Raw genomic sequence first — 72,089 nt, forward strand, 5'->3', positions numbered from 1 at the left:
CCCTCCCTCAGTGTAGTCTGTGTAGCCTGGTGTTTCCAAGAGTAGAACTACTGAATCCACAAATAGTGGACCCTCTAATTCAGGGTCTGTAAACCACAAAGCCAGTAAATCCAAGCCCGGGGACACCAATAAAGAGGTGGTATCAGTGCAAGGCCTGGTGATTGCCCACTTCCTGGGGCACCACAGGAAGAGCTTTTATGTTCCTGCATCCCCTCACCCTTTGCATAGCAACAGCTTAGGGCATTATCAGAGCCTAGAGCTGACAGCTGGCTTTGCCAATCACGCCATGATTGGAACAGTTCCCAGCTATGCACAGAGGCCTGGAGCCCCTCTTGAGACCCACTACTACCTCTCTCTACTTTGTGAATCTGCTCCTCACAGCACAGCTAAGAAACAGTGAGCAGTGATTGCCTCGTCTATTTACAAGCTGTAGGGCCTGCACCATTTACATGAGCTCAAAGTATTTCTGAGTTATACAAATTAAATAAATGCACTTTAGAAAGTGTCATTTCATAAAAATAGATGTGCTATTTTCCATGTGAGATTGCTCACCTTTGTGATATGTCCCCTGAGGTTCATGAGTGATACCATTTGTGCTCATTTAAGTTTAGAGGTTAACATGGTAGCTATCTATACATTTTATGAAATAGGAGCTTATAAATCACAGTTGTCACCATAGAAGGGGACATCATAGCGCCTGTTTATCACATCAGTGAAGCAGTAAATATAACTCACAGCATGCAAATACAAGTGTGAAGACCACCAGCTACAGACTGGTGAGAATTCCTATCAGCGATGTGGAAATATCTCTGCACACTCTGCAGAATGTTTGACTCAAAGATGCAAAAAGCAAGAACTTTTTCTAATTTTGAACACAAAGCACCTAGGCCCATATTAGCAGTGTGTCGGTGTTATACCTGTCATCCTTAGTGTGATCTTTATCCCAGCTTTTTGCCTCTGATTTTTGCTAATTATTTTTGTTGGCCGTAGCACTCTGAGCACTTTATCACTGCTAAGTAGTGCTAAAGTCCATGTGCTTCTCCCCTAAACATGATGCAATTGGTGAATACTTGATTGGCATATCTGTTGTACTGATAAGTCCCTTGTAAAGTGGTATATCATATATCTAGGTCTTTTATTTCAAGTGCTACTAGAGGGCTGCAGCACTGATTGTGCCACCCACAAAGCAGTCTTTCAAAATTGTATGATATGATATTCCTGTCACTGTATCTTAAAGTGTTTTTATTGTGTTTCTATGGTGTATTTCATTTTCGGATTGTGTACGGTTATGGGAGTTTTCACACCAGAAAAAATGTATTGTAACTTAAAATGCTACTAGTGGGCCTGCAGCACTGATTACGCCACCCGCACAAGTAGCCTTTCAAACTGCCTGAGGCCTGTCACTGCAGGCACTGTGTGCAATTTACTGCCACTTCCACTTGGCATTTAAAACAACATGCCAGGCATTAAACACCCCTTTTTATTACATTTAAGTTACCCCTAAGCTGGGCTTTAAGTGACCCTAAGGGCAGGGTGCTATGTAGGTAAAAGGTAGGACATGTACTTGTATGTTTTGCATGCCCTGGTAGAGGCAAACAGCCTGCCTATTTTGTTTTTCAGTATTGTGAGGCTTACCCTTCTCACAGGCCAGCTTTGGGAATTCAATTCATTAATACACTGTTATGCAGTATTTCCTGATCAGAGAGGAGTACGTTTTTCTGTTTCATATGTTTGGAATGGAAATGATAAACTTCCTTACTGGTGAAGTTGAATTTAATGTTACTGTTTTAGAAATGCTACTTTTAGAAAGTGGACATTTCTCTGTACTTACTGCTCTTTGTGACTGATAGTCTGTCTCTAATACACATCTTGGTTTGGTGACAGCTACACTTTGTGCACTCCCTCTAGACATCCACAAATACAGAAAGGTGAGGCTCATCTGAATTTCGAGCGCTCATCGGCATCCATCTGATAGGTCTTCCAGGGCAGGTAGGAATGGGACGGGCATACACTTACACTACCATTGATAGTGTCTGGTCCAAACACAAAGCTCTGATTTCTCCCCCAGGGTTAGCCTGGCAGACAGGACTGGGTTGAAAGGAATCCTTGTGCACTTTAGAGAGTTTCTTTGAAGTCACCCCCATATCAAACATACTTTTGGGTATAAGTTGTCAACAAAAGCTCTATCCAAGGTATTTCTTCAGTGGGATCTGTCTAGGTCCTGTAGCCAGCCTGCCATCAGTTGTGGTCGGCCTAAACGTTTGATCTTCACACGTCCCTCATGACCCTAAGAAACCTTTTGACTGCTAGTGACTTCTAAGTACTGTTTTTTTCATATCTCCACTTCTACTGATTGGATGTTTGTCATTTTTGTCTTTTTGTGCCCCCATAATTATTCTCTATTTTTTCAAACCTGTGTGGAGTCTTTTTGTGGTGTTTTCATTGTGTTATGGTGTGTGTGTGTTAAACAAATACTTTACACATTACCTCTTTAAATAAGCCTGGCTGTTATGTGCCATGCTACCAATGGTGTGCACAAGTTATTTTTTAGTGTGTATCTAGCTTATCCTGACTAGAGTGGTGGTTCCTGCCTGACCTGAGTGCATACCTCAGCCAACCAGGAATCCCATTTCTGACATCTGGTTATTGGTGTGGGGATGCAGTGGGGCTGGAATCTACAACCCTGGGCAGTAACCCCACAGGTACTTTAGTGTGCATATTTCCCCATCTATGAGTGAAAACCTCTGGCATTTTCTGCCTGTCCTTAACATGCAGAAATTGTCAGCCTGGTGATCTGAAGGAGTTGGGGGTGTGATGGAGGGAAGGAGTGTAGAGAGGACTTATGTACCATGGGAGCATTATCAGCCCTCATGCACTGCTTCAAAGTTTACACAGGGACCATGCTGTGATGCTGCGCAAATCCCTTACCCCGGCAGCACTTGAGACAGACTCAGTGTCTCCATGCCTGGAATTATCAGATCTGAAGTTTGCCAACCCAATAGTTATGGATCCAGAGAATCTTGTAGTTCAGAGTTGAGGTAATTTACCCGAGGTTAACGCTCTGGGTCAAACCCTCATCTAGTAACCAGTGCCAAATTTAGTAAATAATAACAACACATTTGAAAATTCCTCTACAGTTTTAATTTTCTGATTTACAAAAAAATCAAGAAACGTGTATCTTTAGATTTCTGCTTCTATTTCACTTTTAAAACTGGAGAAGTTAACTTTTTTTTGGTCATTAGCTAACCTCTTTATCAGCAATGGCTAGGGTTTTAAATTAAGCTCATATCATCAAAAATGCTGAGAGGAATTAGTTTTTTAGGTGATACAAAACACAATATGAACTTTTAGTGAAGGGTACTGCCTTTTAGTTACCTTTCCTCCAGATGGTAATGGCCGCTTTAGCTTCTCATATAAATGATTTCTTCACATCCTGGCACCTTAAATATATTCCACTTAAGAACACATGATGTGATCAAATATAAACTATGAGGAAAATTGGCTTGCTGCAGTTGTTATTCACTGCACTAGCGATCTCATAATGCTACCTTTCAAAACACACAGCATGGTTACATGGAACAGAGGTGAGTGTGTGCTGTCTAGAATAGGATTTGTCTGGAAGTATTTCTTTCCAGTACAAATATAAATGACTAGGCACATTTTAAAAGGATCTTGCTCATTGGATATATGCTGTGCACTTCAGCTCACATGCAATTACTGCATTTTCTGGAGAAATGAGAATATTCCCCTTGTCAGACCCTGTTCGAGGAGGTTTTTGACACAAAGTCCAGTCTTGATATTTTATTAGATTGTGCTTTGCATCAAAACATATAGGTGTTTGTGTTCATTCCGCTCAACTGATTCCCTGTAATACCGACTTGACCTCAAGTGACAAAAAGCAGAGCAAAGTGCTTTCTGCATGTGAAAATGGCAGCTTTCGAAGTCAAATTATTATTTCCACTGGGAAGTAAATACCAATGCATTGCTTGGTATAATTTTGCATCACTTTACAATGACGCAAAAACTTAGGACCTGAGTCAGAGTTTGGCATACAGGGTACTCCTTCACAAACATGGCAGAATACCCTGTGTACCAAATGTCTGGTTCATCCACCTCATTTAGAGAGGGTCAGACCATAAGCCTTTTGTCAACGTATTCCCTCTTGTCTCTTTTAACAGAAAGTTTGGTTTGAAACCCCAATGGAGCAGAGGCCATCAGAGCAAGGATGTTACACCGCCTATTTGGGGTGGATGCAGCCGCGGTCCATGCCGGTAACAGCGGTGGGGAAGTGGGGCCTGATAAGGGGGGATTTTGAGGGATGATGTAGAGGAAACATTAAATAATAAATTAATTTTCCCGTGACATCGTCCCTTGAAATCCCCTTTTGCTGGGCCCCAACGCTGTTGCCTGCATGGACCGCGGCTGGATGGATGATGTGATGTCCTTTTTTCTATTTTTCAAGAAAAAAATATTAAAAAAATAAAAAAATAATGAACCCCACACCATGGGGTTATATTTCCAGGGTGTGTGGTTCATTCGTTTTTTTAACTGTTCACTCCACTTTAGAATTTTGTTTTTGAAAAACAAAAAATGTTAAAAGTTTGGTGGACAAGCACCAAAACAGATTAAAGCCATTTACTAAACTTTTTTGTGCCTTGAAGCAACCACAGTAATGGTTGACCGCTGCTAATCTCTAAAGTTGGCATACAGTAGCACATCAAGGAGTTGGAGGTAATGTCTTTCTCCCCCCCCCCCCCCTGATGGATGGAGTACTGTCTGCCAGAGTTTATTATGTCTCTGCTCCCAAACCTGTGAAAAGCCAAGGGTCCTCCTCCTGAACAGAAGGGAGGCCAGTTGGTTGACTGATCCAGTGGAAGTCATCTTTGCTTGGTGTTTCTTCACTGCTACTTAAGGCAGCAAATAAGCAGCCATAAATGATTGGAATATTAATTTTTGATCAGATGCAAGGGTCACGTAACTAATTTCAGGAGATTTCCATCACAGTGTGGGCAGATACTTGACTTCTAACATTATTTAAATGTGATTTAAATGAACTGGTTGAAACACATCTACTATAGTGCCCCTAGAGGACATATGCAGCATAAACAGTATACAAACCACCCCTGTGAACTGTTTAAATGGCTCATTACATGTAGTTTGGGAATTATGTCTTAGTGAGATGCCTCTTTGCTTTAAATGCGAGTTCAGTAAACATGTGTCAGTTTTCCAGCACTGACAGAGCAAGTACCTAAAAAAACGAAACCGATTGAAATTGATATCCTATAATGCTTTAGGAGGATACATACAACATGTTCAGTGAGCAAACCACACCAGTGGAAAGCAAAAACTCTGGGGCAGATTTATGAGGCCCTTGCGCCACGTTTACGCCGCTGTTGCGTCACGCAAGGCAGCGTAAACGTGGCGCATCCCTACAAACGATTTACAACGTGACGCATCTAGGCAGATGCGTCACGTTGTAAAGCCCTGAGCCGGTTGTGGGCGTTCCGGCGCAGGGTGGGCGTTCCGGGGCAGGTGCGCCTCACAAAAGTGGCTGAGTGAAATCGATAAGATTTCACTCAGTCACTTTCAGGCCAATGCTGCGTCAAAAGCCTGCGCCTGCTTGAAGCAGGCGTAGGTCTTGATGCAGCATTGGTCAGATAGGGCACCCCCCGAGCCTTGCTGGAGCTGCGTCGCGCTTGCGACGCAACTCCAGCAATGCGCCGCCTTTTCGCGTCACGCATCTGTGCCGTTTTTGCCCCATGGTGCGCCGCATTGTAAATGCGGCGCACCATGGGTGGCGGAGCTGTGGCGCACTGTAGCGCACATTAACTGGCGCATCCCTGGGGATGCGCCAGTTAACATAAATCTGCCCCCCTGTGTTTTGTTTCCAGCATCACTCTTGGATGGCTCAGTGTCAGTGAGCTACACCACTATTTTGTCAACCTCACATTAATTATCAACCATCTTGTATCTTTTAGTAACCCAAGTCTGACATCCTGCCAATTTATTCACACCAATAATGCATCTTCGAGGAGGGCATGTGGTGATGTTTTAGGTGCTCGGACTTAGATTCCTGTGGCGTATCACGGAAGCGTCCTTGGGGCACAACGGATGTTTGCGCCAGCTTAATGCGCCCCCGGGGCACTTTGTTATTACAGAAGGGATTGCAGTTGTTTGTGCGGCCCCTTTTGTAATACAGATAGAGATAGTGCACATACACTGGCAGCATTATCATTAGCGGGTGCTCCCTCATTTGCGTGGGGGTGTGTCCCAAATTTGGGAATAACTTTGCCTCTGTGCCTGAGCAGTATTATCGACGTGGGAGCAGAGGCGAATATGCCTTTAGAAGGCGCACTTTCAGTGCGCCACAAAAAGCTAATGCACTTTCAATGCGCCTTCTAAATGCAGCTCTCTAAAGGGAAGAAAGGGAGTCCCTCGCACCCTGCAGACATCCTCTTGCAGATGGGTGCAGTGACTCACTGCACCTGCCTGCAAGGGGATTTGTAATACCTATTTAAAGAGAAACATGTGGCAGTTTTTATACAGCTGCTTCGTATTTGCACAGAGAAACATGATGCAGCTTTTAAACAGCTGCTCTGTACTTCTCTTGAATGCACCGAGGGCAGCACAAGTTCACAGGTGTTCCAAGGGCAGCGCATTCTTCCTTACAGGTCGCACTTTCCATGTTTGCATCGAGAGAACCTGCTTTGAGGTGCGCCATGGCGCAAACATGGAAAGTGCGCCCTATCTTTAATAGGGGCCGGTTGTCCAAAAGTGTGTCATTCACTGCAAGTACATATCTTTTCATTATCACAAAATAAAGGAGAAATGTGAGCCGGACTTTGACATTCAGAACAATGAATGGAAAATGGAGTAAGCACTGACCCTCCACTTTCTAGATATTTCACAAATATGCCTGTACTAACGTTATGTTGTGACAGTTCATTTTTTTGTGTAAGTTACCTGAATTTAAGTGCTTCCTAGGTTTGTTCATAATACGTATTTCCTTACAATCGGAAATTCAAGTCATCCAAACCGGTTTAATTGCCAATATTACAGCCCTGAGTCTCGAGTCATAATTAACCGTGGACAAGTTTGTGGAACAACATTGATGCTCAGGTTAAATCCATTGTAAATCCTTTTGGAATATCCTTCTCAGGGTAGCACACATAATCAGGTTTTACAAGTCATAAGGTCTGCTCATTTTACATTCAAGGTACAAAGTAGTCTGAGAAAGGTAAACATCACACAATACAAAGGAAGGTCTTTGATTCTCCGTAAAATGCAATTTCACATTTTTTCCTACCAGAAATGCATACTACTGCAGCAGCAGGAGGCTTACGAAAAATCACACAAAATGCTGGTTTCTTAACGTGTTGCTTTCAAACCATTCACAGTGTTATCTTCTGTTTAATAGTGAGATAGAGACTATGATACACACTTTTTTTTTAATACAAACACTTTCTTTCTTATTGGTGTGACTTGTGGTTTACTCATGTTGAATTAGATATGCTTGTGAGTTTGGGGCGGCTCCTCCGCTATGGTGGAGCGTTGCCCCACTGTCCGCTGACGCAAACGAAAAATAAAATGATCTTAATGCAGATCATGTTATTTTTCATCCTGTGGCTGAGTCTTAGGGGGCGAGGCCACACCACTGCAGCAGGGGGGGGATGAGTGGCGAGCCCTGCTGCAGTGTACTTGAACACTGCGCACTGACACATCTCCAACCCAGCTGTATTGCTGGGTGGAGAGATCAGCAGGCACAGTCCCCAAGTTCCCAATGGAGTACAATACCAGTGCATTTTGCCGAATCCCTATGCTGCTCTCAGGGTGAGAGCAGCGCTGGCATTGGTTGCAGGGGCAGCTGGGAGCTTCAGCCTGTGTGAAGCGGAGAAGCCTGGGCTGCAGTCTGGCAAGTGGAAGACTGGCAGGTAGCTTTCTTTTTTTATTATTATTTTAGCCCCCTGCCCCATTTATTTTACATCAGCTGATACTGTTGTGAGTAGAAGGAGGAATTCTTTATTTTGAGGAGTGTGCCTCTCAGTTTTTTCAACTCAGCTTTCTGAGTTGTCAGTGCTACCCCCTGGAGGATGGCTGAAGGTGAGGGCTGTCGCAGGTTGGGTGTTGGAATTTCTGTGGTCAGTACAACGCAGAATGAGTGCTGCAAGTCAATTGTCTTTTGTTTTATGCTCCAAACATGTTTACCCACCACATACATTGTTTTAATGCATGCACTTTGACATGGAAGGGAGAAATTCCAATAGCCACTGTCTTGGTAGCAAAAATATGTTTATGTCTTGTCATTTATAGCAGAAAGCGTCAGAGAAGATGGAAACGACCACTGTCAGAACTGGAGCTCATTGTCGTTTGTCATGTGTAAGGCTCACACCATTATGATACTTTTAACTTTTGTACAATTTGGCACTATAAAGGACACAAATACATTATTTTCTAAAAATGTTTTCGAGTGAAAGAGTTAGTGTGGAAAAGGAAAAGGGAATAGATTGGCCCGATCCACAGTAAAGTCTGGAATCATGTTGTTGTATGTAAATCAACTTATTCACATTGAATATTGGCATACTCAAAGAAACTGCTAGGGATAGGTCAGAATCAACCTTTTCTTGAAGATGTATACATTTGGACAAGGGGGCGGAGCGGGCAACACCCAATGGACAACTGGCATGATATTTAAATGCGGGTGTTTGTATGTTCCCTGACTACTATGGCATCTGAAGAAGGCCGGTCAGGGCGAAATGCATTATGCCGTTAAAACATTAAAAGGTATCTCCAAAGCTTCCCCTGTGTGGCCTCTGCTCCTTCGATGTGGGGGAGTCTGCTTGGATGATTTATATAATGTATGCAAAGCTCATAATTCTCAGGCTCAGCACATCTGGCTCTGACCAAGCTTTACAAGCTGGCATAAAATTCTAGAGCAGGTAATTTGAGACCAGTTTTGTATACTATGGGGCATATTTACAAGGGGATACCCTCACCAGAAAGTGGCGATATCTCCAGTTCCTTATTTACAAGGCGTAATGTGGCTTAATGCTGTTGTGTAAAGAAAGCCCCTTTTTACGCTTCACTTAGCATGGAATGGGTGTTACAGTGGGCAGTCCGCCAAAACACCTATTGCTTTTTGATGCTGCCCCTTATTTACAAGGATGGGGCAGCGCCAAAAAATAAGACCCTTACCTGTCTTGCACGCTTTCTTGCCGCCCTGCCGCTTTGTTCAGCCGCCTCTTCACAGTCCCGGAGGACTGCAACGTTCACCGCGCGCCAGGGACTCCAGTTCCCAGAGTCCCTAGAGGCGCCAGCAGCCACCAGCAAGCGTCATTGTTTCGCGCCAGGAGGTGCTTAAATCAGGGCCAGGGCTCCCTTCAGCGCGTGCCCCTTACCTGTCCTGCACGCTTCCTTGCCACCCTCCCGCTTTGTTCAGCCACCTCTTCACAGTCCCGGAGGACTGCAACGTTCACTGCGCGCCAGGGACTCCAGTTCCCAGAGTCCCTAGAGGCGCCAGCAGCCACCAGCAAGCATCATTGTTTCGCACCAGGAGGCGCTTAAATCAGGGCCAGGGCTACTGCAGTGCGGGACACGTACCTACATAAAAGAAGAAAGTACGATCTGGGTAACTGTTCCCTGCATGCTGATACCTTAATTGTATCCCTATCCATATCCCCATCTTATTCAAATAGCTGAGTCAGCTCTCCTTTCCATATTAGAGAGAGTGAAAATGGGGAAAAGGAAGGCAGCTGAATTGATTACAGGGAGGAAAAAGATCGCAAAAACACTAAAGCCATCAAAATCAGCAGCTGAGAACTGCACCCTTGATGCCATTGATGAATTAATTGAGGAGGTAGAAAGCATGTTAACATGAGGGAAAGCAAATAATGACAAGGAAAAGGGTAAAATCTCCTCTTATTATAATATGAAAGAAATGGCTGGTAGGTTAAAGCCAACTACTCCTCCAGTCATTGTGCATCAATCTCAGAGGGAAGAGCTAAGTCAGACTCCAAATGCGTCCCCAATAAAGAATGACCAGGGTACAGGTACAACTCCCTCGCCAGCTATAAGTAATTGTGGAAGTTTGGAAAGGGATCGGAATAGCTTATCTGGCAATGAGGTAATAACTATAGAGTGTTCTAACAGATACCTTCCACTAGAGGTCGATTAGGGGGAAACCCATGTTGATTGCCCAGTAACTAAAGTTGCGAATGGCCCCACATGTCTATTTCTTTCAAAGGAAGACTGGCAGAGTGCTATAAATCACTGCAATCAAAAGAATGATTGAGGCACTTACGAGCCGGTTACTACCAGACCAAGTAATATCTCCTGTTGATTGTGGGGCGAAAACTCTTATTGGGAAAAAAAACAGATCCCCCTAACATAGGGAAGTGGGTAGCTAACCCTCCTGCTAGTATTATTAAACATCATCACACAAGCAAGATTGCTAATGGAAGCTCTCATTTTATGCAAAGATCGCATATGAGACCTTTGCAAAATGGGGTGCTTCTTGAAAGATCGAAATTCCCTGAATCCCTTCATTCCTCATGTGGATCGACCCTAATGAGACCAGTAGCTACTGGGGACCAAAATAGACGTGTAAATAGATACCTGGACACCCAATACACATTGCAACCAGGATTGGGGGCACCTAATGCGGGAAGACAGCCTGGTGTTAATGAGGGAAATCAAAGTGTAAATCATACCTGCCAAACTTCAGAAAATGATGAGCAGAAACTGAACTGTGTTTTTTTAACTAACGTACCAAGGCTGGCCCCTACTCATAGAGAAGATAGGGAGTCCCTTGTGAATAAAGTTATACACTGGCTTAGGAAGGAAAGGCAATGTTGGTCAGTCATTAGATCGGACATAAAAAAGTGACAAGGATCCCTCAGGAATCAGGCAACCTAGATGACATAATGGTATCTTTTGGGTCCAAAGATATTCCTGAGAACCTAATTATTATGAATCTAAGATCCCATTTTCTCTTTAATTCAAAAACGAGTATTAGACAGTGTAGAACAGGGGGGAACATTGATTCTAATCGACTTATTAACAGACAATGCTATAGTGATCTAGAAGCATTAGATTGACTAGTTAAAACCCCAAGTAGTCGACTTGAAGAGAATGAAACAGTCAAGCCCTCCCTAAAAGCACCACCTATTGTTTGTCCAAAAGTGCCTCTACCCTGTGAAGATAATTGGACAACTAGCAATCCAATGGCTGGTGGCGAGTCTTTGGATGGGCTAATAATCCCCATTAGTAATTGTTTCCAAACTGAACAATATAGGGATCCCCCAACTAACTATATCAGTTCTGATCTCCCAGCATATGGCTCATCCCAATGTAGTCTTAAGATGATGTCCCGGAATATAGCCGGCCTTGCAAGGAAAATGTATGAACCAGATTGGCAGACATATATTGATCTTTTTGACATTTGTCTCTTCCAAGAATCATGGGACAGGGAATCTCTTTTTAAAATTGTCTACAGGACTTTTAGCCTAGATGCGCGTCAATCCGTTAGGGGGAGACCGTCTGGAGGCTTATTAGTCTGGATAAAAAGTTAATTCAATGCAATTGTGGACATAGTTCACACTGATTCAGGTGATATCTTGGGCCTTAGTCTTAATTTCCCAAACAAGTACCGGATGTATTTGTTTAATATTTATATAAGACCAATAGAATCTTCCCAGGAGTCATTAATTGTCACCTTGCTAGAGGATGTTCTTGACACTCTTCATCCTAAAGATCTTGTGATACTTGGAGGTGACTTCAATTGTTGCTATGAGCCATTGCAAGGAGTAAGAATGATTATTGAAGAGCAGGACTTGGCAATGGGTATTCCCTTACTGGAGACAGACGAAATGCTGAGGCCGTCTGTTTCTGCACTTCAATTGTTCAACTTTACTATTGAGAGGGGATTAAGATCATGCAATGGCAGAAGCCAGCTAGACCCCAATTGTTCACATACTTTTTTTAGAGGGTCATCCTCTTCACGAATCGATTATATCATGTTATGTATTGGCCATTGGGACCTTATCCAGGGATTAAAGGTAGATTGTAGCAGAAGGGATAGTGATCATTTCCCTTTGTGTCTGGATCTCATGGGAAACCCATTCATGCTACACTCTCCCCTTCGACTGGCTAAGGTTCCAGAAGTGATCCAACCACACGCTTCCAATAACAGGAGGGCATTAAAGTGGCCATCTATTTTGGGTAATATTGAGCTCCTAACACAAGTGTATAACATCTTTGCCGTCCTAGTAACACACTTTATAGAAAGGCTCTCATGTGGCCAAACGATAACTCAAACTCTCAAACGTTGATGGAGGGTATAAAGCCCCATTTAACTAAACCTCTTGGTAAAAACAATAAAATTAAAACCAAACTGGGGCGTCCCAACTCTTGGTTTGATTCTGACTGTGCCCTTGCAAAACAAAATGTATCAAAAGCACTGGACACAAAAAAAATTGTCTTGATTAGGGAAGAGAGGTGTGCATACCATAAGGCTCAGAAAGTTGCACGCAGGAGATGGGATGATGATAACTGGGAGGAATTGCTATTAGCTTCCAAAAGAAACAATCAATTCCTGTTTTGGAAAATCATAGTGAATGGTACTAAGGCATACAACCCGGCCCAAGATTATAACCGGATGTATGCCGTTACAACACATGCTTTTACCACGCATGCTGTTACAACGCAAGTATTCCAACGCAAAACTTTACAACGCATAGCGCTTTTGGGTGCTGGATAGTGAATAGTTTAATTTACTATTCCAACTCCAGTCCCCGTGGACACTAGGGAAGGTGTTGGATAGTAAATTAAATCTATTCCCTATCCTAGAGCGCCCCCCAGCACAATGCGTTGTAATGGTTTTCGTTGTAAAACCTGCGTTGAAAAAGCACTGCATTGTAAAAGTTTTGTTGTAAAGGATGTTTCCCTTATAACCTGGACTCTAAGTCCTGGTACAATCACTTCGCCCGTCTTTATGCTGTTCCAGTCCATTCAAATGAAGCCCCTTAGCCATTGTTGATACATCTATGTTATTCATTAAGGCTCCCCCCTTCAATTTAGCATGGCAGACACATTGAGGGCAATTGCTGCTATAAAACTTTCAAAAGCACCTAGTCCTCATAAGATCCCGGGGGATCTTTTTAAGCATGAGGTAGATGTCTGGGCCCCCTACATAAATCTCCTCTGTAATGGTATTGACAATGGTCAGCCTATTCTTGACTCATGGAAAGGAGCGGAGATTGTCCCAATCCACAAGAAAGCTTCTAGGGACGATCCCGCTAATTATAGACCCATCAGCCTTTTAGATATACTACAAAAGGTATATGCAAAACATATTCTTGATAGGCTAAATGATTGGATTATGGATACTAATGTACTCTCTCCCTGCCAAGCTGGCTTTAGAAAAAAATAAACACAATAGATCAAGTGCTGAGGCTAATAATTATCTCATGGAAGTATACAAAGTTGCGTGATGGTCATTTGTGTGTAGCCTTCATAGATTTGAAGGCAGCATTCGACTCTATTCCTAGAGATCGTCTTTGGGCCAGCCTTTTACATCAAGGGGTTCCGAGTAACATTGTATTTCAGTTAGTCAGGTTACATGAGAATACTTATGCAAAGGTGCGATGGGGGAAGCGTGAGAACTGACAGAAGATATCCCTATAAAAAGGGGTGTGCACCAGGCTGTGTCCTGGCGCCAACCCTGTTTCTCCTGTTCGTCAATGACATGGTTACGGTCCTTAAAAAATGTAACCATGATTCCCCGAAATTGGGTGGCTAACACATCTGTGCGCTAACCTTTGCGGACGATACCATCTTACTTTCTCAAACTCCCAGGGGCCTCCAAAACCTCCTAAATGCGCTAGATGTGTATTGTAAACAAACGGGGCTCAAAATAAACCCAATAAAAATAAAGTATATGACCATCAGACCCCATAAATGTTTTAAAAATAAGATGCAATCAAACGGAGTTAGTCTGGAGCGTGTTTCAAATTTCGTAACTTTGGGGGTGACTCCTCAGATTGCGAAATCAAAATCTATTCTTAGTCGAAAAACAGCTTCAATTGTAAAAAACTTTTTTCGACATCATTGAAGGCAATTTCTCCTGCATTATTAGTTTACAAATCTGGGGTCCAACCAGCTGCATTATATGGTTCTGAGCTATGGGGAGGGGGGGCACTCTCGCCACTAACATCAAGGGAGAATAAAACCATGAGGAGATTTACCGCCCTTCCACAAAATACTCTGGTGATTCCTCTGATGCTGGACTTAGGCATTAAGCGGATCGAGCATAGGGCTATATGGATGTCGCTCTCATTTTGGATCAGAATATGGACAACGGAAGAGCTACATATATACAAGCAGGCACTAAGTGAATTGATTGCCCTTGACACTTTTATTACTTTTCCATCGTTGGCCCATATCCGTAGGTGGTTCCTCAATCTGGGCTTGACTGGGTATTGGGAACACCCGGACCAGCTTACCCCCGATTCAATATAGGAATGTAAGGCCATCTTTTGGAATTTTATTGACCAGAGTGTTATTGTAAGCCTTTGACATGGTTCATTGATTAACCAGTTCTTAAGTTTTAAAATAAGCCCCTCCTTTGAGCCATTTCTGCATGAGATCGAGCCTCTACTAGCCAAAATATTCTACCTAAAATTCAGATATGGTACGTTGGTAATCAAGAAACTTACATCTAGGTGGGGTAAAAAGGCCACTGATTGTATTTGTACCGAGTGTTCCCTTGGGAGAGAAGAAGATATTGCCCATGTCTTATTCTTCTGTACCCTTTACGAAACTCCAAGGAAAAGGTGGATACGACCCGTAGGCAGGAATCTCGGTATTAGAAAGTATATCGAAATGTTGCTCATCTTGAAAACGGATACCTCTAGATTGGTTGTATTTGGAGTAAGCAGATTTTTATTGAAAGTTAATTTTATTAGATTAAAGCGAGGCTTAACATTTTAATAGGAGAACGAATAAGTCAAAACATGCTGTTAATGTCTTGGTTGAGAACTGTTACCTTACTGAGAAACCTTGCACTGAGAAACCATCTATCAGGGCCTCCAGGCAACTGGGAAGGAACTATAGGGTGTATCATCAGGTATCTCCCGATATGCTATCTCAGGCCCTGGTGAACCATCCTCTCTCCATCACGGGGGATCTGGAGTTTGATCTAGAGACCCTACAGTCCTGGCTCTTAGCTAGATTGAACGAGCTAGCCCCTCTACAGCCTCCTAGATCCGACACCAAACGGTCCTCGGCCCCCTGGTTCACGGCAGATGTCGCCCAACTCCGCAGACAATGCAAAGTCGCTGAACGTGCATGGAGGGCCCAATATGACGGTGAGGCAAAACAGATCTACAAATCCATGATGAAAGCTTATCATGCTTTAATTGTACAGGCAAAGAAGTGCTATTTTGCAAAAAAAATTGAGGAAGCAGCTAACTCCTGTAAGGAAATCTTTTTGATCGTACGAGAATTTACTACCTCACGTTCGATCTCAGATCAGGAGGCTTCTTATGAGAACTGGGTGGACACTATTGCCAATTTTTTTACGTCCAAAATTAGACAGATTCAGGAGTCCTTCTCTCCGAGATCGACAGCTGACCATCCGATCCTGTCTAATGAGATAGCTCACCAACCTACCTCTGGTCCGGCTCTTTTGGACTTCCCGCCTCTTTCAATTGCTTCATCTTTAGCTTTGATGAGGAACCTGAAATCTGGCTCACCATGTGATCCCTGCCCGGCAAAGTTTTTAGCCAGAATGGCAGATGTTGTCAACCCATTAGCTAATCCTATTCTTAACCTCTCATTGAGTCAGGGAGTTCTGCCACCTTCCTGGAAACAGGCTATGGTGATTCCTCTCCTCAAAAAGCCCAATCTTGCCCCAGAAGTCACGTCCAACTATCGGCCAATTTCGCTCCTTCCAGCACTGACTAAAATCCTGGAGAAGCACGTTCATAGCGTGCTTTCCAACTTCCTGGAGTCTAATGAGCTTCTCCACGCGTCTCAATCGGGCTTTCGATCCAACTTAAGTACCGAGACGGCGCTGTTGGAAGTCTCAGAGATCGTAAAGGAGGTGCTGGATGACGGAGGTAGGGTGATGTTAGTCATGTTAGATCTGTCGGCGGCTTTTGACACCGTCCTCCATGAGGATCTCCTCATAAGACTTCATGACATCGGTCTTGGGGGGACGGTGCTCAACTGGTTTTGTTCCTTCTTAGTCAATCGCCGTCAAACGGTCTGGGCCCCTTCTGGATCTGCCGAAATGCCGCCATTGGGAGTCGGAGTTCCTCAGGGCTCAGTATTGAGCCCGACTTTATTCAACATCCTCATGACCCCTCTGGCGACTTTGGTGGAGTCCTACAGGGCCCAGATCGTTTCATACGCTGACGACACCCAGCTTCTCTTCACCTGCCGTAAGAGCGAAGAATTCGATGGGGAAAGTATCCGTGAGTGCCTTGGGGCTGTTTTTAATTGGTTCCAAGTGCAACTCGGATAAATCAGAGATACTTTTCTTTGGATGTCCCCTGGAACCGGACTGGCATGATTGGTGGCCTGTCGGCCTGTTCCCACCGGCTCAGGCCTCCATTTGGGCTAAGAACCTGGGAATCAAAATCGACAACGGGCTTACGCTCAATTCCCAGGTGGCCACCCTTACAGGAACCTGCTTCGGCATTCTCCGGATGCTTCGAAAGTTTTTCCCTCTCTTGTCCCAGGAACACCGGAGAATAATTGTGCAGGCCCTCATTGGATCCAGATTGGATTATGCTAATGTTCTGTATCTGGGTCTCCCAGAATACCTTCTACAGCGTTTGCAGGTGACCCAGAACGCGGCAGCACGAGCTATTTTCGGCTTGCATCGTCGAGCCAGTGCCTCAAATCTGCTGCAATCCCTACATTGGCTTCCCATTCGGAAGAGGATAATGCTCAAGGCTTTGACATTAGCCCACAAGGCATTGCACGCCACGGGTGCAAAATACCTACAGAAAAGGATGGCCTTTTACCGGCCGACGCGATCCTTAAGATCGGAGTCCTTAGCACTGGCTGCAGTTCCACGCATAAAGAGGACACGCCTGGGAGGGCGGTCTTTTAGATTCTTGGCCCCTCAGCTGTGGAATTCCCTGCCCTTGTCTCTACGGTCCACATCCAATCTGTTGGCCTTTAGGAAGGGTATCAAGACTTGGTTATTCTCTGATTAGAGCTCTACTGTCTTTCATCCTTTGTTTTAACTCGTCTGTTGTTATGTTTCTTAGTCTCTTTTCTGGGTCTGGAGCACAAAAGCGCCGGGACACTCCTTTGGAGTAGCCGTTGCGCTATATAAGACCCATATATAACATAACATATATAACATAACATATATAACATTTATTCACTTGTATTTGTACATTTTGGCACTAAACAGCCTATAGCTTCAGGTTAGAACTATAGTCGATGAAACGCTGTAAGGCTTATGTATTTTATACATTTATAGCTCTGTTATTTATATTTATCATTGATGATGAAGAATATTATTTCCTGATGAAATGAGGACTTAAAGTGTTATAATCATCAAGAGTTTGAATGACCACATGCATTTTTATTCATATATTCTGCTAGAATTAATGAAGTTGCACTTTAGTTTGTATGGGAATGTTACAGAATTGCACTTTACCAACCAATGTGTACATTGCTAAATATTGCACTTTATATACATTGTATTTTATCCTATTTATGTACTTTTTTTAATGGAAATGATGTGTTTGTTTACTGCTTCGATGATTCTGTGAATCGCATAAAGATGCTACAAAAAAAAAACTTAAGACCAGATAACTCCTGGATTTAGGTTGGGGAAACAAGGACAAATTAATTATATCTCCTTGTATTTTGTTCTTTTCATGTGTGCCACATTATGCAGCACAGATAAAAACAGCAAGATTGTTTATGTGCATCAAGGTGTCCCTTCCTGCACATAAACAATCGCCCCTGCAGTGCAGGCACCCTTGCAACAGATCAGTTGACAGGGGGTCAGTGTTTGATTTGCTCAAACGCTCCGTCCATCATCCCCTTTTGTATCGCTTTGTTCGCCCTAAGTTGGCAGGGTATGCTCAGACGTGAGTCCCTTGCTCACTTTGCCACTGGATTCAAGCTAGCCTGGCTGATGATGGCTGAAATGCCAGAAAGCGGTCCCAGGATGCTTGTTTCCGGTCCAGGGAAGACATGGCTTTGGCAGTTCGAGCTGGACTGTTCCCATGAGGAACAGGGTCAGACTGATTTGCATATGGCCATGTCTGAACTGGGGTGGTGGAGTGAGCTAAAGAATGGTGATGGATTAAACTCAGATCAGTTGACTGGGGGTGAGTGTTTGATTTGCTCAAACGCTCTGTCCATCATCCCCTTTTGTATCCCCTTGCAACAGGGCGCATGGGTGCCTGCCAGGGCCTAGGCCATTTTTTTACCGCCACCACTAGGGGAAATGCAGTGGTGAGCCATATTTTTGTAACTGCAGGGCATCCCTGTGTTTAAAAAATGTCGAAGAGCGGCGGTACCAATTTTGGAGTAACATCGCACTCTGACATTTTATTGTAAATATCCACCTATTTCTCTAGCGTTTTGTGGCTGCATTCTTATGTTGTCAAACCTGAACATAGAAAAAGGGACTACTTCCTTCAAAGATTCTGTTGTGTTAGACCTGGCATCTTTTGGTGTGGTTTCCCCACTCTTTTTTCCTCTGACCTCCTGTTTTTGACTGTGTGCTGGATTTCGTTTTTGCTGGTTTTAGGACTCTGGGCGCTTTACCACTGCTGACCAGTCCAAATGCTCCCTGCCTAAACTGTAAGGGTGTTTAGTTTCCTTATGAATGGTCTATTTGATTTACTTGTAAGTCCCTAGTACAGTGAGCCAGGTGTGTCCAGGGCCTGTAAGTCAATTGTGGGCCTGCAGCACTGATTTTGTCACCCACCTGTGTAGGTGACCCTTCTTAGACCTGCCATTGCGGAGAATGTGTGTACAGTTTAAACTGCCATTTCGACACGTCAAGTGCAGCCAATTGCCAGGCCTAAACATTTCCTTTTAACCGCATCGCTGCGGCGGCTTTTCCCGCTGTACGCGGCAATTTTAAAATTACCGCGTTACATGACGAGCTCAGCTCGTCATGAGCGCACGGCAGGTTACGCTCATGACGGGCTGAGCTCGTCATCAGCCTGTAAGGGGTTAAAACATAAAAGACACCTGAAAGGAAGTCCACTGGTCAGGGTGTAGTTTATTTAAAATGTAGGTCATGTACTGTTGTGTTTTACATGTCCTGGTAGTGAGATACTGCTCATTTCATTTTTCACTAAAGCAGGGCCTATCTCTCCCACAGGTTAGTATTAGAATTGCGTTGTACCATCTTACAAGTCTATCTTCCACTTGGGAACTGATATAAAATTGTGATTTGGTGTCTCCAGACTCATAAGTTAAAAATACATCTTTTACTGAATTTGTTTTTTAAATTGCAGGTCTCAAAGTGTCACTTTTAGAAAATGTGAAAGGGAACAATTGATTGACGGAATGCTAAGCAAGGCAAACATTCATCCCAGTCGCAAGGATCTGGGCTTAATCCATTGTTCTTTTCCTCACCACGTCACCCCACTTTGGACCCCGCCATATTCAAATTAGTCTTGACGCTGCTCCTCATTGGAACAGTCCAGTCTGAACTGCCAAGCCAGGTCCTCCCTGTACTGCTGGAAATGGAAATAGCATCCTGAAACCGGTTTCGGGGCAAAACCCTTCATCAGCCAGGCTGGCTTGATGGTGCAGTGAGCCCAGGACCCACTTCTGGGCATACCCTTCTCACTTAGGGTGATAAAAGCAAAAGGAACAATTGATGGATGGAATGCTGAACAATGCAAACATTCACCCCGAGGCACAAGGATCTGGGTTTAATCCATCATTCTTTTGCTCTCCAAGCAGCCCCAGTATGGACCAAGCCATATGTAAATCATTATTGACTGTGCTCGTCATTGGAACAGTCCAGTCTGAACTGCTAAAGCCAGGTCCTCCCTGTACTGGAAACAACATCCTTGTTTCAGGGAATCACCCATCATCAGCCAGACTACTTTGAATCCAGAGGCGCTGTCAGCAGTGGAGCGAAGAGTTTCATACGTCAGGCGCCACATTGCTGCCATATCATTATTTGCAACATGGGGGCACACATGGGAAAAAAGCTTTCCTGCTTCAGAAGATGTTGAAGGGTTACAGCACACATGTAATTTTAGCAAAAGAGAAGAACTCTGGGAAAAGCTTAGCTCCATTGTTCTGAAAAGATGATTAGTGAATTCACATACAATAGGTCAGAAGGTATATGGAGAGGGTGAATGTACTGGCAAACTACCAGCTTGGCACACTAAAGTTCAATCGGTTGCTAATACAATATCTCGAATCATAATAGACAGTAATAATTGTTCAACTTCGTATCATCGAGAAGGCATTTGGGAATTTCTTTCAGTATCAGGTAAACCCGTCAGACACAGATAGAGTGGACTAATTAAGTTAGTAAAAATCCCTTGACTGAAGGCATCGCAGGCCTCGGCACTACATCCATTCACTGAAGAGGAAATAGACCTGACTTTAGAAAATCTCTCGAAAGGGAATGATTACGGCGAAGGTAAATTTCCATCTGAATAGCACCAAATGTTAAAAAAAATATTTAAAAGGACTCTTAACACATCTGTTTAATGGCATATTAACTAGCGGCCAGGTTCCATTATCCTTTCTCAAAGTTTTAACACATTTTCCGAAGACCGGAAAAAATGTACAGCAGGTCAGTTCATAATCCAATTCCGCTGCTATACATTAATGATAAAATATTCTCTAAAGCAATTGCTTCGCATACAGCTTCATTGAACCCCTAATTGAATCATGAGGGTTAAAACAGCTTTATTCTGGGTTTCAAAATGTGTGCCAACACTTACGTTTTAGTTGAATCCCTTGAGTTATTTACTTTTCTAAAACTGAAGCTGCTATTATTTTTTGTTTTTGAAACATGAATAGCTTTCGATTATGCGACTGGAAATGTTTGTTTGAATTACTGCATGGGATGGGATCTCCAGACCAATTGATTAGGATTTTAGCAGCCTTACATACAGGGATACCAGCCTCATTATTAGTGGACACCACAAGAGCAACTGAGGAAATCAATACTTCATGGGGTACCCGCCAGGGCTGTACTCTTAGCCATTGGTCTTCTCAATATATAATGAAACTGTAGCAAACGCGATAAGATCACACCAAGCGATTGAACTAACAGTCCAGGGTGCTTCAAAATTGAAACTTATATGCAGATGATATGGTTCTTTACAGAGGGACCGATTCACAGAACCAACTTAAGACAAAATCCTAAACTTACTACCATTTTGGTGTTCAGAGAAGGCACATACTCATTTCTGTATTCACAGAAGTTAGCAGTCCTAACTTTAGGACTCCTAAATGCCTTCTGTGAATACTGAAAGTCTTAAAGTTAGGATTTTTCTCAGTTTAGGAGTAGTAGTGTCCATCAACTATGCGAAATTGCCTACAAAGTATTAGGGCATCCGGGTCTCAGAAAATTAGGAGAATTACATGATTTACATTTCAAACCTCTAATATTGGAAATCATAGATTTGTTAGAGTGATGATAGAAACTACCTCCTTCAATTATAGTAAGAGTTATGCTCATTAAAATTAGCAATATTCCTCTTCTGGTGTTTTTTTCTACGTTACCTTGCATACTTTATGCGAAAACCCGTTTTTATAAAAAATGAAGGTATGGTTAGCAGTTTCCTTGGGCAAAAGCAAACCCAAGATTCAGCCCAAAACATACAACTTCCTAGGTAAGAAAGGACATTAGCGTCACATGTTTTTATGAACTATTATCATGTCATCCATATATTAATGCTAACTTGCTTACATGACTAGTTGCATAATCAGACATTTGATCATTTCTATCTGCATTTAATAGGAGGGGAGTTCAGGCCACATCCAACAACCAAAATATATCACACATGGAATCCTAAACTGGTACGCTTTCAACTATATCTATTTAAATGAAAAGGCAGAGACACTTTCTTTCACAACCTAATATCTATGCAGAAGAATCCACCTTAGTAAGCATTTTGATGGAAATTACCCCAAGTGAGCTTAAGCGCTGGAAAGAAATAGAATTAGGAAAGTGGAGGACAGGGTTATTAACTGATAACTTGTTATGTGGGAGGATAAAATAGGGGATGGTATCAGTTTTCCTCTACATTTATGCATTTGTAGTTTGCAGAATATCCCTTTAGTTGATATTGTGAGCACAAGAGAGTTAACTAAACATCTGTATAAAGAGCGGTCAATACAGTTAGGTATTGGTTACTGGGCTTCTTACATTCACCCACTGAAAAATAATCCCTCAGTGATTCAAGATTGTCTTTTTAACAAATGAGAGCAAAAAACAGCAATTAGTATTACACTTGCATCATGAAGATAGGCTTTGCAGCTTAATGATACTGCCCAAAGGGGAGCTAATATCAAAACAAGGATGCTTACCTATGCCCAGTGGCTAGTATATTACACTCCAAACCTTTCTTCACAGCAGGAATTTGAATATCTCGGAAGTTTTCCCTTGGTGCACAGAATTCATGAATTGGATACACATAATATGGCTTTGCCATGGCTCAACAACATTGGGCCTGATTCACAAAAGTAATTTGAGACAAAATCCTAACTTTAGGACTTTCGGTATTCACAAAAGGCATTTAGTAGTAGTAAAGTTAAGATTCCTATCTTTACTACCCCTAAATGCCTTTTGTGAATACGAAAGTCGTAAAGTTAGGAATCTGTCTCAGTTTAGTAGTAGTAAAGTTAGGAATCCTAACTTTACAACTGCAAAGTGCCTTTTGTGAATACCGAAAGAAGTAAAGTCAGGATTTTGTCTCAGATTACTTTTGTGAATCGGGCTCATTGTTAGCAAGCTTCTTAAACTTGTGACCAACTGTCTGAAATCAAGAACATCCAGATACAATAGCAGTTTGGTTAGGTTGCACAGGTCATCTAGGAATTCAACCCAAACCAGTAAGTTGCTGGTGGTTTATTGCAGCTCTAGTTGCAAGGTATGTAGTTGCCACTCACTGGCAAGCTAACACTCCACCAAATGTTTTGACTTGGCTTCTCCGAGTGAGAAATGTATATAATATAGGGAGAATATATTCAATGAGAATAGGGACTGCCACAAAATACCACAAGATCTGGAAGCATTGTGATCATTTTATTGAAATTAAATAACCCCTTTTTCCCCTTCAAAATAAATAAAAGATCACTATTGAATATTGAAGCTATGGAATCATCTTATTAATTTACATTCTTCAATGTATTTTTACTGAAATATTATTTTGTTTCCTCTTTTTCTCATACTATGTAACATCTTGCTGTAATTTATGTGGTATACAACGCATTAATGATAGTCACTGGGGGCCATTGTATCGTGGACGGACACCGGAGGGGAGAAGGACTACACCTTCTAGCATCCATAGCGCCGCGCATGCCGCGCACGGCAAATGAGAGCGCCAGGAGGCGGCCAAAATGACGCTTGGGCTCCCGCGGCACGGGAGCTCACTTTTGAATTGCCACCACAGCTGAGAGTCAGTTTGTGTTTCTTACCTGCTGGCGCACCTTGGAGACAACAGCCGACACCGCCGAGAGTCCCTGGGGGCCATTGTAGCGTGGACGGACGCCGGAAGGGAGGAGGACTACACCTCCCAGCGTCCCTAGCGCCGCGCACGCTGCACACGGCAAATCAGAGCGCCAGGAGGCGGCCAAAAGGACGCTTGGGCTCCCGCGGTGCAGGACGCGCATGGGCGTGCCCGGGCCATCCCGGGACAAGGGCGGGCCCATCCGCGCCCGTCAGAGCCCAGAAAAGGCCGGGCTGGGCCATATTATTAACATCCACTGCGGGGAACTGTAAGCTTGCAACTTTTATATTGGGGCTATTATAACCTGTCTTTTTTTGTAAAGCCTTCCTGGGTACAATATTTGTGTGTCCCCTTAACTTTGTGTCCAGTTTAATATGAGTAAAAGAAAGGTTGGGGATAGGGAGGTGGGCACACTCGATGCCTTTTTAAACAGAGCTGAATCTGTTTTATTTCACGAGATCCAGGAAATTGAACGTAGGCTTTCGTTGGAACCAGCTCCATCTACGGGGGGCTCCTTGCCCAGCGCTCAGATTCCCCTTTCACTGATGATTATTGAAGTGGAACAAAAGGGGGTGGTGATGGATGGGGCATTTGAATCAAGTAAACACTCACATCCAGTCAAAGGATCTGGGTTTAATCCATCACCGTTCTTTAGCCCACTCTGCCACCCCAGTTCAGACATGGCTATATGCAAATCAGTCTGACCCTGTGCCTCATGGGAACAGTCCAGCCCGAACTGCCAAGCCATGTCTTCCGTGGACCGGAAACAAGCTTCCGAGGACCGGTTTCTGGCATTCCAGCCTTCTTCAGCCCGGCTTGCTTGAATCCAGTGGCAAAGTGAGCAAGGGACTCACGTCTGAGCATACCCTGCCACACCTATGGCAGCCAAAAGCGGTACAAAAGGGGGTGGTGATGAACGGGGCATTTGATTATTGAAGTGGAACCTTCTTGTGACACAACACCACCTAGTTTGATATGTGAGGTATATATGCCCCCTATTACGGGTACTTCATTACCCCAGTGTAGTACTCAGAGTCCAGCTATGGTTAAGACTAGGGAGAAGAAAGTTACAGGGGGGCTAGGAGTAGAGCCACCTACAAAAAAAAGGAAAGGTCGCTGCCCAGCTAAACATAATTCAGCGAGGCCATCAATGAAACTAGTGGGGTATATGTTTTTGGGAACCCAGGTGCTAATGCTTCAGAAGTTAATTCTACCGTTGGCACTAAAATTAAGTTTAATCAAGAAGAACTGTGCACACTACTAAAAGATCAGCTAGCCCCCATTCTTAAAAGACTAGATTCAGTAGATGATAGGCTTAATAAATTTGAGCAATGACTATCCTGTAGTAAGCAAAGGAATCCCACCCAACCCTTCTCACAGGACAATGGTGGGGCCTATCGCATTACTCCAGGGGTAGTAACCAACGTGCATTCTGGTAACATACCAAACGCCCAAATATGTACTGATCGGTTTCAACAGGTGTTAAGTTCTGTATGCCATGCTCTACTAAGATCAAACAGGGGCAAAGTGGCTCCACTGGTACAGCGGAGTGAGGTAGAAGGTAATAGGAGGCGGGATAAAGAAGCATTAGAAGGGGGTTCTACTATGCTCCCTAGTCTCCATCTTCCCCCTGAAGCCACGCCTTACACAGTTATCTTAGCTAATGCGCCGCCACTCCCCTCAGGTACTCGTGAACACTGGTCAATGCTCAAAACAAAGCTCTCTACTTTTTGAGCAAAAAGATTGGCATTAGCAATGTATTATTTGATGAATTTAAAATGGTGCTGCGTATCAATTGAGTTGGCCACTCATATAAATCTATGAAGGGTGATTGTGTGATATTGAGCTTTAGGTCACCCTCTTTGGTTCAGCACATTTTAGAGACAGCTGGCCACTATCCCCTTGCATCAGACGAAATCAGATTACTTCCTTTAGGGTTCTTTCATAACCCACGTAGGATGCCTAGATCTAAGGAAGTATGGATTCCCCACATGGCTTATAACTCGGTTGATTACCCCACTCAGACCACTATTCGCTTCGAGTTATTATCCACGTTAGAAGACATTGGCTGACTGAGTGGGTGTGATGCCTTATTGAGGGACTCACGGCCTCAAAAGATGGGTGACAGGAATTTGCCTTGTACCTATAAGGAGCTGGGAAGTGGGAGTGTTTCCCCTTGGGCTAAACAGATTGTTAGTACAGGTAAATCATGTAGGGGTTCCAAACAGCGGGATAATCCTGCTGATTTAGAGGTACACCTACCTTTGAGAACCAGTAGTTTAGGTCAGCCCCTAACAACTAGTGTGCATACAACGGTGTGTACGGCCAGCACTGTTAATGTAGGCCCTAGTTCCACAAGACCATCCATAACTTTATCTTCGTGGAACATAGCGGGTTTAGAATCCAAACTACCTTATACAGACTGGTCAAATTATATAGAGAGCATGGATGTATGGGCTTTCCAAGAGACCTGGTCTGTAGAGGGAGTTTTTCATGTGGGCTATTTAAACTTTTTTAAAGCAGCGTCCAAGGGTTCGAGGGGCAGACCAGTTGGTGGGCTGACGTGTTGGGTACGGCAGCTCGAGGGGATAAAGGTGACGAGGTCTATACTGATACACCGGATATTATGGCCATTGGGGTTAGTTCTCTAAAGAGCTTCGATGTGACCATATTCAACGTATACTCGAGGGGCCAACCGGGCGGTGGGAGCTCCAAAGTTATTACAATTCTGGAAAGTCATCAGAATCAGGTGGTTAAAATTGTAACCAAATTATTGCTGGCGATTTTCATACGTGTTTTGAATCCCTAGACTTTGACGATGGTAGGCTCAGTGAAGATGTGGATGCATTGTGGGGTGTTCCTCACCTGGACCTGCAACCCATAAGGAAATGGTCTGAGGCCGCGCTCCAATTGAAGGGCTTGTGCCTGGAAAAGGGCTTGAGGGCGGTCAATGGTGGGACACAGTCCCACAGGCACGGTGCAATGACGTTTGATAACGGCAGATCTGGCAGCCGCATTGACTATATATTAGTTAATGTGGAGATGTGGTCTACTGTTTTAGACATGGAGGTTCAGAGCAGGCCGGACAGTAACCACTACCCCTTGGTCCTGAATATTAATGATAGTAGCTTTTATAGTTCCATCCAGAGGGAAGGTGTTATTGACCAGTACATGGTAACTATTACCAACGATCAGAGAAGGGTACGGTGGCCTAGGGTAGCTGATAATGAGAGGACCCGTGGAGATATTAGGGATATGGTTTCAAGATCCTTGTTGAAGCTTCGCGGTTGCGAGTCAAATGAGGTGCTTAAAGCTAACTTACTGGGTATCCACAGTGAACTTTTTAAGGGACTAAAAAAGTATTTTATCAAAGAAAACACTTGTAAAAAGATCAAACCGCTGAGGCCAAGCTCATGGTACAATAATACCTGTAGACAGTCCCATAAAGCTTTTGTGGAAGCTATTAAATCAAGGTCTCAGGATAATATTAAGCAGTGTAGGGTCATATATAAAGCCTCACAGAGAGTAGCCAATGTAGATTGGGATGAAGATCGTTGGAAGGAGTTGCTACAGGCCTGTAAAGGGCGAAATATGACCCAATTCTGGCACCTATTAAAATGGGGGAACTGCCTGGAATCACATACCCCGAGCAATCATGTTGAGCGTCAGCAATGGGTGTCATATTTTGAAGCACAATATAAGGCAGCACATAGTAACATCAAAGCTGTCCCGTCCATTCATTTTGATAACCCACTGAAGTTCACACATAAAGAGGTGGAGTCTGTGTTGAAAGTAATCCCGAGTGACAGAGCACCGGGGCCTGACTGCAGACCTATTTAAGCATGACCAAGATCTATGGGTCCATATATAACCATACTAGCCAATGCTATAGCTAGTGGACCCCCAGTTCCAGCATCCTGGTCTGGAGCTGAGATTTTACCGATCTACAAGAAGGGTGATCGCACTGCTCCAGCCTCCTATAGGCCCATTAGTCTAATCAATGCTGTTCAGAAGATCATAGTAAGATTAGTGTTAGGGATTATTCAGGGATGGATGACCAAAGCTGATATTTTAACACCTTTACAGGCAGGGTTTCGGTTACATATAGGGACTCTGGACCAGGCCTTTAGATTTGTACTAATGTACTGGAAGGAGGTGTTTCTAGGTGGGGGTATGCTTTTTGCGGCCTTTGTGGATTTAAGATCCGCCTTCTATCTAGTGCCAAGGGCAAAATTGTGGAAAGTACTATTGGAATTGGGGATGCCTAAAGAGTTGGTTGCTTTCTTGGTCAAACTCCATGAATATACCTATGCACAGGTTTGCTGGGGCAATTCAGGTGAGGTCACAGATACGTTTGAGGTGTGTAAGGGTGTTAGACAGGGGTGCGTGCTGGCTCCCACCCTGTTTTCTTTTTTTTATAAATGGGGTGGTCCAGTACTTTGTAAATTACCCAACTGACGCGCCAATACTAGCTGGCATGAAAGTGCCCCTGCTCATGTTCGCGGACAACACCCTGCTTATATCCAAAACGAGACAGGGATTACAGCTGGCACTGTCCCGTTTTGAGGTGTTTTGTCACGAACATGAGCTGGTGGTCAACGTAGGGAAAACTAAGTTTATGGTGCTCCAGGGGTCGAAGTCTGTCAGAGCACGTGGTTATATGGATGGTGATCCACTAGAGCAGACAGATGTTTTCACCTACCTGGGGGTCACATACAGTGACAAATTGTGTTGGAAGCCCCAAATTACAATGCTAGCATTGAAGCACACCCAGTTAGCTGGTGCCCTGATTAAAGAGTATAGGTTGTCCTTAAGCAAGCCCACTGCCCCCGTTGTTAAAATATATACAACCAAAATCTTGCCAGCTATTATGTATGGTGCTGAAGTATGGGGCTTTGGCAATCTGTCCCCACTAATTTCTGGCCAGAATAAATTTATGAGATCGATAGTAGACTTGCCCCAATCATCACCGCAAACTCCCCTGCTTTTAAACCTCGGTTGCCAGGCTCTTGAGGATGTTGCACGCTTTAGATCTTTGGCATTCTGGAGGCGTCTCTGGATTACTACAAAGCTCTCCGTGTATGCCAAAGCTTTGTTGGAAGTGAGGGGGTTAAGTCGTTCATATAAGATCCTATGGCTGTCTGAAATTAAGTCACTCCTGATTGATATGGGGATGAGGGAACTCTGGGATCATCCAGACACAGCGGAGTTTCCTCCAAAAAAAGTATATAGTGCTGTGTACCAGGAGATGGTTAAAGTCAAGAGATTCTCCTCCCATATCAATAGGTCATTCACAAGGGTCTTCCTGGATAACAAGGACGAACCCCTCCTGGAAGACTACTGGGACCTTATTACAAAGCAATCTGATCGTAAACTCTATCACCAGTTTAGAGTAGGCACATTACCCCTACGATGGTTAACCAGTAGATGGAACCCTGCTGGTAGTGATAAGTGTGCATTTTGCCCAGATCTCACTGAAAACATTGATCACTTTTTATTTGTATGCCCTGCGTACCGTCAACCGAGGCGCATCTGGTTGAAACCAGTATGTTCGCTCATGGGAACAAGATCAGCGATGGTCGCAAGTAGAATACTGAAAAATGATAAAATGATTTCGAAATAAAAAAAATTAAAAAGTGACAAAGTCTCAGATTCGTCCAACTGCTGGTAAAGTTCTTCCTAGTCACGCCTGCTGACCTTAGGTCCTCAGGGAGAGTTTCTAGACACAAGGTCTCTCTACCTCCAGGGTTCCTGAAAAGTTCTGTCAACAGCAGTCAACTAGACCTTCTGAAGTCAGATGTCTTTCTGCATTTTCTCATGACTGTACACATAATGGGAGGCCAACCCACTTGACATTTGGACCACAGTTGCAGTCAAAGGGTTCTAGGAGGAGTCAGGAGTCCTCGGGCTTATTTTTTCCATCCTCCAGGAACAGTTTTCTTTTATCAAGATGTTTTCCCAGGTGAAAGAATGTTTTGAAATGGTGGCAGCAAATCACCTGTCTTATGCTGAGCAGTCGTGAGTGATTGAAGAATTCCCTACATCTTATCCTTACTACTTTTGTGTATAATTTCCACAACTTGTGTTAGAAATTGAGCTTCCAGTAGGCAGAGGTATACACTTTGTTTATGTAGGGACCACCATTCTAATCAGGGTAAGCTTGCTACATACTAACAGATAATCTGTGCTCACCCTCGCGTAGCTTTGCACAGAGCAGTCAGGTTGTTTTGGAGGAGGAGCCTCATCAGCAGTCAGTGTTTCGAGCAGCAGGAGCTGGAGCAGGAGCTGAGCGGAGAGAGACGGAGAGTCGGAGTAGCGGAGAAAGTTGGCGTTCGGAGAAACTTGGGGGTCGAGCTGGTCGCGGTCGTGGTTGAGCAGGTTGGTGTGGTCCTTTGGATCCCCCTCCCACCCCCCACCTCCCCACCTCCTTACCTCCGCAACAGCTCCTTGTGCTCCTAACGATCCGCGGCTCTCGGCTCACAGCCGCCCGCCCACCCGCCTCCCCGATACCTGTCCCCCAGGTGAATCATGCATTGTAAGCAGAGCGGTGCAGTGCAGAGGGGCCACAAACCAGGGGGGGCGACCAAACAAGCGAGCCGCCCAGCTCCAAGCAGACCCGCACCGAGAGAACCGGCACAGAGGAGAGGCGCACGAGCCCCAGCAGGCGGCAGGCGGCAGGAGGGACCCGGGGGCCGCCATCGCCCGCAGGGCATTAGGCAGAAGAACCAAGAGCTGCTGAGCGTCGAGTGGTGAAAAGAGCATCATCGCCGAGGGGGCCCAGAACTAGGGGCGCAATGGGGGCATAAGGGCCATAAAGGACATAAAGGACATTTAGGCCACAGAAGTTAGGGTCTCCAAGAGCCACAAGAACCTCTCCCCACAAAAGTACAAGCGACGGGTGGCGATGAAAAGGCCATAGGAGAACTGCCCTGCGCTCCACCGCGCTGCGGTCCCTCAACCCACCCCATTACCAAGAGAGCAATAGGGGTTTCAGGATCAACACAAAACGAGCCTCAAGAGTGTGCATATCCCATACACCCAGCAACCCATTGGCCTCCACAAAGCCTATATAAATGCTGCTAACAGAATCCTCCGCTCTTGCAACCGAGACCCATACGCCACAGCCAATACAACGCAACGGTGGTGTGCGGGGGGTTGCGAGGCTGAAAGGAGAAAAGGGAATGGTGCAGGTTCATTAAACATCCACACTCCCCCCCCCATTATGAGATTGGGGAGAGTCAAAACAGATCCCACAGTCAACCCTAAAAAAAGAAACCAACAACACAGTAGAAAAATGAGCGAAGGGACAAACTACACCTCCGACGAAGATCCAGCAGACCTACTTGAAACAAAGGTCAGTGCCCCTACTGTCAACATGCCCCAGATAATTCCAGGATTTAAAAACGGTAAGATTACAGACTTCCTAATTTTACCTACATCACTGGCACCTTCGGCGTTGCAAGTACAGAAATCAAAGACTGTCACCAGCATCAAAAGAATGTCCCAGTCGGTGGGCTCGCCATTAAAAGCTCTGCAGCCTCAGAGCAACTTTCAAAAAAACATTTCACAAGAGACCAGCCAAAGCCCCTGGAAAAATCCTATTACAATGATTAACAAACATATAGTGAAAGCGCAAATTAATATAAGGGAAGCAGTTAACAACAGCAACGCCCATAAAGAGCCATGCGCAGAACGCCCGGATGCTCCAGGGGCAAATACATCAAACACACCAGAGATGCGTCGCTCACTAAGTCTGGGCTCCTACTTTGGCTCCGTGGCACCTGACTCTGGGGCTGACAGCCCACTAGCCCTATGAAAAGATAACAAGGACAAATTGGACAAGGCCACAACAGACAAAGAAATTGCAGACCAGCAACAAGGGGAACAGACGAAAGCCAATGTCCACACATATCCAAAAGAACCACCAGGCACAGAGGACCCACCAAAGGATGACACAACACCTAAATGCCCTCCAGGGTCAGAAATACAGGAATCACTCAACAACTTAAGCGTAGGCAGTCCAACAATTCGACACGTGGCAAACACTCAACCACCGAACGGACCGTCGGATCTATTTCCCCTTCACTACACCATTTTTTCACCTATCAAAATAACTTCTCCAAAAGGCCCTGAGTCCAGGAAAAAAAGGGAAAACCAAACACTCACCCCAGGCACAGGTCAGGGCGGAGACCCACGAGTTTCAGTTTGGAATATACCAGGGGATAAAGCCCGGTCCAGTCCCCAAGCAAGCAGCCATCAAACAGATAATTTCCTAACAGCACAGGCTCCATTGTGGCCGCCATTTATAAGTATCATGGAAACCATCTCCTCATCGTTACTTCAACACTCGCAAAAATTGGAGTTACAGATAGATCTTCTGCAAATTCTGGCATCCCACGTGGTGGGTATAGACAGACAGATACTAGAGCTAAACTCCCTTATAGAACGGGTACAGAAAGACCCGCACACAATGTACCACGAATGCCAGTGCTTCGAAACAATGAACCATCTCAAAGTCCTTCCGACTCTTTTAACTGACATATTGTCAGAAGTACTAAACAAAACAAAGGACCATAACAAAACCACTGAAATCCCCGGCACAGAAATTCTTCCTGAACATTCGACTAGTTCATCTACCAGCGATACATCGGAAGGCAGGCCAATATATCATTCATCAATTGCCCAGATAGCAATTTCCGAAAATAAAACATCCCAACACAAAGGCTTTGACGACACAGTCAACTCAGGTAGAGAAGACTCCGGGCCATCACAAAATGAGCGACAAAAATTCACCGGCACTGACGATCTAGTTAATCCAGGGAGAGAAGATCCTGGGCCACCATTCAACGGCCAACAAAAACAAACTAACCCTTTAACAAAATGAGAACGCAAGAGATTGAGGAAAGCCAGACAAAATAAACAGTATGGCAAAAAAGTAAGGGCACCACCTAATAGGCATCAGGACCAAGACCCTCCAATGGCTAGCAACCTAAAAAACAAGCTTGACACTGGGAACAACATCGCAAGGCCCGACGGGCAAAGAGTCAACCAAAAAGGACCAGGAAGAGCAAGGGGAAATTAGGCAGGATCCCCCACTGCAGACTCTGTCTCAGACAGTCACATCAATAGAAAATTCTAGTAGCCAAAGAGCCCACAATTCAACACAAGACCACAAAAAAATGCAACCGGCGGTTTGTCCTCTCGCGCAGATGCCGCAAGTAGAACAGAAAAGCATTTCGCACTACTTTCCAAAAATGGCAAAGGTACAAAAAGAAAAGCCTCTGGCAACCGAGCTGCAACAAAGAGTTACCACACAAGGTCTAGAGTGCCCAATATCCCACCAGCCCGCCTTCGACACCAAGCCAGCAAACATGGCTGGATGGTGTTGGCTACGTACGAGAGATGTGCGCCGCAACCTTACTTAGTCAACCACATTACACCAGTCATCCAACAAATGCTTCTAAGAATACGGCTGGGAACCTATACTTCAAAAGACCAGATCCCTGCATGGAAGCAAACATGGCCGACTTCATTCTGCAGACTATGTGGTAGTGCAGAAGAAACACTAATCCACATATTGTGCATTTGTCCATCCCAGACCAATTTGAGACGTTACTATCTACTCCCTATATTTAGTTTATTTCAAATCAGAACATGTCGCCTGCTGTCATGTTAGCACTGAACAGTCACCAGCTGCAGACAGCTAGCAGGACCGCCAGATTCTTTCAAAAGGCGAGCCTTCTAATACTGAACACTGAAAAAATGGTGACCAACGGCACAAAATCGAAGGCCTGAAGTGCAACGAATGGCTCAGAACATAGATAAAGTAACACCGTTTAAAAAAAATATATATGGACACTACAGAATGTCAATGTTCTTTTATCCAATGTCAATTCAAATATATATTTTTTTTAATGAATCAAAATTGTAAAGGTTTTAACTAACCATATGCAATAAACTTTACTTCACTTTACTTTACTTTACAGAGCAGTCAGTCAGGCTTATATAAAGAGGCAATATTCAAAGTATTTGTGCACCACACACACATATGCACACCCACACACACACCCACACATACACAGTAGCACAATTAGAATAACCACAAGAATACTCCAAACAGGGTTAGAAAAATAGATTCTATTTTTATAAGTAAAACAAGACCCGAACAAAAATATCCAATAAGTAGAACTGAAGTTATCAATTTTTAAAGATGAAATTCAAATGTAGTCATAAAGCACCAACTAGGGACCTCTAGTCGCACTAGGCCGGGGTAAATCCGAAGTTCAGGCGAATCGCAATGGTGGGAAGGCGGGCTACAGGATTCATGCAGGTTCTGCTAAAAAAGTACCTTGGATGATTGAAGCCTCAACATCATCATGCCATGGATGCAAGCAATGCGTCAGTGACAATCTGCACAGTCAGGGTTTCCTCTTTGACAAACCCCTTTTCAATGAAGGCAATGCATTGTCGTCGGGCAACTCAGTCCGTCATTGCCAATCTGCACAGTATGTTGAAGTAATGTCACCAGGCAGCAGCTGCGTTGAACAGCAATGCATCTGTTTCAACTGGCACAAAGTCGTCACTGTGTATGTTCTGCTGGGTTAGCACACAAACAAGCACTTCCAAGTACCCAGGACTGGATTGGGACCACTTGGCAAGGCAGGACTCACAGATGGCAGAGTCCAGGTGCTGTTGCAGGGTTTAAGGAAGTCTTTGTTGACCCTGAAACTTCAGAACAGGGGACAAGCCAGCAAGCCCTTGATTTCACTCTAGGTTTAGATGAGATAGGTCCAGTCCTCTTCCTCAGCACGGTAGAGGGTAGCAAGAAGCTGGCAACAGTCAGCACATGAGAACAGAACTACAGTTCTTCCAGAGCAGCGGATCAGCAGAGTGGCAGTCCTTTTAGCAACACAGCAGTCCTCTTTCCTGACAAAGTTCTATGCAGGTCGAGTAGTGTACTATCTTGGTAGGATCAGATACAGAGTACTTATAACCAGGTGTGCCTTTGAAGTGTGGGTCTTTGAGGTGCATACAGGTCCTTTCAATCCAGACGGGCTCCAAACTATCATTAGGAGGTAATCAGCCCCTTTGTGTGGGAAACAGGACTCTGCCTATTCAGGAGTACGTTTCATCTCCCCCTCTGCTTTCTGCTCAGGATGAGCGATCAAAATGCAGAGCAGTTTGGAGACACATAACCTTCCTGTGTTTGTGGCTTTCTAGAGGGAACAGACAAAGTGTAGCTGTCACCCAACCCTGATGTGTATTGGAGACAGGCTGTTGGCACACAGAGTAGTAAGAGCAGGGAAATACCAACTTTCTAAAAAGTACTATAAACAAAGGACAAAAATGTGAATTCCAAAACTAATCAGATTTAACAATAAAAGGAAATATATTTTCTTAGAAATATGTGTGGAATTTTTATGATTTGATTGACATCAACAAGTGGTTGCTTTTTACGTAGGGACCTAGAATCTTTCTGTCAATTCTTTGACTCAACTAGATATAGACCTTTACTTTATGTGTTTCTTTCCCTATGTATAGCTTGTTCATTAGATATATAGGGGTCCCCTTTTTTCAAAAGAGTACGCCTAGATTACCAACATGGTTAGATTGTCTGGGAAGTGCACCCATCTCACAAGGCTAGTTTAGAGGGCCCCATGAATCTTTGTTTTTGCCACGTATCAGGACCTCGGTTTTTTCCCCGTTTAGTTTAAGATAGTGGGTGTCCATCTATGAAGCTATTTTCCCTAGTCCTACCTGAAGGGGGGAAGAGCCGAAGGTAGTTGCATTGGAGAGAGAGAAAATAATTTGAGTGTCGTCCGCGTAGGAAAAAAGAGTTAGCCCAGCCTCTTCTGCAATGTCAGCTAGTGGTCTGACATATAGGCTAAAAAGCAAGGGGCTAATGGATGATCCCTAGGGCACCCCATAAGGTAAGCAGTGTTTGTCAGAGCTGGCAGTTGCAGAGAAGATTTGAAAAGTTTGGTTAGTCGGGAAGAAGGATAAATCACCCTAACCTTCTACCAACCACATTGTGTGCCGATAATCTGCTGGTATAACCTCCACCCCACCATCCTCACATCTTTCAACAAAATATTCTCCCTGTACCTAATAACAAACACCCTTACTTCAACACCCTAACTTCCTAAAAGTGGCTTTTCTAAAATAGTAATCTTAAATCCAACTTTACCAGTAAGGAGGATTTAACAATACCATTTCAAAGATATAAAACAGGACGCAGCAACTACTTTCTAATCAGGAATTACAACTTAAACATGTATTAAGAAATCTCCAGTGTTAATCTACGAAGGGAATAGTCCTCACGGTAGAGAAACATTAATTTGGGTGTTTCTCACTACAAGGACATGCAAAACGTAAAAGTACATGCCCTACCATTTACTTAGACAGCACCCTGCCCCATGGGCTACGTAGGACCTACCTTAGGGGTAACTTATGTGTGGTAAAAGGGGAGATTAGGGCTTGGTAAGCAGTTTTAAATGCCAAGTCGAAGTGTCTGTAAACTGCACCCACATGCCCAGCAATGGCAGGCCTTACACGGGTCTAAAAGGATACTTGTGTGTGTAGCACAATCAGTGCTGCAGGCCCACTAGTAGCTTTTATGTTAGAGAAGGGTATGCAAGTGGGTATATGGTATACCACTCTACAAAGGAATTACAAGTAACCTAAATATGTCAATTGTGTATATACCAATACCATGTTTAAGGGAGAAGCACATGCACTTTAGCACTACTAAATGCATTTTGTGCATACCAAAAGTCGTAAAGTTAGGATTTTGTCTCAGTTTAGTAGTCGTAAAGTTAGGAGTCCTAACTTTACTACTACTAAATGCCTTCTGTGAATACCAAAAGTCGTACGTTTAGGATTTTATCTCAGATTAGTTCTGTGAATCGGCCCCATTGAGTCCACCTTGAGTTGCTGCTTAACTGTCAGGTATAGAGGAAGTACAATTTTAAATAAAGAAGTCTCAAAATTCATATGCTTTTGTGAAGGGTTGATATAGGAAGATCACTATATTTAGGGGAGGGTGAAATTCCTACGCGGAAAGTAAAGTGTTGGAATTTCGCCCAGCTTTTTTCTGCCAGTGGACAAAAACTGGTCCTGATCCACAGCTCATTTGTATTTTGAAGCACTGAGAGGTGTAACTTTTCTATTTGAATGCTAACAGCATTAAAGTAAACATATTTCCCGTTTCCAATAGTGCACTGTAAAGCATACCCTGCCAACTTAGGGAAAATAAAGCAAACACAAGGTGATGATGGACGGATGCTTGTTACCGGCCCAGGGAACACCTGGCTTGGCAGATCAGGCTGGACTTTCCTATGAGGAACAGGGTAGAGACTGATTTTCATATGTCTGGGTCTGAACTGGGTGGCAAAGTGAGAAAAAAAATGAAGATGGGTTCAACCCAGATCAGTGACTGGGGCTGAGTGTCTGAAAAGTTTCAGCGCTCCGTCCATTGTTTCCTTGTGTTTACTTTATTTGCCCTAAGTTGGCAGGGTATGCCCAGTCATGGGTCCCCTGCTCAAATCAATCTTTATTTCGCATTTTGGTTAAATGCATAAAAGTACATGAATAACACGGTGCATATATTGGATGCTGCGTACCCCAGAGTACAGGTGCAATTTCAGAGCAAGTCAGGCTAAAATAAGAGTTGAGATTTTTCAAAATAGGTAAAACCATTGGCCGGAACTCCATGTACTAAATAAAAAACATTAAAAACACATATAAATGACATACATGGCAACAAAAGCAAGGTTAAAGTAAAATTTCATTTCAACCAATAAACCATTGTCTAGTTCATACTTGCTAAAAACTTAAAAAGCTTAGCACCAAAGGGCAGGAAGCAATTGCTCAATTCATGTATAAGAGTGCTAAGTGTGCAAATCTAGCTAACTTTAAAAACTTGACACAGAGAGCAATTAAAAAAGAATGAACTGCCCCTGGTGTAGCTTCATTCAGATAAAATATCAAGTACATTGACAGCCTTTCGACTTCCTAACGCGGCTTGTAAGAAGGAGACCATATTGAGACAAACAAATGGGGTTTCTAAGTTTGTTAACATAGCAAGAGCCATTGTTGGGAAACGAAAACAAAATTTCTTCAACAGAGGGATAATATATTGTTTCCCATCATTTACATAAAAGTGCAAAAGAATAGATTATGCTAAATGGGAAACATCCTTTACAACGCAACTTTTACCACTTAGTGCCTTTACGACGCAACTTTTACAATGCAAACCATTACAACGCATTGCGCTGGGGGGCACTCTAGGATAGGGAATAGATTTAATTTACTATCCAACCCCTTCCCTACTATCCACGTGGACTGGAGTTGGAATAGTAAATTAAACTATTCACTATCCAGCACCCCAAAGCGCTATGCGTTGTAAAGGCATGCATTGTAAATACCGCGTTGTAAAGGCATGCGTGGTAAAAGCATGCGTTGTAATGTCATACATCCATGCTAAATTGATTGAGATGACTTATTGTTACATGGACTAGGGGGGAGTAGTGAAATCGAGAATACATTCATTGGATATCCCAGAATTAACAGTATATAATTTAGTCAAAATCTAGTTAAGATATACCAGTGCTGAGTGTTCTCAACAAAAGAAGGATATGGCGGAACCCCTTGATGTGAGTGTGATGAACCATGATAGGTTGAAACAGAAATTGTCCCCCTGCATCTATCCCACCTGTCAAACACAGTTTTCTTAATAAAAAAGTTCATTTAGACGTGTTTTAGGAAGACGTTCACAGAAGCTAGGAGTGTCAAAAAGTTCCAGTAGCCGCAATGATGTGAAAATGTGTTTTTACGTAGGATAGCCACAGGATTTTATGATTGTGGTATAAGGTCAAAATATCTTTCAAATCCTTTGATTCAGAACAATGCTGCTTCTTTTCCACAGCGACAACCACACGGAGAGTGGGGTAAATTTGACAACATCGCTGATACAAGGCAGATTGACTTCCTTGTGAGGAACACAATTACTCCTAGCTGTTGGACCTGCTAGCAGCCGCTTAATGAAATTATCTTCTATTACCTTCTAGGGGCCAATGTCTGCTCTCTCCCAGATAGCTTTTCCATAAATAAGCAATTGATCTCGATTTAGCCAGATAGATTTTAATAATTTCCGGTACGGGATTACTGCCCTGCTCTTGCCCATACGATCAACCCTATTCTGTACCATCGCTTTCCAAGACTGTTTTGAATCAAAGACCACCCCTAAATAGTTAAGGCTTGAAACTTGTTTTATTTTTTTCCCCATTAAGATAAAAACGTGATGGTTTCTTGTTGGCGCCCCCCCCCCCCCATGGGTAAAATAAAGGTCTTAGATTTATTTACTGTAATGTCCAGATCAGACATAAAGGCCGTACAATCAGAAAAAAGATTTTTACGTGCAATGGGAGTTCTTGCTAAAAGTACAGCATCGTCCGTGGATAGCAAAATTGGAAGGGGGATGGACTTTGCATCTTTTGATGTTTTAACTAGAGCTTCATACAAGTTATTTATATAAAGGGCAAATAGGATGGGGGGGCAGGACACAGCCCTGTCTGACCTCACTTTCGATTTGAAAAGGCTTTGTACATTCCCCAAATCTTCCAAATTGGACCGACACAGAGGTGATCGAGTAAGACTCTCTAATAAAATTGGTTATTGCAGCCTCCAGTCCCATTGCCTCCATGATATTCCACAGTTTGCTATGCACCACACTGTCAAAAGCCTTTGAGAGATCCATGAAGGCCATGTATACCTGACCTTTCTTTATCAAGGAGTACTTCGCAGCCAGTTATGACAAGTTAAGACCTTGGTCAATGGTACCCCTGCCCAGCCTGAACCCATACTGCACCTCAGCGAGAATCTTCTTCTCCACCACCCAAACTTTCACCTTATTTAGTAGTAACCTACCCGTTATTTTACTGGTACATCTAAGAGGGAAATGGGGCAGTAGTTGAGTGGAATTGAGGCATAACCTTTTTTATGAATAGGTATAATTACTGAGGTTTTCAAAGAGGGTAGGGGGCCATTTGGTGCAACTGAATTAAAAACTACGGTCAAGAGGGGGGACATTAGTTGTCTATTTGTCAGAAAAATATCCATTGGTACCACATCTGGACCTACAACCCAGATATGTGACTGGGGCGAGTGTCTGAAACATTTCAGCTCTCCATCCATCATCTCTTTGTGTTTGCTTTGTTTTCCCTAAGTTGGCAAGGTATGCCCAGACGTGGGTCCCTTGCTCACTTTGCCACTATATTCAAGCTAGCCTGGATGATGAGGGGAGTTACCCCGAAACTGGTCCCATTATGCTTGTTTCCAGTCCAGGGAAGCCCTGGCTTGTTCTGGCTGGACTGTTCCCATAAAGAACAGGGTCAAGAATGATTTGCATATGGCTGGGTCTAAACTGGGGTAGCGAAGTGAGCTAAAGAACGATGATGGATTCAACCCAGATCTGTGACTGGGGTTGAGTGACTGAAAAGTTTCAACACTCCGTCCATCATCTCCTGTGTTTGCTGCATGTTGTAATATGCCATATCCTTGTACCATTCAGACGGGAGCAGGCCACGGTTCCAGCGTATCACTATCCTACACCTCGCGAGAAGCAGTCCGATGGTCACCAAATGCCTAATGGTTCCCTGCACCTCTCCATCATACCCCAGCAGTGGCAATAAGGGTATAGGCTGCACAGGCTCACCAGTAATCACCCAAGCTCCTTATATATGACTTGCCAAAACCTCGGGCAGAACAAAGCAATTTGTGCAAATCCTTCTCTTCATCACAATGCGGGCAGTGTGTACTGTCATCCAATCCATATCTGAACAAATGGGCCAGCGTGTGATATACCCTATTGGCATATTTAAAATGTAGCAGCCTGTGCTTGCTATTCAGGGAAATGGACTTCAAAAACAAGCAGCAGTAGGTTCACTGTTTGATACTGATAGAGACACCGAGGTCCCCCTGCCAATCGAGCCTAGTTTATCACAATTCATGTATCCGCGATTTCTATGCAAACACGTATATTTGAATCACTATGCAACAAGGTGCAGTCGATTTCCATCACATATTGTTGATCATACTCTTTATCATACCTTCAGCTCCGGAAAGTTGAAACTGCCTTTATTCCACTTGCCTTCCCCTGAACCAATTACATGATGGTCCCTATTATTCTTCATGCAAGCTCCTCCCTAAATATGGAATGATTAAAGGGGGAACAATGGTTGTCTAAAATGTCCCCTCTATATTTTTGATCTTACTTGCAAAGCTTTCTCCATCCTCTGGTATCCAGCCTAAATATGAATACTAACTCAGAGCATTTTAACAGCCAGATCATGTCCTCTATTAATATAGTCCCCCCTCTTACATGTAAACAGCCATGCTGAAAATATCCTACTCATAGAATGCAAAGGGAACAAGAATTGGTCAATGGTATTCCTGATGGACTTCCATGAAATTCTATATTACTCGTTTTGTGAATGATATGATGTTTGGTGGCAAGACAAAGCATTGAAATTCGGTTCTGCCCATGGTGCTGTGGGAATAATCCTCTAATCCCTGGCATATAGTGTACGATGAAGCTGCTGGACGGCATATTTCCCTATTCCATATTTGCATCACTGTTCATTGGTTCGCATGTCATGGGTCATAGGGCATCAAAGAGAGCAGGCTGTGTGACCTTTGCTAAAGCACTGCCTAAATTAATCCGTATCAAAGCAAACTTCTAACTGGCACTTGCAAAAATGCTTTTTATAGTCACAATCACAAAGTGCACATATTGAAACTACATCTCCCAGTAGCCTTTGCACCCAGTAAGTGACGTCCATTTTGGAACACCTCATTATACAGTAAAAGGGATTAATGCCCTAAAAGTGCCAGTATTATACAATAACTTCAAGTTCTGGTGATAGGCGTTCTGTTTATTTTGTTATGAACCAGTACCAGGTGCTGTGGATCTAAAGCATTACTGAGTTTAGAGTCAGTGAAGGTGCTGGGATAGGAATGTCCCCTGCATTAGTATCCTGGTGGGTATCCCTGCCCTAAGAGATTGGATGCGTTAGTATCTGGCATTCTGACTATTACTTTTGACTCTGGATCACACTGGTCTAGCATGTGCTTAGAAGCCTCGCTCTGTCCATCTGGATTCCCTCCTTGGTGGTCGCTCACCCAGCACTCTGCTCGCACATCGGACGCTTTGCTCCTCGCTGCCTGCCTGCACTGAATCCTGCTGCCTGCCTGCCCTGACACAGCGCATTGCTCAGTTTACAGCGCTCGGTATCGTTTATCTGTATCTCGCACTTTAATTGCTGTACATGTAACTTTGTTCGCGCTTGGCCTCGTCTCTATCTGGCATTTTCTTTATAGCATTTGTACCATTGTAGAGCGGCTGATTGCATTTACACGAAAAGCGTTACAGAATACTTTATTTAGCAACCTTACATGTACTCGAACTCCGGCTGTGCCCCAGTTTCGATTCAGCTACCGGGCGGCCATCTTAGTGTTTATTTACCTCTGCCCGTGTCTCATCCCCGCTCCCCGCCTCCCAGCTGACCCTCCCACGCTCCACCCCCTCCACTCTCCATTTATGCCACATGAAACAACGCGCAGCGTCCACGCGCTGCGGCCGCGCCGAAGGCGCGCCAAAGGTAAGCCCGTCTACGCCCGTCCGCGCCTGGACCGCGCCCAGAGCCAGACCCCCTGGACCCCGCATCACCCATCCTCCCCGCATTACATACGACGCCTCCTCCCTCCTTGCACTTAACCCCGGCCGACTCACTAACTGCGTCCAAGCAGCACCAGGACACACCCATGGACCCTTCACCTGCCAATCCTGCAAATTTACCTGCGTCAAGTCCCAAACCAAATCCACAAACACCAAACAGAGAACCAACACCAACCACCTAAAATGCATCCTTCTCAACACCCGCTCGGTTCACAAACACGCCATCGACCTTTGGAATCTACTCGACACCATTTCTCCGGACATCGCCTTCCTAACAGAAACCTGGATGAATGCCTCTTCAGCTCCAGACATCACCATAGCCATCCCGGACGGCTACAAGATCATCCGTAAGGACCGCCCCTTCCAAACAGGAGGAGGCATCGCCATCGTCCACAAGAACACCATCCGCATCTCAACGAGCTCAGATGACAACCTCGCTATCGCCGAACACCTCCACTTCCAGATCCACACCGACCCCAAGACAACACTTAGGGGCACCCTCCTCTACAGGCCACCAGGACCCCGTGCAAAATTCAGCGAAGACATCACTGACTTCATCACCCCACTCGCCCTCCCTTCAGAAGAATACATTCTACTGGGAGACCTCAATTTCCATCTGGAAAAGAGCAACGACAGCAACACCACCACCCTTCTGGACAATCTCGCCAATCTCGGACTCAAACAACTTGTTAACACCCCCACACACTATGCAGGACACACACTCGACCCTATCTTCACTTCCAGCAAGCATATCTCCTTCACTCATACCACACCCCTCCACTGGACGGACCACAGCTGCATCCACTTTATTTACAATAAGACCTCGACCCACAACCACCCTCAACCAACTCTGCGAAGAAACTGGAACAAAATCACCATCGACCAGATCTCAACATTGCTTCTTCAAAAACCCCCTGCCTATTCAGCGAACCCTAACCAAGCCGCCATCAACCTCACACAATGGTTAACCCAAACCGCCGACAAATTAGCACCCTTGAAAAAACATCAAACCAAGCAAGGCAGCAAGAACGCCCCCTGGTTCAACGATGACCTTAAGAAATCCAAGAAGCTCTGTCGTTCCCTTGAGAAAACTTGGAAAACAGACCCAAATACTATCACCCAAGCCGCCTTCAAAAACGCCACCCGCAAACACCACCAATTAATCCGGACAGCCAAGAAAACAGCACTCAAAGACCGACTAGACAACAACGCCCACAACAGCAAGGAACTTTTCAACATCATCAAAGAATTCACCAACCCCACCGCCAGCTCTAACGACATCACCCCCTCACAAGTCCTCTGCGACTCCCTTGCTTCATTCTTTCACGACAAAATCGCCGACATCCATAACAGCTTTGACAACACACCTGTAAACCAATCCACCCCACTCACCTCCGAACGGTTACCCCCCCGAATATCCTTCTCGAATGGAACCCAATCACCACAGAAGAGACGATTCGCCTGATGAACTCCATCCACTCAGGACCCCCTTCAGACCCATGTCCCCATCACATCTTCAATAAAGCAGACTCCATTATCGCACCCCATCTCCGAGATGTCATCAACTCCTCCCTTAACTCCACCACATTCCCAGATAGCTGGAAACACGCCGAACTCAGCGCCCTTCTGAAGAAACCCACAGCTGACCCCACCGAACTCAAAAACTACCGCCCCATCTCGCTCCTCCCATTCCCTGCCAAAGTCATTGAGAAAGCCATTAACAATCAGCTCGCCACCTTCCTCGAAACTAACAAATCACTCGACTCCTCACAGTCTGGCTTCCGAGCCAAACACAGCACCGAAACCGCCCTCATCGCAGCAACAGACGACATTCGAACACTACTAGACAACGGAGACACAGTCGCCCTTATCCTCCTTGACCTCTCCGCAGCCTTCGACACAGTCTGCCATAGCACCCTAATACAACGCCTCAGAAACATCGGAATTCAAGGAAAAGCACTGGACTGGATCATTTCGTTCCTCGCTGGAAGAACTCAGAGAGTCCGCCTCCCCCCTTTTAAGTCAGAGGCCACCGAAGTCATCTGCGGCGTCCCGCAAGGATCATCACTCAGCCCCACCCTCTTCAACGTCTACATGAGCCCCCTCGCAACCTTCGCACGTCAACACAACCTCAACATCATCTCCTATGCTGATGACACTCAGCTGATCCTCTCACTCACCAAAGACCCAACCACCGCCAAAACCAACCTACACGAAGGGATGAAAGAAGTAGCCGAGTGGATGAAGCACAGCCGTCTGAAACTGAACTCGGACAAAACGGAAGTCCTCATCTTAGGCTCATCCCCTTCCGCCTGGGACGACTCTTGGTGGCCGACGGCCCTAGGAAAAGCCCCCATACCGACGGACCACGCACGGAACCTGGGCATCATCCTGGACTCCACACTCTCGATGACCAGACAAGTCAACGCCGTCTCATCTTCATGCTTCAACGTCCTACGCATGCTCAAAAAAACATTTCACTGGATCCCCACCGAAACAAGAAAAACAGTCACCCACGCACTGGTTACAAGCCGCCTGGACTACGGAAACACCCTTTACGCTGGTTCCACCGCAAAACTACAGAAAAAACTTCAACGCATCCAAAATGCGTCAGCCAGACTCATACTAGACATCCCCCGCACAGACCACATTTCCGCTCACCTGAAAGACCTTCACTGGCTCCCCGTCAACAAGAGAATAACGTTCCGCCTCCTCACCCACGCACACAAAGCCCTATACGAACTTGGACCGGATTGTCTCAACACGCGCCTTTCCTTTTACACCCCCACCCGCCAGCTGCGTTCGTCCAACCAAGCCCTCGCCGCTGTTCCGCGCATCCACAAAGCCACCATGGGAGGAAGATCCTTCTCCTACTTAGCGGCTAAGACCTGGAATTCCCTTCCCATCCACCTCCGCCTTACTCAAAACCACCTAGCCTTCAGAAAACAACTTAAAACATGGATATTCGATAAGTAAACTTCCCCCCCTCCCTCAAGCGCCTTGAGACCCAATGGGTTTGTAGTGCGCTATATAAATTTTGACTTGACTTGACTTGACTTGTCCCTGTCAATGGGAGGTCCAGGACATGTCCTGTTACCTTGAAGGGTACAGCAGGTGGACTCTCTGAGTGGTCAGACAACAACTGTCATTGTCTTGAGTTTAGCACATAAGGCTGTGGTGGCAGCACACCACGTTTTGTGTTCTCACGTGGTTGACCAGAATTGATTATCTGTGTCAATGGAATGTGGCCTACTGGTTTCTGTTCTGTCAAAACCTAGAACCTTATGCTGACGTCCTGTGTCTATGCTGACTATGCATGCATGTGAAGAATGTGTACAGCAAATGTGTAGTATTAATACTCTTTGTTTGTATGAGGGCTCAGTACTGAAACAAATTGGGTTCATTCTGGATACTCCTGATTTACTATAGTAGAAGATGTAGGGGGAAGACATTTTCCCGAAAAAGCATAAGTGTATTGCCTGTATTATTGCACCTAAAGGGTGGAGAATCAGATGCTGAAATGAGATTAGAGAAAATGTACTTTTAGAAATTCTACCAAGACTTTGTTAGCAAGGGGCTGCTGATTAGTTCTTCCCAACCTCTTCCATTCGGTGGATGGTAAGGGTGAAAGGTGGGTCTGCAGTTTTTGTTGCTCAATGGGAGGAAGTTTCTAATTCTGGCCTGTCCTTTTTTTGACATTGATTATTAATTCATAGAGACTGACAACACTTATGTGTAGTAACATCTTATTTAATCGTGCCAAAGTAATGGGTGTGTAGTATTACTTTACATAATGGCTTTATCAGAAGAGCAGCCTGGAAGAACACTTGAAAGAGAAACACCCCACACTGGTTCAGAAGTTTGAGACCTTAGATCTACACTCCTAATTAGACAATTGCTATTAAAGTGAGACCAAAACCACTCCACTTTTTTCACTTCCAGGTTGTTCATGACTAAGGAAGGGAGGGCTTTGCAAAGTACCTGAAGAACTGTATTACCAGGGCGGGTGCCTGCCAGTCTGCCAGAGGGGAGGGGACAACCTCTAGAGCCTGCCGGTCTGCTAGAGGACCTGGGTTCTGCCTTGTGCCTAGAACCCTTCATGCATGCTGACAGAGGGAAATAGTCAGATGGCCTAGGGCAGTGGTGCAAGGAGGGACCTGAGCTGCAAAGCATCTCCTAATCACTCTGTGGCTCCCAGCAAGAGCACCAGAAAATGTAATACATCCCCACATAGGCCGAAGGCTGACTGGACCTGTTTTTTCCTTTGTGTATCAGCCTGGTTCTCCCTGACCTTGTCATGTGCATCTGCTCAAATTCAGTTGTTTCTGCTGTGAAGTGTGTAATGGCCAAAGACAGGCTGCAACTCCCTGACTGTGTGCGTACTGGCCTGAAGAAGGCTGCAGCTATTCTAATGTGCACATTGGCCTGGGTTGGGACCACAACTGACACACTACCATCTGCATCTGCCGAAAAGTGGGACATGAATTCAGGAGAACCCATACAGTATTGCCAAGACCGAGGAGTAATGTCAAAGCATCAAGGGGGCTGTTCTGGCAGAAGACGCGAGCTGCTCCATTTTCTCCCAGCAACTGTTGTTGAAGCTGCATGCGATCACCACAGGCCTCCTCCTGGGGTGGGATAAAGCTCATAAACTCAGGCTAAAGGAACTGTAAAGGACTAATGACTGATTTTTTACCCACCGACGCCCACATGCATCAAGGTAAATTGCATTCGCAAACGGTGCGAATCGTATTTTTCGGCCGTTTGCGAATGCAATTTCCTGATTTGGGATGCACCAACCTTTTTCAGAAATTCGCAATTTAAGAAATTGCACAATTGCGATTTTTGAAATTGGGAATGCATTTAAGGAATCTCAAATTGAGATTCCTTAAATGCAATTCATCATACTTTTAGGAATTGCGATTTTGGAAATTAGAAATGCAAATTACCATGAAGTAGACCTTCATGGTAATTTGCGAAAATCTAGAAAAATGCTTTTAAATGCATTTTTCTTTGTTACATGTTACACACACATGTGCCCTTGGGGCATGTGTGTGTGTGTAAGATGTATCCAAAAGCAAATTTCAGGGGTGCAACAGGGTGTCTTTTGGACACCCCTGCACCCTTGAAATTGCATTCTCAATTTGCGAATTCACAATGATGAATTGCAAATTGAGAATGCCCTCCCATTCATTCCTAAGGGCCTCTAGGCCCTTAGGAATGAATGTGTAGAAATGCCATAATTGCGATTCTCAATTAGAGAATCGCAATTAAGGAATTTTAAGAAAGCTCAATTTTTTTGCAAATTTCTTAGGCCCACATGCATCATTGTGTCTTTTTGCATTTCTTAATTTGCGAAAAATAAGGAATCGCAAATTAAGAAATGCAAAATGATATGCATCAATATTTTCGGTATTCTTGTGGGATTCGGTAAAAATCGCATTTTTTACCGAATCCCAAAGAAATACTGATTTCTTAACTTAATTTTCGCAATTTCCATTGATTCCTATGGGCCAAAAGGCCCATAGGAGTCAATGGAAATTGCGAGTGGCACTTAGAAAATTTCATGGGTGCAGGGGGGGTCCAAAGGACCCCCCCCTGCACCCCTGAAATGTACTTTTCAGCATAAGTTACATACACACATGTCCTAAGGACATGTGTGTGTGTAACTTTACAGTTTAAAAAATGCATTTTTGTGCATATTTAATCAATTTCGCAATTTACCACGAAGTTGAACTTCGTGGTAATTTGCACTTCCAATTTTAAAAAAAGCATATTTTTCTATAATGATGCATAGCATTTAAGAAATCGCACAATTGCGATTTCTTAAATGCTAATGCAATTTTAGAAATCGTAAAAAAGATGCGACTTCTAAAATGGCATGATGCATCCCAACAAGCACTTTTGCATTCGCAAACGGCCGATTTTAAGGAATCGCACCGTCTGCGACTGCAAAAATGCTTGATGCATGTGGGCCTTAATGAATTGCATTTTGCAATTCCTTAATTAGGATTCCTTAATTTTCGCAATTAAGGAGTCACAAAATCGAACAATGATGCATGTGGGTGCTAGAAACCTAGGGAAAGAAATTTATGCCCACATGCATCAACGTTTTTTGCATTCGCAAACGGTGCAATTCGGAAAAATCGGCCGTTTGCGAATGCAAAAACCGTTTTTGGGATGCATCAAACTTTTGTGCACAATTCGCATTTTTTAGCATTTCTAAAAAATGCGAATGCATTTAAGGAATCGCATTTGTGCGATTCCTTAAATGCAATGCATCATTTTTTAAAAATGTGCGAATTTGAAAATTGGAAGTGCAAATTAACACGAGGTTGACCCTCGTGTTAATTTGCGAAAATTGTTAAAAAAGCAAAAAAATGCATTTTTAAAACTTGCATGTTACAGACACACATGTCCATAGGACATGTGTGTGTGAAACATCCACTTAAAAATACATTTCAGGGGTGCAGGGGGGGGTCCTTTGGACCCCCCCCTGCACCCATGGAATGCATGAAGATTATGCGAATTCTAATTTGCGAATTCGCAATTCCCATTGATTCCTATGGGCCTTTTGGCCCATAGGAATCAATGGGAAATGCGAATTAGCAAATTAGAATTAGCATAAAATTAGCGATTCGGTAAAAAATGCGAATTTTACCGAATCGCTAATATTATTAGAAAATATTCATGCATTCCGTTTTGCGAATTCTAAATTGCGATTCGCTATTTTTCGCAATTTAGAATTCGCAAACGGCCGGGATGATGCATGTGGGTGTTAGTAAACAGTGACTGATTATACATTTGACACTTTTTGTATAGTTACAAAATGTCATTGTCAAAGCATAAATGTGATATATTGAGGGCATGGCATAGCTGGCCAACATGACAGACACGCTGTAGGCAAGCTCCTTGCAGTTATTTAACCTATCTGATAACACCCAGTCCAAATTGCACCCTAATATTTTTCCCTGATGGCTCCCGGGACAGTGGCAACAGGGGTGAGTGCCCTGTGGTGACGCAATGGCTTGCCACCTCTGGCGAGGTGAAGAACAGAATGGCGGCACATGGCAGCAGCAGCCTGAGGCCAACGTAAAGGGCCTGGGGCAGGGGCTGCAAGATCCTGAGCCTGGCCAGAGTAGTGGGCTGTGAAGTCAGCGCGAGCTGGGTTGAGAAGCCACCCGGAGCTGCAGGGAGGAAATAGGGCCACAGGCAGGTGCCACGGGTCTGAAGAGTATGAACAGCGCAGAAAGATGAGCCACACCCCTGAAGAGAGACAGGCCTGCCTGTAGGTGGGGGGGGGGGGTGATGCTGGAACCGTACAGGCTTGCTGAGGCCAAAGTATGCTGTACTCCCAGCTGGGTGCAGAAAGGTGGCAGTAGCGGGCTGTCCTGGGAGGGGCCGGAAGACTTGTCTCATGGCTGTGAAAGGCAGCTATTAGTGGGCTCAATGCCCTTTCAGTAGAGCATGCTTGGGCCTTGCTAGCCCCTGTAGCTTGCGGTGCTTGGGGGATAACCCTCTGTAAGTTGGGGCATTGGCCCCCCCTTGGGCAGCCAAAAGTCCCCCCACACTGGACCTTGCTCTAGACAGACTAGACAGGGAAGGGGGCATAACAACCAGCTGCTGAAAAGGACCCTTTCCAACTCCACTAGCTATGCAGCAGAGACGTGGGACTCTTTTCATATTCCTAGAACTTCATGGAGTACTACATGAAGATCCTGGAGAACACTTAGGGGCTGCTGGAGTCCCCTCCTGATATTGGTGGCGAATGAGCAGGGTAGCAGGTAAGAGACAACACTTGTGAGCTCATAGACTGGTGGCCTAGAGATTGCGTGGGAGCGCACTAGGTCTGGCAGGTGACCTTGTTAGGGGTCATGCTGTGGCTAGTCCCCTGACTGAAGAGGTGGTCATGCCAGGTCCTGGTGTGGCTTGTGGTCGGGTATAGGTCGAGGCTGGGAGACCTGAATTCGGCAGACTCCTCTGTCAGCCCATGTACTCTGAAAATCCATAACTCTATAAACAGAGCAACAGCAGAGCGGCAACCTCAATCGCTGACCGCTCGTTCCACCCTTCAGGGTCTGGTAGATCCTACACACCAGTGACACCAGAAGAACTACCCAGTCGGTAATTGTGGGAGTGTGAAGTTATCATGACTAAGGATTAATTCTGTAGTGCAATGGCAAGCAGAGCACCATGGGGAATTGTATTGGCGCCTGGGACACGACTCAGGAATTGGGGGGGTCTTCAGGATCTATGTCTGACAATACTGTGCTTTTATCAACCATCACACAATCACAGGACATGTTAGATGCCAAAATAGGTGCAATTGGCTCCAATCTTACCCTTGTGCGTTAGGATCTGGAAAAGCAGTGTTGAGGATCTGAGAGGCAAGGGTTGTAGGAGATTCACTGTTACAGAAAGTCAGCACTCTAAAGGTTGCGATTAAGGAATTTGCTGAGCAAGTAGAAGACATACAGGGTCTTGCTTGATGCAATAACCTGCGGTCTGTGGGTTTTTCCCGGAAGGATATGAGGGTACCTCCATGGGCATATTTCTAGCACAATGGCACTTATCGATCATGCCTACGGAGTCTCTCTCACCATGTTTTGTGATAGAGAGCACCCATAGGGCATTGGTGAAGAAACCTCCCCTGGGAGCAAATCCACGACTGGTGATCACAAGGATTATACATTTTGTTGACAGAGACGCAGTTCTTGAACACGCAGGAAGCTAACATAAGTTCCTCTTTGAATCAAATCTCATTCTCCGCAGAGTGCCCTTTAAGTCCATCAAAGTGTGGATAACCATAGTAGATATGCGCTAGTGACTGGCACATTGTATGGGGCGTCTCTTACACTTGCCTGTGTGTATGCTCCTCCACCATTGGGTCAGTCTTTGGTGGACCGCATACTTGGTTTATAAGAGGACATACCAGGTGGTCTCTCAGTAATAGGGGGTGACTGGAATGACATAATACAGCCTGAGATTGACAGATGGTGCCCCAGGGGAGGCGACATGGGTACTATGGGGTCCAGGTTGTGTTCTCTGGTGTCCATGCTGGGCTGGACAGATGTATGGAGGACTTAGCATTTGACTGAGACTGGACACACATATTATTAGACCTTTTATGACTTCTTCGCTAGGCTAGACTACCTGCTGGTCCCGCCTGATTCACAAGCAAAGTATCTGAGACTGAAATACTGCCCAGAGGGCTGTCAACCAATCCTCTGTGGCACTAAGGCTCCATATGAGTCCTGAGCACCCACTTTTTTAATGGCACTTCTTGCCCCATGCATCTTAAAAACCCAGCATATAAGACAGTCCTATACTGGTCACTGCATAATATTTCTTCCTCAATGCAGAGGCGGAGTCCTCCAAAACAATACTATGGGAATCCATGAAACCAACACTGTGGGGGGGGGGGGGGGTAGATATCAGCTTTTGCGCAGGTGAGTGTAGCTGCAGATCCCTCTCATTCATCTAATTTGAAGCTCAAATTCACACACTTGAAGAATGTGGCCATGAGTGGGGAGGTGGGGTGGCGCGGAGACAACTAGGTCAGATCCAACAACAATAAACGCTCCTAGACAATGCAAAGAAGCATGGCAGGCTTCACTGAGCCGCATATATCAATGAGATGACAAATCAAGTAGGATGCTGCATTGGCTTTGCTGGGACACTTAAGCACCCTCCCTGGTACCAGTAATTTAAAATGATCTGGCGGGGTGATGTTGGGCCCCGGGCTGGTGGCACAAAGCTTTGCTGAGTACATCAGGAAACTGTATGCCCAAATAGATGCTGTAGAAAAAGCAAACATAACTGATTTTATTGAGGCTTTACCTGCCAGATCTCTACTTGATGTTACCCATGCACGGATGGATGAGTTTATCACTGAGGAGGAGCTATCAGTGGCCCTGGTGGAGTTGCAGCCTGGAAAGGCCCCACAGCCAAACGGTTTCCAAAGTGAATTTCTTCAATCTTATATGCCACAACTGGGGAAACATTTGTCGGGTGCAATGCATACAGCTCTTGAGGAATCACGGATTCCATCAGATTGGAGACATGCTGATATTGTTGTGTTCCTTAATCCAGGTCGTCTGCAATATGTACACACATCCGATCGCATAATCTCTTGCCTCAATATTGAAGCAAAACTTCTGGCCAATAGGCTGATAAAATATATGCGAGACCTGGTCCACCCTGATCAGACTGGCTTTATACCCTAGCGGGCTATGCGCCATAATATTAGACACATTCAGAATACTTTGGCCTTGGCAGACCAATTAGGGCAGCCAGGTGTGGTACTCGTAGCAAACATAGACAAGGCCTTCGATTCAGTTAGTTGTAGTTACCTCTTTGTGCTACTTAAAATGCTTTAATCTAGGATCAAGGTTCCATTCATACATCCGACTATTACATACTGACCTCACTCTGAGTTCTTGAATGTGCCTGAATGTGTGCACATTGGTATGGAGTTGTAGTATCATGGATGGATGCCATTAGCCACTTGCTCAATACACAATTTGAGTCACCTACATGAGAACAAGAGGTATATTGAGTTTACTTACAACAAGGGGTGGTGATGGACAGAGTCTCTGAATTAAGCAGAGTACTCTCACCCAGTCAAGAGATCAGGGCTAGATCCAACACCGTTTTTTAGCTCATTGCACCATCCCAGTTACAGAACCTGGCTGTATGCAAATTAGTCTGTCCCTGGCCCAGTGCATCATGGGAACAGGGCAGACCAGACTACAAAAGCCAATTCTTACACTGGGAAGGAAACAAGCTTCCGGGGACCGGTTTCTGCCATTTCAGGCGTCTTCGGCCTGGCTTGCTTGAATCCTGATGGTGCAATGAGCAAGGGACTCACATCTGAGTATACCCTTCCACGCTTAGGGTGGACAAAATTATTTACAACAAGGGGTGGTGATGGACAGAGTCTCTGAATTAAGCAGAGTACTCTCACCCAGTCAAGAGATCAGGGCTAGATCCAACACCGTTTTTTAGCTCATTGCACCATCCCAGTTACAGAACCTGGCTGTATGCAAATTAGTCTGTCCCTGGCCCAGTGCATCATGGGAACAGGGCAGACCAGACTACAAAAGCCAATTCTTACACTGGGAAGGAAACAAGCTTCCAGGGACCCGTTACTGCCATTTCAGGCGTCTTCGGCCCGGCTTGCTTGAATCCTGATGGTGCAATGAGCAAGGGACTCACATCTGAGTATACCCTTCCACGCTTAGGGTGGACAAAATTATTTACAACAAGGGGTGGTGATGGACAGAGTCTCTGAATTAAGCAGAGTACTCTCACCCAGTCAAGAGATCAGGGCTAGATCCAACACCGTTTTTTAGCTCATTGCACCATCCCAGTTACAGAACCTGGGTGTATGCCAATTAGTCTGTCCCTGGCCCAGTGCATCATGGGAACAGGGCAGACCAGACTACAAAAGCCAATTCTTACACTGGGAAGGAAACAAGCTTCCGGGGACCGGTTTCTGCCATTTCAGGCGTCTTCGGCCCGGCTTGCTTGAATCCTGATGGTGCAATGAGCAAGGGACTCACATCTGAGTATACCCTTCCACGCTTAGGGTGGACAAAATTATTTACAACAAGGGGTGGTGATGGACAGAGTCCCATCAGGATTCAAGCAAGCCGGGCCGAAGAGGCTGAAATGCCAGAAACCGGTCCCCGGTAGCTTGTCTCCTTTCTGGTGAAGAATTGGCTTGGTAGTTTGGTCTGCCCTGTTCCCATGATGCACTGGGCCAGGGACAGACTAATTTGCATATAGCCAGGTTCTGAGCTGGGATGGGGCAGTGAGATAAATAACGGTGATGGATCAAGCCCTGATCTTTGGACTGGGTAAGAGTGGTCTGCTTAATTCAGACACTCTGTTCATCACCACCCCCTTTTCTGAATCGTTTTTGGCCACTATAGGTGTGGCAGGGTATACTCAGACATGAGTCCCTTTCTCACTGCTCCATCAGGATTCAAGCAAGCCGGGCCAAAGAGGCTGAAATGCCAGAAACCGGTCCCCGGTAGCTTGTCTCCTTTCTGGTGAAGAATTGGCTTGGTAGTTTGGTCTGCCCTATTCCCATGATGCACTGGGCCAGGGACAGACTAATTTGCATATAGCAAGGTTCTGAGCTGGGATGGGGCAGTGAGATAAATAACGGTGATGGATCAAGCCCTGATCTTTGGACTGGGTAAGAGTGGTCTGCTTAAATCAGACAGTCTGTTCATCACCACCCCCTTTTCTGAATCGTTTTTGGCCACTATAGGTGTGGCAGGGTATACTCAGACATGAGTCCCTTTCTCACTGCTCCATCAGGATTCAAGCAAGCCGGGCCGAAGAGGCTGAAATGCCAGAAACCGGTCCCCGGTAGCTTGTCTCCTTTCTGGTGAAGAATTGGCTTGGTAGTTTGGTCTGCCCTGTTCCCATGATGCACTGGGCCAGGGACAGACTAATTTGCATATAGCCAGGTTCTGAGCTGGGATGGGGCAGTGAGATAAATAACGGTGATGGATCAAGCCCTGATCTTTGGACTGGGTAAGAGTGGTCTGCTTAATTCAGACACTCTGTTCATCACCACCCCCTTTTCTGAATCGTTTTTGGCCACTATAGGTGTGGCAGGGTATACTCAGACATGAGTCCCTTTCTCACTGCTCCATCAGGATTCAAGCAAGCCGGGCCGAAGAGGCTGAAATGCCAGAAACCGGTCCCCGGTAGCTTGTCTCCTTTCTGGTGAAGAATTGGCTTGGTAGTTTGGTCTGCCCTGTTCCCATGATGCACCGGGCCAGGGACAGACTAATTTGCATATAGCCAGGTTCTGAGCTGGGATGGGGCAGTGAGATAAATAACGGTGATGGATCAAGCCCTGATCTTTGGACTGGGTAAGAGTGGTCTGCTTAATTCAGACACTCTGTTCATCACCACCCCCTTTTCTGAATCGTTTTTGGCCACTATAGGTGTGGCAGGGTATACTCAGACATGAGTCCCTTTCTCACTGCTCCATCAGGATTCAAGCAAGCCGGGCCGAAGAGGCTGAAATGCCAGAAACCGGTCCCCGGTAGCTTGTCTCCTTTCTGGTGAAGAATTGGCTTGGTAGTTTGGTCTGCCCTGTTCCCATGATGCACTGGGCCAGGGACAGACTAATTTGCATATAGCCAGGTTCTGAGCTGGGATGGGGCAGTGAGATAAATAACGGTGATGGATCAAGCCCTGATCTTTGGACTGGGTAAGAGTGGTCTGCTTAATTCAGACACTCTGTTCATCACCACCCCCTTTTCTGAATCGTTTTTGGCCACTATAGGTGTGGCAGGGTATACTCAGACATGAGTCCCTTTCTCACTGCTCCATCAGGATTCAAGCAAGCCGTGCCGAAGAGGCTGAAATGCCAGAAACCGGTCCCCGGTAGCTTGTCTCCTTTCTGGTGAAGAATTGGCTTGGTAGTTTGGTCTGCCCTGTTCCCATGATGCACTGGGCCAGGGACAGACTCATTTGCATATAGCCAGGTTCTGAGCTGGGATGGGGCAGTGAGATAAATAACGGTGATGGATCAAGCCCTGATCTTTGGACTGGGTAAGAGTGGTCTGCTTAATTCAGACACTCTGTTCATCACCACCCCCTTTTCTGAATCGTTTTTGGCCACTATAGGTGTGGCAGGGTATACTCAGACATGAGTCCCTTTCTCACTGCTCCATCAGGATTCAAGCAAGCCGGGCCGAAGAGGCTGAAATGCCAGAAACCGGTCCCCGGTAGCTTGTCTCCTTTCTGGTGAAGAATTGGCTTGGTAGTTTGGTCTGCCCTGTTCCCATGATGCACTGGGCCAGGGACAGACTAATTTGCATATAGCCAGGTTCTGAGCTGGGATGGGGCAGTGAGATAAATAACGGTGATGGATCAAGCCCTGATCTTTGGACTGGGTAAGAGTGGTCTGCTTAATTCAGACACTCTGTTCATCACCACCCCCTTTTCTGAATCGTTTTTGGCCACTATAGGTGTGGCAGGGTATACTCAGACATGAGTCCCTTTCTCACTGCTCCATCAGGATTCAAGCAAGCCGGGCCGAAGAGGCTGAAATGCCAGAAACCGGTCCCCGGTAGCTTGTCTCCTTTCTGGTGAAGAATTGGCTTGGTAGTTTGGTCTGCCCTGTTCCCATGATGCACTGGGCCAGGGACAGACTAATTTGCATATAGCCAGGTTCTGAGCTGGGATGGGGCAGTGAGATAAATAACGGTGATGGATCAAGCCCTGATCTTTGGACTGGGTAAGAGTGGTCTGCTTAATTCAGACACTCTGTTCATCACCACCCCCTTTTCTGAATCGTTTTTGGCCACTATAGGTGTGGCAGGGTATACTCAGACATGAGTCCCTTTCTCACTGCTCCATCAGGATTCAAGCAAGCCGTGCCGAAGAGGCTGAAATGCCAGAAACCGGTCCCCGGTAGCTTGTCTCCTTTCTGGTGAAGAATTGGCTTGGTAGTTTGGTCTGCCCTGTTCCCATGATGCACTGGGCCAGGGACAGACTAATTTGCATATAGCCAGGTTCTGAGCTGGGATGGGGCAGTGAGATAAATAACGGTGATGGATCAAGCCCTGATCTTTGGACTGGGTAAGAGTGGTCTGCTTAATTCAGACACTCTGTTCATCACCACCCCCTTTTCTGAATCGTTTTTGGCCACTATAAGTGTGGCAGGGTATACTCAGACATGAGTCCCTTTCTCACTGCTCCATCAGGATCCAAGCAAGCCGGGCCGAAGAGGCTGAAATGCCAGAAACCGGTCCCCGGTACCTTGTCTCCTTTCTGGTGAAGAATTGGCTTGGTAGTTTGGTCTGCCCTGTTCCCATGATGCACTGGGCCAGGGACAGACTAATTTGCATATAGCCAGGTTCTGAGCTGGGATGGGGCAGTGAGATGAATAACGGTGATGGATCAAGCCCTGATCTTTGGACTGGGTAAGAGTGGTCTGCTTAATTCAGACACTCTGTTCATCACCACCCCCTTTTCTGAAGCGTTTTTGGCCACTATAGGTGTGGCAGGGTATACTCAGACATGAGTCCCTTTCTCACTGCTCCATCAGGATTCAAGCAAGCCGGGCCGAAGAGGCTGAAATGCCAGAAACCGGTCCCCGGTAGCTTGTCTCCTTTCTGGTGAAGAATTGGCTTGGTAGTTTGGTCTGCCCTGTTCCCATGATGCACTGGGCCAGGGACAGACTAATTTGCATATAGCCAGGTTCTGAGCTGGGATGGAGCAGTGAGATAAATAATGGTGATGGATCAAGCCCTGATCTTTGGACTGGGTAAGAGTGGTCTGCTTAATTCAGACACTCTGTTCATCACCACCCCCTTTTCTGAATCGTTTTTGGCCACTATAGGTGTGGCAGGGTATACTCAGACATGAGTCCCTTTCTCACTGCTCCATCAGGATTCAAGCAAGCCGGGCCGAAGAGGCTGAAATGCCAGAAACCGGTCCCCGGTAGCTTCTCTCCTTTCTGGTGAAGAATTGGCTTGGTAGTTTGGTCTGCCCTGTTCCCATGATGCACTGGGCCAGGGACAGACTAATTTGCATATAGCCAGGTTCTGAGCTGGGATGGGGCAGTGAGATAAATAACGGTGATGGATCAAGCCCTGATCTTTGGACTGGGTAAGAGTGGTCTGCTTAATTCAGACACTCTGTTCATCACCACCCCCTTTTCTGAATCGTTTTTGGCCACTATAGGTGTGGCAGGGTATACTCAGACATGAGTCCCTTTCTCACTGCTCCATCAGGATTCAAGCAAGCCGGGCCGAAGAGGCTGAAATGCCAGAAACCGGTCCCCGGTAGCTTGTCTCCTTTCTGGTGAAGAATTGGCTTGGTAGTTTGGTCTGCCCTGTTCCCATGATGCACTGGGCCAGGGACAGACTAATTTGCATATAGCCAGGTTCTGAGCTGGGATGGGGCAGTGAGATAAATAACGGTGATGGATCAAGCCCTGATCTTTGGACTGGGTAAGAGTGGTCTGCTTAATTCAGACACTCTGTTCATCACCACCCCCTTTTCTGAATCGTTTTTGGCCACTATAGGTGTGGCAGGGTATACTCAGACATGAGTCCCTTTCTCACTGCTCCATCAGGATTCAAGCAAGCCGGGCCGAAGAGGCTGAAATGCCAGAAACCGGTCCCCGGTAGCTTGTCTCCTTTCTGGTGAAGAATTGGCTTGGTAGTTTGGTCTGCCCTGTTCCCATGATGCACTGGGCCAGGGACAGACTAATTTGCATATAGCCAGGTTCTGAGCTGGGATGGGGCAGTGAGATAAATAACGGTGATGGATCAAGCCCTGATCTTTGGACTGGGTAAGAGTGGTCTGCTTAATTCAGACACTCTGTTCATCACCACCCCTTTTCTGAATCGTTTTTGGCCACTATAGGTGTGGCAGGGTATACTCAGACATGAGTCCCTTTCTCACTGCTCCATCAGGATTCAAGCAAGCCGGGCCGAAGAGGCTGAAATGCCAGAAACCGGTCCCCGGTAGCTTGTCTCCTTTCTGGTGAAGAATTGGCTTGGTAGTTTGGTCTGCCCTGTTCCCATGATGCACTGGGCCAGGGACAGACTAATTTGCATATAGCCAGGTTCTGAGCTGGGATGGGGCAGTGAGATAAATAACGGTGATGGATCAAGCCCTGATCTTTGGACTGGGTAAGAGTGGTCTGCTTAATTCAGACACTCTGTTCATCACCACCCCCTTTTCTGAATCGTTTTTGGCCACTATAGGTGTGGCAGGGTATACTCAGACATGAGTCCCTTTCTCACTGCTCCATCAGGATTCAAGCAAGCCGGGCCGAAGAGGCTGAAATGCCAGAAACCGGTCCCCGGTAGCTTGTCTCCTTGCTGGTGAAGAATTGGCTTGGTAGTTTGGTCTGCCCTGTTCCCATGATGCACTGGGCCAGGGACAGACTAATTTGCATATAGCCAGGTTCTGAGCTGGGATGGGGCAGTGAGATAAATAACGGTGATGGATCAAGCCCTGATCTTTGGACTGGGTAAGAGTGGTCTGCTTAATTCAGACACTCTGTTCATCACCACCCCCTTTTCTGAATCGTATATTGAGTTTACAGCACTCATTCAGAGGTAACAGTTACCTCATTCATTTGAGTTGCTTATTGACTAAATATGTTTGAAAACAGTGTGATGTGTTATATTCTGTTTAGCAAGGTCATTGTCCAGTTACAACATATCTAGTTATTTGCTCCGGGTGATACAGGTGCTTATCCTGTTTGTTTAAAATGCAGCAGCGGCATGACCCAGGGGCAGATTTAATCAGTTCTCATACAGTGTGGCACTACAACACAATCTGCTGGACTGGGCTGTACTGCACTTCAGGAAAGGGAGAGAGTGGAATAGCACCCTATTTACTAAGCTATTATACTGTTTCTTTCTCCCCTGGCGCTGGTGCACATTTGATTGCCTTGCGGCAACATACACACCCTTTCAGCTTAGTGCAAGGTGGTGGTGCTTTATGTCAAGCATAGTTTTTTTTTTTACCAGAAAAGATATCTTCCAGCACCAAATGCTATGCTTTGATATAGTTTAACACTTTTCTCACTTTGTATGTGAGCTGTACAACACAGCACACATGTAAAGTTGCAAACTTTACCCCTCCCTCAAGGATTCATTTTCCTTTGGTGTAATGTTGTTGGAATGTGATTTAGTAGGCAAATAGGACAATCCTGACCTCTATGAGACAGCTAGAGCCCCAGGAAGTCCCCCCCCTCCCATATATATTCCTACTATGCTCCTAGTGCTATGCTGGTGCTAGTGCTGGTGCTCCATCTAATAAACATAACACAGATAATAACATATTAGCTCATATCAGTTCATAACTCCTTATCCTTACTAATGATGTTTTTGCATTGGTTGTCTCAAAACGACAGTTGTGTTATTTTGACCCCTTTTTTCTTTTATCTCAGTTAGATATGCTTGAACCTTGATTTCTGAAAAAAACATCCTAGCTTGCCTATTTACCACCACCTTAAGACGACATGGAAACATCAGAAAGGCCTTGCACCCCAAATTCTGAAAGGGGGATATTAATTGTCTCATTCGCCACCTTATCTCAACTGTGGCATGGCAGAAATCTGGGTGGGCAAAGAATGTTGTGCCATTGTAGGATCGTCTGGCCTCAGGTTTGGCTTTATCCATAACCTCTTGTCTAAGTAAGAAGTTCCCCACATAGACCAATATAGCCCTAGGCTTGTCCTCCCGAGACGCTGTATTTCCTTTCTTCTGGACAAGAGGGAACCGGTGGGCGCGCTGTATTTCATTCTCACAGTTCCATGCTATTATCTCAGGAAAAGCCCCCCTGAGCAAAGCGATGACATATGCCCGCACATCCTGCCCTTCCTTCCATCTGCGACCCTGAGTAGTCTAATGTTATTCCGTCTCTGACGATTCTCGAAGTCCTCGAGTTTCCACTGAACATCTGCCGATATTTTTTCCTGATCCTGCTTAAATTCCTACCACTTTGACACTTCATCCTCCAGTTTCCCTGTCCTTTCTTCCACCTCCGTGACTCTGCCTGCCATATCTTCATAAAGTTTGTTCACTTTCCTTAGCTATCCCTGTATTTTTTTATTTGCTTGCTTGGCTCTTCGGCTTTCAGATCTAGCCTCTCCTTGCATTTGTTTCAAGGTAGTATAAAATCCATGGCGGTGGCCTGTGGTGGACTGGTGGAATGAGAGTGATGTAGATTGCTTCTTCCCCCCTCCTGATATAACTGGGAGGTAGCAGAGTAGTCCCAATCCAGCTTCTTAACCACCTCCGACTGGGACGGACTCCCTGCCCTCTTTGACTTGGTACGAGATCTGCTTTTTTTTTTTAAGACTTTTTGCGAGCAGAAGCCCTATGAACTGCCGTACTTTCTACAGCCGATGAGTCAAGTTCCAAATCTGAGTCTCCTGTGCAACTCTCTCCTCTTATTGATGATGAGCCTGACTCATCATCATCATCATTCACAGAAAAGAAACAGTCATCACTGAGTGATCCCGATATTGAGGTAGCAGGATCCATTCTCTGTGCGGGAACCACGTATTTAATGGGTGCATTCGTGATTTTAGCTATGGCTGTATTTTCTTTTGGTCGCGTTATTTGTTCCTCTGTTATATTCCCCATATCCTTGGCACCACCATTATTCTCAATCTTTTTAACCTGCGCACCTGCTCCCGTGTCAAGGATATTATTCAACTCAGCGCTTGTCATATGGGTATCCTGTGCTATGAGGCCCCCACCACTTGCATCGTTATATGCCTTGCTGCCTGCATCAGGGATATTATTCAAATCAGCACTGTTTGTGCGGGTATCCTGTACTATGAGCCCCCACCGCTTGTGTCAGTATACACCCTGCTGCCCGTATTAGTTCCAGCAGGCATGTGCCATTGAAAGTCCAGGCCCGGTCCTGTGTTACCATAACCCAGTACCTGCAGTGTCTGTCCGTCTGCCAAGGGTTCTACCAAAACATCGACCTGTGTTGTAGATTGCTCTGTGGAAAAAAACGCCAGCCGCGAGGTCTCCTCAGCTGTCTTCCGTGTATCGGCATCCGCGGTCAGGATCTCTCTATGTTCATCTGCGCTGTCGTCGCTCAGCTCTCTTTGCCTTCCAGAGATCCTACGTGTTGAGCAGACTTTCCCAGAGAGCGACACCTCTGGATTTGGTGAAGGCATTGCAGGGAACGACTCATACAGGGTAGGCTGCCACAGATTGTTTTCTCTTACTGCAGCTTCCCCATTCAGGCGTATTTTAGTGCCTTTTTTCGCGGTGGCCCCTTTCTCCTTTTTTTCCTTTGACTTCTCGTTGATCAATCCTTCTCGGGTCTCGTAGGAGTTTTTATCAATGTCCCTCCGAGTTTGTACCATTGCTCTAACGTTAGGAGCAGAAACCGGGGCTGACACGCTGGGATCACTTAGAGCTGCTTTGTCCTTGTCTTTATCTTTCTGCTCCTTCTGCGGCTTTGGTCCTCTCGGCGCCATGGCTTGCATCAAGTTGCACCGATCAAGTAGGGAATGATACTTCTTTGTTGAAAATCCCAAGGGTGCAATTCACTGATGTGGCAACTTAATTTCACTTCTAGACAGCCAGTCCAGAAAGGGCTGAACTAGATTAAATAGGTACAGCATACTCCAGGGTAGAGCAGCAGCATTTCACAGCAACACTCGAAAGTCCGTGGGAGAGGGAGAGGATGCGACTGCTCCCTACGGCTTGTCAGCGGTCATCTTGCCCCATCCTATTTGCCTGTAATGGGGGGGTCTAGAGGGAGAGGTACTGGGGGGAGCGAAGGGAGGGGACGGGTACAGGGCACGACACAACTGTGAAACATTTTTCGCATTGAAAAGGCACAAATTTGAATATATTGAAGACATATAATGCGGAACTACACTTGGCTGAAGCAATAGAGGCTGAAGGAAACCTCAATAAATTTTGGTCGGTTAACTGGTTAGGGCAATCACCGGATGTTTTGTATTCAAATAGTTACACTGAATGTGTGTGGGTTGAATGATCGCCTCAAGAGACAACGGGTGGCTACTCTATTGAGAACTATGTGTGTAGACTTTGTGTGTCTCCCGGAAACGCACATTGAGGGAGCAAAAGGGTATCTACTAGAACAGTTAGAGTTTCACTTGCTCGCATATTCGAAACAGGGGGCTAGGACCAGAGGAGTGGCTATATTATCAAAACATAAGGATGTTACAATAAGGAAGAAACTTGAAGATCAGTGGGGCAGATGGGTGCTGGTAGAATGTTTGCTTGATGGTGATTGGGTTACCGTGGGGTCAATCTATGGTTAAACGGAAGACGATCCTCAGATCTTTGATTTACTAGATGTGGAACTAGCCACATGGTCCCCATGTATTGTTGTTGCTGGGGATTTTAACATTAATGGGGCGGGGGGACTGGGCTTGGATTCCAGTGGGAGATATCAGGGTCGGAAGAAGAGAGTTTGCCAAGCAATTCTTAGCCTCGCAAGGAATAATGCATTGGCAGATGTATGGGGAAGTTTAAAACCTAAGGATCAAGGGTTTACTTACTACTCGGCTCCCCGCAATGTGTGTCAGGCTGGATTTTTTTTGCATCAAACTCTCTTTTATCCAAATTGGAAATTGAAAGACTCCCCTGGGTAATTTCTGACCATAATCCTCTGATTTTAACCTTAGATATAGCAACAAGATGTAGGCTGGGCGGGTGTGGACTTTTGAGAGAGGGTTGTTGAAAGATGATAACTACACCCGACACATGACACAGTGGAATAAAAGTTTTTGGGAGATTAATAGGGGTAGCACTGCACCAAGAATTGTTTGGGATGTCTTTAAGGCGGGTGTTCGGGGGGAGACAGTAAGCTTTAGCACCTTTAAGCAGAAGCAAGAGCGGTTAAAGATGGCAGAATTAACTAGGGTGTTATTAAATGCGGAAGAGGAGTTGACTCACTGCATGATAACAGGTGTTCCCCTAGACCAGGTACTTATTAAAGTAGCTAGGGCAAAAGCAGAGGCTGATGAGAATATAGCTACTAAGGCCGCAAAAATCTTTTTAGCAAACAGAGAACGGTGTTACGAGTTTAGTGAATCTGTGGGCCGCACACTAACGGTTCGTGCTTGACAGAAAGCAGCCACAGGTGAAGTGAAGGAAATCACGGACACTGCTGGGTGACTCTTTACAGACCCGGAAGGGATACGTGAAGTCTTTAGACAGTTCTACCTCACACTATATGACGAGGTGCAAGCAAAAGACCCCTTTGAAATACAGGCATACTTGCAGGATATTTTGGTGTCTACTCGTCCTGAGGAGGAGGGGAAGAGATTAGATGCACCCTTGAAGCCAGAAGAGATTATGGCCGCCCTTTTAAGTCTCCCCTCTGGTAAAGTAGGAAGGCCAGACCAGATTCCAATTGAAGTTTTTAAAACTTTCTGGGACATAATTAGTCTAGATTTAATTACTACAATACAGCAGGCACAATCAGGTGCATCCACACCAGGTACCTGGGCAGGGGCAGATATAGTGATTATTCTAGAGAAAGGAAAGCCACCTGCAGAACCAGGATCATACAGGCCAATCACGCTCATGAACGCGGATGCGTAGATTTTTTCTAAAGCGTTAAAAGCAGGTTTGCAAAGATAATAGGTACACTGGTGAGCATCAATCAACATGGCTTTATCCCGGGAAGAGGCACGACGCATCATACATGCAAGGTTATTACCTTATTCGATGCCATGGAAGACTCAGGAGATCCGATGGCAGTTATGCTACTAGATGCCGAGAAAGCATTCAATCGGGTCTCCTGAGACTTCCTATGGTCCATTTTAAGATGATCTGGTTTTGGGGAGGGTTTCATTAAAGCAATACAAGTATTATATGCTGCCCCTACAGCTCGAGTTCGAGTGAATGCAGGATATACAATGCCATTCCAGATTAAGCGAGGCACGAGGCAGGGTTGTCCGTGCTCTCCACTCCTATTTGCCATGTATTTGGACCCTTTAATTCACAGAATGGAGTTGAATTACAGCATTCCCCCATTAGATACTCATAGGGGACATTGCAAGATCTTGGCATATGCTGTTGACGTGGCGGTTATTAGCCCAGATCCCACAGAGGCTATAAGACAGGTGGAGGCAGAAGCCTTGCGCTTTGGTCAGGTCTCAGGATATGACTTGAACACCTCTAAGACGCAAATCATTAAGAATGGGAATGTAGAATGTTCCGATCCTCGTGTGGCTCAGTCAGGAGTTTATTTAGGGTTAAACATTATCGCGGATTTGGATAGTTTAGTGGAGGTAAATATAGCACCAATAATCACCAAAGGTAAGACAGATCTGGATAGATTGCACAATCTCCACCTCTCCATAGTAGGGTGCACCAATATCGTCAAGATGATCCTCCTCACGAAGTTTCTTTATCTATTTAGGGCAATCCCGCTCATGTTCGAAGCGAAGTGGTTAACTATTTTAGAAACACATGATAAACAGGTTCGTTTGGGCACATGGCAAAACTAGAAGAGCATTGAGGTACATGTCACTTCCTAGGGAGAGAGGAGGGTGGGTCTTACCCAACTTAAAGCTGTACTATTGGGAAGCAGTCCTACAATATATGACGGGTTTATTGGGGGGAGCGTAGAGGGAAGGGGTGGCTGCTCTAGGAACTGTAGCTATATATGCTTTGGTCTTGGGTGCTGAGGAAGAGAACGCCTTTCTGAAATATACTGACCCTAGTTACTTCAAAAGAACCAAATTCAAAACTGTGATTGCAGCACACAATATCTGGAAGGTTCTCATGAATAAATTTGGCCTGGGGAGGTATAATGCTGTGTTTGTAGAATGGGAGAAGCAGGGAATAAGGAAGTTGGGAGATATGATGGGGCACAGGGAATGATGCAATTCTCTGATATCTGGACAGCATATGGTCTTGACTCAAGGAATTTTTAATCATTTTTACAAGTTAGAAGTTTCATAGTGGAAAAAAAGGAGGACCAGTTGGGTTTGGAAAGAACTCAATCTTGGAAGTCATTCAAGATGGAGTTGATTGTACGATAAAGAGATTTTATGCCGAACTGATTGAATGTAAGCAAAATGACCTGGAGAAATATGAAGACAAATGGGCACATAGGTTAGGTATAGGGCAGGAATGCTTCAGTGTGTCACTAGACCTGGAGCACAGAATTTTATGCTCAGCGGCCCTTCATGCACAACATTACAAAACACTCTATTCATTGTATTATACACCTGCAAGGATTGCGCAATGGGGAGGGACAAATGGAATTAAATGCCCTCGCTGTGACAGCCTTGAGGCTGATATAGTACATATCTTCGCCACATGCCCACATTTACAACCAACCCGGGATGCTATAGAAACATTTTTTAAAAGGTCACTGAGAATAGAAATTATATTAACATCACCAATAATCTTGCTTGGGGTAAACAATGATGCCAGGCAGGCACAATTCGGCTATTTTAAATTTGTAGCTATGGCAGTTCTGCGGATGTGCATTGCCTCCGCATGGCTTGATCGACTTCCACCCACTTTTCATCAATGGCTGGCCAAACTTTTGTCGGTTTATAATCTTGAGAATGCATTCTATGCAAGGAGGGGAAAAAGGGGAAGGAAATTAGGATTACAAATATGGGAACCCATAAAAAGATGGAAGGAAAGACAACCCTAATTAGTTTTGTTTGTTTATCATTTGAGAGCATTGTTGGAGTGAATACGTGTGGTTAACACTTCAAAATAATTTGTTTACTTCAGCTTATGTATGTTTATGTATATGTATATATATGTACTTTGGTCTAAACATGGATTTTGTATACTGTTTATGATTTGCTGTGCCCTGTACAAAAAAGGGGGAAAATACTTTAATACATTTTTTTTAAAAAAAGGAATGTGATTTAGTAGTAGATGTAGGTAGGGATCTACCACTAGTAATAAGTGCACAGTCATAATTTAAGGTCCAGTCAATGTCTCAATAAATTATTCCTTTGCTCAATCCTTGGTAGCTGGCTACGATCAGGCAGGCTTAACTTAGGAGACAGGTGTGTAAAGCATTTAAAAACACCATACATATTTAATAAGTAAGACACAACACACAAAAAGAAAACCCAAACACTCATTTATAACAATAGGACATATTTATATGATTAAAATGACACCAAAACGACAAAAATCAACTGCAGGGAACCGTAGATGTACATTTTTAAAGAAAAAACACTTCCTAGTGCTTAAAAGCCAAATGCGCCACTATGGGAAAGTTTGTCATGTTTGACCGGGACAATGTAAAAGTTTCAGGCTAACCACAATGGATTGCAGGTCGAAAACGCTTAGTGGTAGGGCCCGGTGAAGTTTTTACTTCCTGACGTTGTCACTTTTTTGGAGCTTTTTCTCTTGACGTCGAGCGAGGCTTCCCTTCTGGTTGGCTTTGGGTTTGACAATTATGTATTGGCTCAGCCCAATACATTTGTAAACTCCTGGATCTCTCAATGCTGACAAAAAGCTCTGGGATTTCAGTGGGGCAAACCTGAATCTCAGGCCAGGTTGCGGTTTGACCTCACCAGCTTGACTCTCATTGGAGGGTCAGTCACCCTTTGGAGCTTTTTACCAAACATTCTTCACTCTTCTCCAAACTTCTGGATCTTCCTCAAGAAGGTCCTTTTGAGATTCCAAAGTGCCCACAACACCAATCCAAGGTTTTTGAAGCTCTGAGCTGCTCCTCGGGATGTTGGTACTACAGCTCTCACAATGCACCTGGCAAAATCCGTTGAAGTCCAGCTGAAGGTTGTCAGCTGGTTTCTTCTTGGTGAAGAGGATGCAGGTGGAGCTATTTTAACCTGTTGCTGTCAGAGAGTCCACTCCTTAATTTTGCAAAGGCAAAGTCATTAGAGCTGTAGTTCCCAAAGTGTACAGTAAGCACAGTCATTTAGAGTGCAATCCTCTTGGTGCAGGCCAAGATTCCAGTAGGGCAGTCCTTCTTCTTCTTGTAGTTTCAGACAGGGATCTGAGTTGGTGGGCAGCTCTCCCATATCTATCCAGTGTTCTTGGATGACAAGTGGGGGGTGGGCATCCCTGACCAATGAGGTGCAGGGTGCCACCCTCAGGTATGACCATTTCTTCAAATGTATGGCATTTTCCTGTCTCAGAAAGCACTATTCCTTTACAAATCTAAAATTGAGAAACTCCTGGAGGTTTAGATCTGGCTAAGCCAACCCAGTGGTGTGGCTCAGACTCCTTTACACTCCCCTTCCAGCACCTCTGCTAATTCAATTTTTGGGGCTGTTGTCTGGCTGGGGGTGCAGCATGTGGGGGTCAGCCTGTGTTCTGTCCTAACCTAATTTCCTCTTTCAAGACCAGTTCCACTACTCCAGCCCTATCCTGCCTTTTGCTTTGTAGATCTCTCCCCCCCCCATGATGTCCATTGTTTCTATGCAGGTCTCGTCACACCTCACAGAGCAGTTTGGCTCAGCCTGCCAAAACTGCCCAATCAGGAGGGGCTGGATTTTAGTTCTTCAGAAAAGAAAGTTATATAACTTCTTTCCTGTGATAGTTATAACAAATCTAACGTTGGCAAGTTGTTGAATTTATTCTATCATTGTAATACTTTGAATTATATTTTTAGCTGGCTCCTGTCAAAATGTATACTTCATTAAAGTATTCCAATGTTAGCCTATGGAGCCAAGGTGCTACAATGGGGAAAATTACCAGATCATCCCTCACCAGTGCATAACAAACACATTTTGGAATGTCCCTGCTTATAGTTACAGGGCACCCTACCCTTGGGGCACATAGGGGTGACCGTGTGGTGTTGTTTATGTAATATTAAGGTAGTTTAAGACTATGGAAATACCTTTCAAACCAAAGTTGAATGTGCTTATAATTTACTTTTAAAAGCAGCCTGCAAAGAACAGTTGCAGCTTAAAATGACAGCAGGCAAACCTACATTCCCAACCATAAGGTAGGGGCTTACAGGTAGGTTATCATACCAATTGTAATTACGCCTTATTACCATATACCTTTTACACAGGGCACTGGCCCTGGGTCTAGCTAGCAGAGCCCAAGGCACAATCAGAGTCAGCTACCACCAGCACCAGTAAACAAAATGGGGGTGATCAGGGCAAAAAAGATGACATTCACACAAATGCCATGTTTACCTTTTTGTTTAGATAGGGCTTTACATCACAATCCAGGGGAGGTTGCATTGAAATGCCCTTGTATCACGAGTGGAACGCCCCTTGACACAAAGTAACACAAATGCTCTTGTATCACCAGTGGAACGCCCCTTGACACAAAGTTGTGCAAAGTGCTATTTTGCCTTAGTTCAGGAATACCTGTTAATTTAAAATGGATTTGCACTTCAAAGTAAATCCCAAAACAACACTGTCCACTGGTTTGTGTCACTTTTCTGAAACGAATCCAATGCAAATGATTAATAAAACTGCCTTTTAGCCTTGTAACATTCACAATCTGTGCATCTGCTGGGAAAACAATGTATTATGGTGTCAGGAGCAGTAGAAAACGCACATGCTGGCTTAATGCCTTGGCATGAAGCCTTCTCATTGACCCTTGAAATACCCCTGGAGATAAAAAATGAAGTACCACCAACATTTTTAAGAGGGGCTAAAAGGCAGCCCACATTCCAGTGTTGGCTTCTAATGCATTTCCTGTTGCAATCAATAAGCTATGGATGGTGTCCATGTCAGACAAAAGTTTGTTACAGTATATTCCCGGGACATTTTCAATGGATTCAGTCATCTTCTGGTCAATTTGGGCATTTGCTTATGCCTATTGGAAGCATGCTCCTATAATGTGGGTCCTGGAACTGCACATGTACCTGGATTTAAAGTTGTATAATCAGTAGATTTACCTCCCAAAGTTCGAAGTGGACTTTCCTTGTTCCTGTGTTTCATGGCAGGGAAAAGTTTATCAAGAGCAACATAACAAATTACAGTGGAAATAAATAAGTATATTTCAGCTCAACTGTGTGCTGCATAAATTGCAAGGGCAGGTGTGGGCAAGGAGGGAAGACATTAATGATAAGTGTGACTTCCATTTGACCAAGATGGCACTTGTACCTAAATTGAGACCTAGTTAACATAGATCAGAAAAACGCACTTTTGCACATCCAAGTGAATTACAGCCTGATTCATCAAGCTGATTTGTGCTCGCAAAGGGCCAGATTCTGAGAATCTGGCCCTTTGCGAGTGCGATTTTTGCATTTGGTATTCATCATCCCAAATGCAAAAATCACTATTAGCGAAATCGCATATTTGTGAGGAATTGGATTTGAGGAATCTCTAATAGAGATTCCTTAAATGCAATTCATCAACCAAATAGAAATAGCGAAATCGCAATATTTGGTCTCAATTTACCACCAGGTCTGACTTGGTGGTAAATTGCGTAAATAGTGTAAAAAGCACTTTAGTGCATTTTTTTCTTTTGCATGTTACACACACACATGTCCTTTGGACATGTGTTTGCGCAACACCTGTTCAAATGTGCATTTTAGGGGTGCTACAGGGTGTCCTTTGGACACCCCTGGCACCCTTAAAATCGCTATCTGATTTGCGAGTAGCAAATTGCTACTCGCAAATAAGGGATACTCCCCATTCATTCCTATGGGCCTTTTGGCCCATAGGAATGAATGGGGAGTTATTCCTTTTTTTGCGAGTAGCAAATTGCTACTCGCAAATAGAGAACATGTAGGAATCGCTATTTATTTAGCAATTCCTACATGAATACCGTTTTGCGTGTCCTCAATAGCGAGTCGCTATGATTCGCTATTAGGGCCACGCAAAACGGCCCGTTGATGAATCAGGCTGTTAGTCTCAAAAGCAAAACTGCTATATCAGTGCATACATGTTGAATCAAGCGTGAAAATACATTCTGCATAATATTAATGACACACGAAAATATAAATGCATAAAAATCTTATCAGTACAATTCATGTTTTCCGACGTAAAGGTCTACCTACTAAAATTGATAGTCCGGCCTTTCCCCGACAAAATAACACCTCCTAGATGCAGGCATTAACAGGGGAGAAAAGTTTTCCTTTCTCCTAACTTCAGAATTTACATGCATGCTGCACTGTACAGCACACTTCCAATGCGTGAATTGTTCAAAATTAGGCCAAGCATAGTATTTTGTTCTAAAAGAGCACCATTCCAGTACAAAACCAGTGCTAAACATCACGCACACACCGTGCGAAAGTGTGCGTGTGGCGCTTGGCATCCGGGTTGTGTGCCAGTGGCAGGAGAGAGAGCCGCAATGCCATATCTTCCACGTGTTCGTCTCCCTTTACAATCCAGTGCTGTTTTATAGTAAATGTGCCCCCTCGCCTGAAAGTGAACACAGATAACATGCATTCTACATTGGAGTCAGAAAAACTTTTTCCACATGCATGCTGAGGCTGACTGAAACAATTTTTCCCTAAATATCCGACATTGTGGTGGTATCTGGAAAAAAGCTCTTCAAAATAACAATTCCTTCCGAAATTGTAATTTCTTCGGGCCTGTGCGCCAGTGAAGCGGCTCGAAGTCTCAATATATTGGCAAGTCAAAAAGAAAATGTCTTCAGAATAAATTTGTCAAACTCCTGTTAGTTAAAAGTTGGCAATCAAAAAGTAAACATCTCAGGGTGTCTGGGAATGGAAGTTGTAAGGTTAGAGAAGCAATGGTAACGATAATTAAAGATCTTTGGGGCATATTCACAAGATGTGGGTTAAAAAACGCACATCGCACATTTCACTAGCGCCGGATTTTTTTGACGTGTTAGCGCGTTATTATCAACGCGCAACACGTAGGGGATAGTAAATCCTGCGATAGTGAACATTAGCGCGTGAAAACAAGCGTTTTCACGCGCTAATGTGTGCCTTGATAATATGGGGGGTGGATTCAGCTTCATGATCCACACCCCCATGTTATCAATGCCTAACGCCTGGTCAGAGCAGGCGTTGGGAGACCTGCAAAAAACGAGCTTATCGCAGGTCTTTTCCTCCCAACGCCTGCCTTGGTGATAGGGTGTTCCCACCTCCAACCACATTTTACATGTGGTTGGTCGTGGGAACGCCCACTTTGCATGTCATTAGCGATGTTTCTCACTGACATGCAAAGTGGGCTTGAGGCAGGCGTTGCAATGCCCTTGTAAATAGGGCGCTGGAAG

Source organism: Lissotriton helveticus, chromosome 4_1 (genome assembly GCF_964261635.1).
Source record: "Lissotriton helveticus chromosome 4_1, aLisHel1.1, whole genome shotgun sequence".
Lineage (NCBI taxonomy): Eukaryota > Metazoa > Chordata > Amphibia > Caudata > Salamandridae > Lissotriton > Lissotriton helveticus.